Source organism: Podarcis pityusensis (genome assembly GCF_964106645.2).
Source record: "Podarcis pityusensis genome assembly, chromosome: 11".
NCBI classification, from domain to species: Eukaryota; Metazoa; Chordata; class Lepidosauria; order Squamata; family Lacertidae; genus Podarcis; species Podarcis pityusensis.
The window spans coordinates 4,932,488-5,004,576 of record NC_138036.1 but is presented as its reverse complement, the minus strand read 5'-3'; positions in this window follow the sequence as shown (position 1 = coordinate 5,004,576).

Here is a 72,089-nt window from a genome sequence, read left to right as displayed (position 1 = left end):
TAAAGAAATAAACCAAGCCTCACTCTTGACGGAAAGAACACAGTGGAAATTACCACCGTTTAAACTGAAAGCATTGCCCCACAAATCTCTAAAGACACTAGTAATTGGGGCCACATCCAATTTTTTGCAAGCAGAACTTGAAAGGAAGCTGAGAAAGGAAAACTAGGGAGGGGGGAAGATCACAAAACAACACAAAAACCTTTCATTCCCTGTTGGGTCTTTAAAGTAAATGGACTGGGGCGGTTGTGGTGGTGGATGCCATTTCTCAGCTTTGGCCCTGATCCAGAGAAGTACAACTCCAAGTTCTGTGCACCCAAGGGAGCTTAGGACATTTCCTCTTCTTAATTAGACCCCTTCAAACCACATAATGACAAACAGCAAAGTGAGACACCAGACAATATTGTCTAGGTGAATCACAGACAAAAGGTCCAAAATACCATTGGGTCCATCTTGAGTGTGTGCATAGGATTTTTCCTGATGAGCATCACATACAAACCACACAATAATTCTTACAATGTTATCAGGTAAGACAGAATCACCTTCACCCCCATCCTCACCCTTGGTCTTAACATCCATCTGCCTCTGGAGACAATGAAGGAGTATGCCTTTAGGGTTGAAATCAAATTTTGGAGAGTTACAGCATTTCTTGTGGCTGTAGAGACCACAGATACACTATCTGGGTAACCTTGCATGGCAGATCGGTGCTGTTATCCCCAGCAGATTTCAAATGTTATTATTTAAAAGCCTTTCTAAGCCACTTAATATTTTTTAAAAAATCTCTAAGCGATATACAGACTTGCAACATAAAAAGCAGAGATACAACATAAAAACCAATGGTATTCTACAAACAGATAAAAGCAGAAATTCAGTAATAATGTGGTCCGATCTTATGGGCCAGAGAAAGCCAAGGCAAAAAGAGAGAGATGCATTGTCTGAAGCAATTGATGGATGATGCTTCGTGTACGGCGAAGGGAAGGGCATTGCAGAGTTCAGAGCCAATGGCAGGAAAGGCTTACTTTCAACTAACCGACCTGTGATATTCTGTATCCAAGAGCCACTGATACCTTTCATCCTTCCCCTCCTCTCTTCCCTCTGGCAAAGTGCAGCTGCTTCTATAGCTAATTAGCCAATGAGGTTTTAAATAAAGGGAGGGGTGTTTGGCGGGTATGTGGAAAGAGACTGGGTGGTTGGAAGGGGTTTTGGGGTCTACAGGCAGTCAATGTTTCTAAAATCAGATCAGCTTGGAAATAAGCCAAGCCGTGGAATAACAGGTTTGGAATTGCCCAAGAAAGATGTTAAATTATTTTTGTATGCCAACAAGAATTTTGATAGTGAAGAATTGGAAAACACAAGAAGTACCAACAGTGGAAGATTGGCAGATGAAGATGATGGATTTTTCAGAGCTGGCAGACCTGACTGGAAGAGTCTGCGACCAGAAGGAGGAGGAGTAACAGAAAGAATGGAAGAAATTTAAAGACTATTTAGCTAAATATGTCAAGATAACTTAATTGGAAAAGCTTGCAAATACCAGATAGGCTTAGGATTTAAGTATGTAAGGATAGGATTTAAGATGTTTAAAGATAAATTAGAAAGAATGAAAGATGTTTAGTGATTAAGTTAATTTTTTGAGAAAATTGATCTTGGAAAACTGTTAAAATGATATATAATGAAATTCAACCAAGGGGAATTGAGGAAGTCACTTAATAATGTTACCAAGATTCAAACAGGATGTATGTATGCGTGTTTGTTTGTGTGTTTTAAATTTTTTGGAAAATTAAAAAAAAAAAATGGAAATAAGCCAAGCTGTTGACCTAATTCCTGAGTCAATCCAATGTGGGTTAGGAAAAGTCACCAAATTCTAGTTACCCCACCATATACGTACCTCACCTTTTGCTCCGTCATTCAATCACATAGTGGCAGTAGGGGGCTGTAACTGAAGTGGGAACATTGAAACGACGCCAGGGCAATTAGATCGTCCTTAGGATTCTCACCTCAGGTCCCTGGAATCCCTATCTAGATGCTCACTTAGCTTGCATAGGAAATAAGGCGAGAAAGAGAGAGATGTAAGGAGCTCTATCAGCAAATCCATTAGAAAAATAAATATTGGGGTAGAGATCAGATAATGACTTCATGTACACTTGTTAACTTCTATCTGGCCTTTCTTAACCAGAAACTAGAGTGTTTCCTCCCTCCCTTCTTAGATGCAATCTTCTTTTTTTAAAGACATTTCTTGAAGTACAGCCACAGGGACTGCAATCCTATGCCCACTTAAGCTATTAACACCCCATTTTAAAATCAGGCTCCTAGATTTAAGATATGGGTGATACATTTATGTAAAAAAAAAAAAAAATACAGAGATCAGCTGAAGTTGGTTAATGCACATTTTTATTTCAGTGGTGAAGTGGAGAATCTTCTGTACATTTTGCATCACTGATGGGTGGTTGGATCCCTCTCTTATGCACACTTTACTCCAGGACGTCCATTTCTGTGCAATTTTCGTGGCTGCAGAACTGCACTGCCACGTTTTGGAGAAGCGTGAATTCTGAAGGGTGGTTGCGTTTCAGTTTGTTCATCATCACCAAACCTTTATTGGCATCATTTACAAACATTCAGAATAAATAGGCCAATGTGATCTCGTTGCCATTTCAACAGTACAGTCATTTGCCAAAGGGAAGAAGAGGCGAGCGATCTATTTCACCTCTGTGGGTCTCCAGCAAGGGCAGGATCCTGTAGCATACTTCGGCAGCAGAAAATCAAATAGAGGAACTTGGCTACTGTCTTGGTGAGCTCCTGGTCTCTCCCCTGTAATAAGAAGCGTATAACCTCTGTCTCTGGTTTCCATGTCGTGGTACATAGGTGGTCTAAGAATTGTTGGTGGAGATCATAATATATTTTACAGTTACGGGCCATGTGAGCTAGAGTTCCCACCAGGTGGGCATCACATGGGTAGATCCTATCTCCTTCTGCCATACCCGCAAACCTACCCCAAAGGAGGTTAGAAGGATTATGTTTCAGTTTGTGTATTGCTATGAAAAGTGAAAATTAGGTTGGCTGACTTCTAAATGGTGAACAGAATAGAAGTTTGTCCTCCTGTGTGTGCACAGAGCATTCCAAGTCCTTGTCCTCTGGTCTCTCTCTCCCCCCCCAATATCTGAATTCTTTCCTCGCAGAACAGCATTGGGGAATTCACAGTGGTTCAAATTCCAAAGGATGCCTGTGTTTCCATTTGTTTATTAGACTGAGATGTACAAATTAAAATGCAAACTTGGGGTGCATTCAGACATAGGGAATATTGCATTAGTTTTCCTGATTATAATGCGTGTGGTTCTGTTCCATTTTCTAACATTCGGTTTTAACTAGCACGCTAGCATTCTGCCTTAAATTTCACTCACACCAGTGGGCGTGATGTGCCACAGCAACAAATGTCACCAACCCCTTCCACGCATGTGTGCTTCTGTTCACCCACGAGGCCCCCATTGAAAGAGCCCTGTGCCGCAAATTTTGTCACTTTCCTTTCGCAATTTTCCAGGTTCAGGCAGCTGCAAACAGATTTCTATTTCTGAAATCAATTAGCACAGAAATGAGTGCTAAACACAGGCTGCATTCCATCAGGTTTCCATGCGTGGCTTTTACACCGTGCAAAAGCTCAAATACAAAGCAGAAATCAACAGCTAGGGAAACACAGGGAAATGGAGAAAATACTGCCGTGTGAATGCAGATTGAGTCTAATATTTCGCTCATCCCTGTGACTGAGTAAACGAACATATTCTTGAAGATAAGAGCCTAGAGCAGGGTGTGTGTCTGTGTGTGTGTGTGTGTGTGTGTGTGTGTGTGTGTGTCTTCCAGCAGTTATTTTCCTTGCAAGGACAGGGGTACTGCAGTAGCATCCCTGCTCCCGTCTTTGAAATGTTGGTGGGCATGTGTGGGAGCCCCGGAGACCAAACGTTTCGAGAGAATATGACCTATATAAAATTCCCTTGGAGGCTTGCATACTGTAAAGGAAGGATGTATATGTCTGTCCGTCTGTCTCTTTCTCCTTCCCTCCCTCCCTCTTGTTCTCTCTCTCTCTAGAGAGAGAGAGAGAGACTTAGTACGTGAGTAAAAAGAGATATGAGCAACTTTTAAAACGTTATTGGAGAGACACCACTTTCACATTAAATACTAAAATATTAAAATTGATTGAGGTTGTGAAATAAGTGAATTACTTAGTCACCCATGCATTAAAATTAATTTTTCATCTCCTTATGTGAGTGGCTCCCCTATTGGCATTTGCAGGGCCTTTTAAATATTTTATATGCTTCAATGGGGAAGAAAGCTGCACTTTGACATCCCGGCATTCCCAAGGATGTTTAACTTTATTATTGTTATGTTTTCCTCTCTCTCTCTCTCTCTCTCTCTCTCTCTCTCTCTCTCTCTCTCCTTTCCCCATTGTTGGGGGTGGGGGATGATGAGCACAGCAAAATGGCATTTGGCCTAGGGGAACAGATGGTGGCAGCGGTGTGGGCTTGGACCAGTTTGTAAGTGGCATTCGTAGGAACAGAGCAGTTGGTGAGATCAGGTCTGAAGCAGGGTAGTTTCTGGGAATGAAAAGTCCAAAAGCTAGTTAGCTAGTCAGAAAGCAAAGAGGCAGGGGGAATAGTGCCATCACTATCCTCTCGGTTATGCAGGGTTACTGGGTTAATCAGCCTGGGGGATAATCTTCCCCAAATCCCTGCACTGGGCATCACTCAGCACAAATGTTGAGTCCTTACCTACAATATGTTATTCATGGTCCTTCTCCATCTTACCTCCCTGCCTTTGTCCCCATGATTGCTAATGTCTCTAGGTATGTTGTGAAAAGCCCTGAGACATACGGATGAAGGGTGTTATACAAATTTAATAAAGTGTGTTCTCCTTCATGGAGAGCACGTGTTGCGGTGGGGTCTAACAGGACACCCCCTCTTGGTTACTGGGCGGGACCGTTTGGATGGCCATGACTGTGACTGGGCCAATATGGGTTGTTGGGGAGATTTTGATGTTACCATTTAGAGGGTTGGCTCGAAGGTTATATATTCTTGGCACACAGCTTTTTCCAGTCTCTTTTGCTGCGTGCATCGCATCACCCACCCTCCCTAATTTAGGGCTGTTGCGTTTGACCTTGCTATGCCTGTTATGGGATCGTCTGCTTTTGGGGCAGGGGCCTGGTAGGAATTTTCTCCATTTGGCAGATTGGCTGGTGCCATTTGGTTTTTGCCTACTGCGTAGCAAATCGTCACAACTTGTAAGGTTGCAGTTAGGCATTGGTTAAAAAAATTGGTTGGTGGAGGGGTAAGGATTGGCGGTGCCTGCCCCTCCAATGCTGCTGCTGCAAGGGAATTCCATTAAAGGAATCCAGGGGCTTGCCATTCTTTCGTCCGGCCACGCAAGCCCCTGGGAGCATGCGGGGAGAGGTGAGGGCCTGGGGCTCAGCTCCATTTTCTCCCTAATATTGTTTTCCCTTACTGGCTTTCTCTGGAATCCGGAAGTCAGTTCTGTCCCTGGACGGGGACAGAGAGTTGGAGCCAGTGCCTAAGCAACCACTCACATTTATGTATTTTAATAAAGTTGTGGCCAAAATTATGTCAAAAACCTTAAACAAAAATTCTGTGTGAATTGTGATTTATTTAGGGGGTGGCCTGGGGACCTCGACACACAAACAGCAATAATAAATAGTTCCAGCTCATGCATTTGTACAGGAAGGGCAAACTAAATAGGTACGCATTAAGATGCAAACTAAAGAAATCTCTCCACCATGTTGGCGAAAGAGGCCTTGGGCAGCAAATGGGAAAACGGCTTACCTCAAACCTCAAAGACTCAAAACCACTCAGAACAGCTGGGGCAGGGCTAGAGGACCCATGTTCTCACTACGACGATGGGAAGATGTGTGCCTGATGAGCAGAGCAGCTGCTTGGCAGGCAGAAGCATTTTGCAGGTGATATCCTTGTCATCTCCAGGTGGGACTGGGAGAAGCCTCAATGGGTCTGCATTTCTATGACTCATTAAAGGTAAAGGTAAAGGTACTCCTGGCCGTTAGGTCCACTCACGGACGACTCTGGGGTTGCACGCTCATCTCGCTCTATAGGCCAAGGGAGCTAGTGTTTGTCCGCAGACGGCTTTCGGGTCATGTGGCCACTTCTGGCGAACCCAAGCAGCACACGGAAATGCAGTTTACCTTCCCGCCAGAGCGGTACCTAATCTACTAATCCACACCAATAAAAAAGCTCATTTGAAGGCATTTCTTAAATTTTCAGAGTGCCAGAGAATAATAATAGCTCCCCACTCCTGCCCACACACACGCTTTCCTGAGATTTTTCTACTTCCAGAAGCTTCCCAGTTTTTGAGGATTTTAATCCACAGAGACACACTGGTCCTTGCACACCACAGTGCTGACATCAACAGAGTGGGGCTGCTGCCACCAGGAGATAAGTTCTTATTTGGTACCCCTGCGAACAAAAGGGCTTTACTGTATCAACTACTGGTGCTAAACGCAGAGTAGGCAAACACTCCCTCATCAGGCCGGCGAGCGCTTAAACCAATGCCCATGTGGTCTTCTGAGGTTTGCCAAGAAATTAAATATGTAAAACCTTCACTATTATGGTTCTTATATTCACATGCTGAGTCTGTATCATTTGATACAACAGGATTTTATGCTCTGGGATCTTCCGTAGGCACTGCAGTCCTTCCAATAAAGCTGCAATTTTATACCTTCCGGGATAACATTAGATGCAGAGTTACCTTGCCAAACATTACATAAGCAGAGGCTCCTGATCCCGATCTTCCCACTAAATCCAGATGGGCGGACTCCTTGGAGAACGCAGGTCTTCGTCTTCCTGGTGCTGCTAATGCTCAAAGCCAGAAGCCATGTGGGCAGCTAAGTCCCTGTGAACAGCCAGCAAATGAATTTGGGGGCCCACATTCCCCGCCAACTTGCTTACACTTATTTCAAGAAACCTGGCAGTTCAGGTCTGCTGCTGGAACTCGCTCTCCCAGGAGGCAGTGAGGGCCACGAACCTAGATGGCTTTAAAAAAAGGATTTGACAAATTAATGGAAGAGGAGAGGGCTATGAACGGCAACTAGACATGATAACTCTGTTATACCTCCAGTGTTGCAGTGGCTAGAGAAGTTTAATAATAATAATAAAAACAATTTATTATTTATACCCCGCCCATCTGGCTGGGTTTCCCCAGCCACTCTGGGTGACTTCCAACAAAATATCAAAATACACTAGTCCATCAAACATTAAAAGCTTCCCTAAACAGGGCTGCCTTCAGATGTCTTCTAAAAGTCTGGTAGTTGTTGTTCTCTTTGACATCTGGTGGGAGGACATTCCACAGGATGGGCGCCACTACTGAGAAGGCCCTCTGCCTGGTTCCCTGTAACTTGGCTTCTCGCAGTGAGGGAACCATCAGAAGGCCCTCGACGCTCAGTGTCCAGGCTGAACAATGGGATTGGAGACGCTCCTTCAGGTATACTGGACTGAGGCTGTTTAGGGCTTTAAAGGTCAGCACCAATACTTTGATTTGTGCTCGGAAACGTACTGGGAGCCAATTTTTCTTTTAAAAAAACAAAAACACCCAGCCCTATATAAACTTATGTCTGGGGTGCAGCAGATGTTATGAATGTTGAGATTTCTATTCCACCTTAAGGAGCAGACGTGTGGAACTGTTGCGAGTCACATGTCTGTTTACATTCCAGCACAGCTTGCTGGGAACTTCCATTGTGTATAGCTTTTGTTTTTCCCGTTCTCTCTGAGAAGATGAAGGAAGAGAGAGACGACATGTTTCTTTGTCCTGATTTATGATTAATAAATCTGTAGCTGTAGTATGCTTCCACAAGCCTCACACCTATTCTGTGTGCGCAGTTCACTCTGCTGATAGTGTGCCATGGTTTTGAAGCCCGGGTCGCTGATTTATGTTGGAGCAGAGGCCAATGGTCTTTGCAGCGGGAAGACTGGAAGGAGATGGCCCAGCTAGGGCTTGCCAGCTGGCCTCCCAGCCCTCTGCATGTCGACAATGAACAGGTATCAGTTTTGTGGAGTGATGCTTTGCCGGGGGTTTTTCTGCAGGGAAGCTACTTGCAAAGGAACATCCTGCATCACAGAGTATTGATGTCTCTGCACATCAGCTGTAGGAAGGAGAGTCAGGTGGCCTCAGGCTCCTATCTTCCTCTTGAGAAGACAGTCCGTGACCTAAGCCTTTTCTAAGTAAACTTGGTGTATGCCTCTCCTTCCTGCCAGTTGCTCTGTCAGGCCCAGATCCCCCTCTCAAAGCCAACCCAAACTGCAGTGATTTGTCACTGTTGCAGCCCTACTTAGCTGAGATTCAAATCCCCAATTTTGCTCAGGATTGAGGTGTGGGCCAAATTATTATAGAGAACCAGTGGTGGTGAAGTGGTTAGAGTTGGAGACAGGAGTTCAGATTCCTCAGTTGGTCATGGAGCTTACTGTGTGACCTTGGGCCAGTCACTGCCTCTCAGCCAACAACCTCACAGGGTTGTTTTAGAGATTAAAAGAGAAGTGGTAGAGCCATGTAAGTCACATTGAGATCCGTGGCAGGAAAGCTGGGCTATAAACACAATCAATCAATCAATCAATCAATCAATCCATCAATCTGCATGAAAGAGATAACCATTTTTTTCTGATGCATTCAAGAATAGGGAGAATGCTCTTACTTTTTGGTGTGCATTTGAGAGCGAGTGGGGAGACTGACACCTTGCTGACAAAGGTCCGTATAGTTGAAGCTAGGGTTTTCCCAGTAGTGATGTATGGAAGTGAGAGCTGGACCATAAAGAAGGCTGATCGCCGAAGAATTGATGCTTTTGAATTATGGTGCTGGAGGAGACTCTTGAGAGTCCCATGAACTGCAAGAAGATCAAACCTATCCATTCTTAAGGAAATCAGCCCTGAGTGCTCACTGGAAGGACAGATTCTGAAGCTGAGGCTCCAATACTTTGGCCACCTCACGAGAAGACTCCCTGGAAAAGACCCTGATGTTGGGAAAGATGGAGGGCACAAGGAGAAGGGGACGACAGAGGACGAGATGGTTGGACAGTGTTCTCGAAGCTACAAACATGAGCCTGACCAAACTGCGGGAGGCAGTGGAAGACAGAAGTGCCTGGCGTGCTCTGGTCCATGGGGTCATGAAGAGTTGGACACGACTAAATGACTAAACAACATCAAAGGGTTGCCATATGTCCTTTTTTTTCAGGACATGTCCTCTTTTTCATGGGTATGTAAAATGAGAGTTCTCATAGCAATCCATAGTTAAAAGTAGAAGTCAGCAAATATGTCCTCTTTTTTGCTCTTCAAAATATGGCAACCCAATTTGCCTGAATATCATTGTGATATCCTGGACAAGGGTGTTCTTCTTTATATCTTTTAAAAATAATCCTCATCGGTGTTCTTGAAGTCTCCCTTCTCAAGAACTTCCAGGAAGCACTGAAGGTCTTATTCATCTTCACAACAGTCCTGTCACAACTTTTACAGAGAACTTGCTTGTGCAGTCAAGCAGAAGAACCAGAGGTTGGTGGAGAAACAAACAATGGAAGGAAGGAGAATGAAAGGAGGGAAGTATTGACTGTCATATGGCTACAAAGAAGAAGGAAAAGTTGGAGAACAAACTCTTACTATTATTATTATTATTATTATTATTATTATTATTATTATTACTTCTATACTCCCCTGCATCCAAGGATCACAGGGCAGGTTACAACATAAATAGGGACACTTTGATGGTCTGATGTACCCAATGGCCATCTAGCCCAACCTCATGCAATGCAGGAATATGCAGGAACTTGTGCATTTTAACTAAAGTGCCTACGCTCCCCTTGCATTCAGTTTGTGAGATGTCACTGTGTGCATGCTAAAAGCCCTGCTTAGGACTCTTCTTCTTTAAACTGTTTAATATCACCATGCAAGGTTGGAGGAGACGATCCACCACCCCACATGGGCTGTTTCCTCCCAGGAGCCCACGTTCCCTGCCCAAAGTGATGTCAACCATGTGGCTCTCGACTCGAGCTCCTTCACAGGTAAAGCCATCTCCCCCAAGAGGCTTTTCCTCCCGTTCAATCGATGGCTACGCTTTCAATCTCTCTACTGTGGTTACAGGAGGCCCATGAGATTTCCCTGTCTGGGGTTGCCTGGTTTTGTCAATTCCAATTTACCCAGATATTCTTTTACCTTTTTCCAAGACAACAAAAGGTTTTGGATCAATAGAAAGCCTCATAAATGCCCTGAGAGGTATTGCTAAGCCTCCTTGCCTGTGTTACCAATCTCCTCTAGGGTGCATGGGGAAGGGTTCATAAGCAATTTGGCTGGTTGGCTTTTAACTGACATATTATAGAGAAGCTGTTTTGCCTGGATATTCTTAGACTCCTTCCCATAACACCCTTGTTTCTTTTTAAACGATCCTTTCTCGCATTGCTTCTGGAAGTTTTTGGTTTTTTTAAAGCTCTTTCTCTTTGTTGTTGTTTAGTCATTTAGTGTCCGACTCTTTGTGACCCCATGGACCAGAGCACGCCAGGCACTCTTGTCTTCCACTGCCTCCTGCAGTTTGGTCAAAGTCATGCTGGTAGATTCAAGAACAATATCCAACCATCTCGTCCTCTGACATCCCCTTCTCCTTGTGCCCTCCATCTTTCCCAACATCAGGGTCTTTTCCAGGGAGTCTTCTCTTCTCATGAGGTGGCCAAAGTCTTGGAGCCTCAGCTTCACGATCTGTCCTTCCAGTGAGCACTCAGGGCTGATTTCTTTCAAAATGGAGAGGTTTGATCTTCTTGCTGTCCATGGGACTCTCAAGAGTCTCCTCCAGCACCATAATTCAAAAGCATCAATTCTTGGGCGATCAGCCTTCTTTATGGTCCAGCTCTCACTTCCATGGGAAAACCATAGCTTTAACTAAACAGACCTTTGTTGGCAAGGTGATGTCTCTGCTTTTTAAGATGCTGTCTAGGTTTGTCATTGCTTTTCTCCCAAGAAGCAGGCGTCTTTTAATTTCGCGGCTGCTGCTCTTATGTTAATATAAATGGTTAGAGCTCTGCGCCAGATTCAACCAAAGGCCTAGCCAAATTGGGACTGTTCAAAGGGATCCAGGAATCAGTAGAGGCTGTTGTCGATCACTGTGGATTTGGCAACCTGGGGCTGTCTGTGCATCGGAGAGGAAGGAGATGGCAAAGGGTGACAGCTCAGTGGCATAGCATCTCCTTTGCAAGCAGAAGGCCACAGGTTCAATCCCCAGACAACTACTGTTGTCTATGCTCTGGTAACCTCAAGGTTAGATTACTGCAATGTGTTATACGTAGGGCTGCCTCTGAAGATGGTTCAGAAACTTCAGCTGGTGCAGAATTCAGCAGCCAGGTTGCTCACGCAAGACGGTTTGAGCATATTACACTGATCCTGGTCTGACTGCACTGGCTACCAATTAGTTTCCGGACCCAATTCAAAGTGCTGGTTTTGACCTGTAAAGCCTTAAATGGCTCAGGACCACAATACCTTAAGGACCGCCTCTTTCCATATGAACCTACCCGGACTCTGAGATAATTTTTTGAGGCCCTCCTTCGTGTGCCTCCTCCTCGAGATGTACGGGGGGGTGGCAACACAAGAAGAGGGCCTTCTCTGGAGTGGCTCCCTGTCTGTGGAATGCTCTCCCCAGGGAAGTTCGCCTGGTGCCTTCATTATACACCTTTAGGCACCAGGCAAAAGTGTTCCTTTTTAACCAGGTCTTTAGTTGACCTCAGACGCAGGTGGTGCTGTGGGTTAAAACACAGAGCCTAAGATTTGCTGATCAGAAGGTTAGTGGTTCGAATCCCTGCGATGGGGTGAGCTCCCGTTGCTCGGTCCCGGCTCCTGTCAACCTAGCAGTTCAAAAGCACTTCAAAGTACAAGTAGATAAATAGGTACCGCTCTGGCGGGAAGGTAAACGGCATTTCTTTGCATTGCTCTGGTTCGCCAGAAGCGGCTTAGTCATGCTCTGGTTCGCCAGAAGCGGCTTAGTCATGCTGGCCACATGACCCGGAAGCTGTACGCCGGCTCCCTCAGCCAATAAAGCGAGATGAGCGCTGCAACCCCAGAGTCGGCCATGACTGGACCTAATGGTCAGGGGTCCCTTTACCTTTACCTTTAGTTGACCTGATCAACTTCCTATACCCTTTTAAAATGTAGCTCTTTTGGGAGGGGACAGGCGTATTACTGGGTCATTGTTTTTATTTTTATTTTCATATATTGTGATATTTTTTGTGAACCGCCCTGAGACCTCTGGGTACAGGGCGGTACAGAAGTTCAATAAATAAATAAATAAATAAATAAATAATAAATCTCCAGGTATGGTTTGGAGATGGTTCCCCTGCCTGAAACCCTGGAGAGCTGCTGTCGGTCAGTGTTGGCAATACTGCGATAGATGGACCAACAGTCTGGCTCATTGTAAGTCATCTTCCTGTGAGCCTATGAGAGGTAGGCATGAGCAAGAAGAAGGAGAAGCTGTGAAAAGGAGAGGCCTTCCTGTGTCTATCTCTGGTCGGGATGACAGCATAGAATGGTCGAGTTGGAAGGGACCCCAAGGAGGAGTCACAGCTAAAGCAATGCAGAAGTTTGCCCCGTTTGCTCCAGATTCCTCACAACTGGCCAAAGGTCCACCATATGTCACCAAATCACTGTAAAAGATTCATGTGCAAGGAATGTCCCTCAATCTGTTCAGGTGTTCTACTGTTATTATAACTCTTCCAAAGTTTCAAATTACGGCTGGTTTTTGTCGTCCGTCCCCCCCCCCCCCAATTAATAATTTATTTGTTTTATCTTTTCTGTATAGCGCTTTGAGGTTTCGTTCTGTTCTTGAAATCGAGCAGTGCGTACCTTTTAGGAAATAAATAAAGTAGTCACTGCAGAGGAAAGGAAGAGCAAGACGGCCGGAACCTTCAGGTTCTCAAAGACAGGATTTTGTAAGAAGGAAAATGGGAATGTGGATTTTGTCATTGTTGCTTGTTTCCTTGGCTATCAAGTTGAGTGAGGAGGAAATCTATGTTCAGACAATGTTTTCCATTTGTAAAACCTCCCCATCCTCCCCTGATTTGAATTGTATAAAAAGATCCTGAAATAAAACATAGATTAGATAGATAGATGATAGATAGATAGATAGACAGATGATAGATAGATGATAGATAGCTGATAGATAGATGATACATTGATAGATGATAGATAGATAGATAGATAGATAGATAGATAGATAGATAGATGATAGATGATAGATAGATAGATAGATGATAGATAGATGATAGATAGACAGATGATAGACAGATAGATAGTAATAGATAGATGATAGATGATAGACAGATAGATAAATAGATGCTAGATAGATAGATAGATAGATGATAGATAGATGATAGATAGATGATAGATAGATGATAGATAGATGATAGATAGATAGATGATAGATGATAGATGATGATAGATGATAGATGATAGATGATAGATGATAGATGATAGATGATATAGATAGATAGATAGATGATAGATAGATGATAGATAGGCAGATGATAGACAGATAGATAGTAATAGATAGATGATAGATGATAGACAGATAGATAAATAGATGCTAGATAGATAGATAGATGATAGATAGATAGATGATAGATAGATAGATGATAGATGATAGATGATAGATAGATAGATAGATGATAGATAGATAGATAGATGATAGATAGATAGATAGATAGATGATAGATAGATAGATAGATAGATAGATAGATGTAGATGTAGATATTTCAACCACCACCCCATTAGACAACCATATATTACGCTACTTCAAAAGTAGTCTGTAAAAACATGCTACTTAATTCAACCTATTTTATTTGCATTTTTTTCTCTCTCCATGCCCTGCTTTTTCTCTTGTGTTTTTTGACCTGCCTCAGACCCTTGGGATTAGGGTAGGGGTGGGAATCTAAATTAAGCATCGATGATGGGAGTCCATGCGCTTGTCCGTTGCAGGTGAAATTACTTAGTTAGTCCTCCTCTCACACTTAAAATGGAAAGCGTAAACCGTTTTCCTCTTGCTTCCTTCAGCCGCTGATCAATAGAGACAGCTCTTTATAAACAATGAAGTCATAGGACAAATGCAATCTTCCATGGTTTTTTTCTCAGGGCCTATGCATCTCAATGGGAAAAGAAGGGAATAAGAAGAGTTTTACTTAGAAAAAAAAGAACACCCTCCCCCAGAAAAAATACCCTCCTCAAAATTGTCCAATTCATTGGATCATCTTTGCTTGCCTTTCCTCAGCAGGGACTAACAGTGTTATTCTATACATGTCTACTCGGGAATAGGCCCATAGTTCAGCAGCAGAGGATCTGATTTGCCTGGGCAGTGCCAGATTAAACTCTGTGGTGCCCCCTAGGCAGTCAAATATTTTTTTTGGGGGGGGGGTGTCACAACTTATCTCCTAAGACTTGTTTGATTTTACCAACCAACTATTTGGATAAACCAGTTCTGATCCAATGCCACATATGTCCTAATGCAGAAATTTTGAACCCATGAAGACTGCCAGGAAAGGCAGTAAAATGGATATTCTATCTCAATCTTGTCAAGTTTAGAAATCTCTTTGCTCTTTAATATTAGTTAGTTAGTTAGTTAGTTAGTTAGTTAGTTAGTTTACCAACCACTCATCTGACTGGGTTGCCCCAGCCACTCTGGGCAGTTTCCAACAACTCAAAATATCAGCTGCTGAATTTTGAGAACATGTTGTGGACACTACTCACAAAATGGCTGCCGAGGGGTATGGCATAACACAAATGGTTGCTGCATCTAAAATTGCAGAAAAATGACACTGAATGATGTGGGCACTCACACCATCCCATCCATGGGTGAAAAGCGACCTACGGTATATCAGACACCAGTAGGGAAAGAAAGAAAGAAAGAAAGAAAGAAAGAAAGAAAGAAAGAAAGAAAGAAAGAAAGAAAGAAAGACATTTGTGACCTCTCCTCTCTTCAGCATGGGTGGGTGGGAAGGACAGGGTTCAAAACTGGGATCCAAGGAAATATGTATATAAGGGGGAGGGGCTCAATGTAGAAGAGCCTGAGCAGAAAGAGGAAACAATATCCCATGAACTGTGCCTATTTTCCTTGGGGGGGAGGGATATTTACTAGATGTTTCATGGGAGGAATTGACTGGCAAACTGGCACCCATGGGTGCCAGGCGTACAACCCCTGCTCCGATGCATGGCTGCCTGCCCACCATCATCCACAAGCACGTCTGAATGTATCACCTGTGCCAGTCAAATAATATTGCATATGTCTTCATTAGCGAATTGATCATTGTATTGGCTAAAAGCAACACAACAATGTATAATCATTTTGGAGATGCACACGCAGAAGAAAAGAATCAGACAACCACCACATCATTCATATCTTGTCCCCTAACTGCCCTTGAAATCCGCTAAGCATTTCCTGGCTCTGTTCTCCTTGGCTCCTTGGTTTCCGCTCAGCAGAGACTGAGGGGAAGGCAGGTCAAAGGTGACCATAAGCCATTTCCCCCCCCCCCCATGGCTCGGCTATCCAGCCCCTGCTTCTTACTTTTGGTACAACTCGGGGAAAAACAGCCACAGGGCTGTAGCAGCTACAATGTTTGCTTGTAATTATATCACTAGGATTGAGGTACCCAGAATGAGAGACCAGGTTTTCGTTATCTGTTTGGAAGTCCAGATAACGCAGGCAAGATGTCTAATCAAAAACCGTATTTACCACAGGAAAAGAGGAGCCGATCGCTAACTGGATGCAGCTGTCACTCAAGGTTAGCCTGGCAGAGGAGTCGGGCAAGCTCTGGACACGAGGCAGTAATACTTTATCATTTAATTTCAGGTCTGGAACAGACTCCCCTCCCCCCACTGCCTTTCTCGCAAAAAAAAAAAAAAGACACATGGAGGTCAGAACAGATTAACTTGGCATTGACACAAGAAAGGAGGAGGGCTGTGTTCTTATAAGAAGCAAAAAGTTTCCCAATGGCCTGGTCCTAGGAGTTGTTAGAGAGAAGGGCCTTCGCCTCCTTTGCATCGCTTCCAATAACTGGGACCATGGTGAGATAATAAGAGGTTATGGGGAAGCATAGATTTGTGAGTGTGGCAGAGAATGTGATGGAATCGACAGGGCTGGCCCAAGATGTCTTAGACAAAGGGCAAAATGACACCTCACATATCTAACATGAGAGCATAGGAAGAGATGAGGAGACTGTGGGATCAGGCCAATGACCCATCTGGTCCAGAATGATGGCCAACTCTGGCATGGCATTCGCCTGTGGTGAATGACCAAGCAGGATTCATGTACAAGGGCACTCTCCCTTCCTGAGGTTTCCAGCTACAGTGGTACCTCAGGTTACATACACTTCAGGTTACAGACTCCGTTAACCCAGAAATAGTATCTCGGGTTAAGAACTTTGCTTCAGGATGAGAACAGAAATTGTGCTCTGGTGGCGCGGCAGCAGCAGGAGGCCCCATTAGCTAAAGTGCTGCTTCAGGTTAAGAACAGTTTCAGGTTAAGAACAGACCTCTGGAACGAATTAAGTACTTAATCTGAGGTACCACTGTACTGGTATTCAGATGCACTGCTGCCATCATGGCAAATAGCCAGTGATGGCCCTCTCCTCCATGAATTTGCCTAATCCTTCCTAAAGCCATCTCGGAAGTGGCTGTCACCGCCTCCAGTGGGAGCAAGTTCCACAGTTTACCTAGCGACGACGGCGGAGCAAGCCGATTGGGTGTGAGCCAGGGCAGGACGCTCTGTGGGGCCTCCAAGGAGTCTTCCTGCCTCCTCCCACTCAGCCACCGTACAGCTGAGGGGGAGGTGGTGGGTGGACCATTTGGGGCACCATGGAGCCTGCGGGCGCCCAAACCACGCAGGAGAGACGTATGTTTCGGGCATGCTGCAGGCCCTGCGGTGAGTGCTGCCTGGAATTTTGTCACCCCCCCCCTCTGTCGTGACATCTGGAAGACCTGCCCCCCACTGCACCCCCTTCCTCCGCCCTTGCCTAGTGCCCACCCAAAACTAACGACAAGTACATCTACTTGTGTGATGGCCTGGGACTCGGGCTCAGACTCGGAACCAGAGTCTCGGTCCACACCGGATCCTCTGCCTCAAGCGGCATTGGAACCAAGTCTGGGGCCTGATCCTGAAGAGTCCCAGTCTGCACAGGTTCCCCTGCAACAAGTATCAGCTGAGCCGAGTCAGGGGCCTGAGCCTGCCCTGGCTCCAGATGAGAGGATTACCTCGTTGCCCTCTGCTGGGCAATCACGTGCAGCTGCTCCACTACCAGTTGGGTCAGGAGAGGCTGAGGCCTCTAGTAACCCACCGATGTCTCCCGAGCTGCAGAGACTCAGGTCTGAGAGAAGGAGAGACCTGAGTACTCACAGGAGGAGTGCTCGCCTTCGGGCGAGACAGGGAGGTGAGTCACCGGGGGATCAGGACCAGCCGTTACCCCATCAGAAATAAAAGGCTGCCAGACCCCACCCCAGGTTGCGGGAGCAACATTGCTGCTTGTTGGAACCTGCCTGTTACCCTGTGCCTGACCTTGCCTGGTTTCCTGCCTTGGCCCTGTTGGACTGACTGCTTGTGGAATCCTTGGATTCGGGACCGGACCTGGACTGTGTTGTTCGGTTAACCCCCAGGCCCAGCACAACTTAAAAGTGAAGAAGTGAACTTTTATAATGGCAGTCTGTTGGTGCAAACTCGGCATCAGGTCAGTCTTTTGGTTCCTCCTTCCTTTGCATGCTCCTCTTTCCTCCAGTTTGACAACAGGAGGGGCAGACAATATCCTTCAAAAGATGAGATCTGGCCAACTTTAGGCTCTGAAATCTTTGTTGTCCTCATGCGGGAGAGTGGCACAAGCTTGCCTCAACTCACTCTGGCATGGCATTTATAATTTCAACCAAGTTATCTCATCAGACACCCACGTCTCACTCCCCTCTCCGGAGGACCCCACCCCCCTCCTCCCTTTCCCACAAATATTAGCTAGTAGAGCAAATTGGTGGTGAACTCAAATTTTGTCTACCAACAGTTCCCCCCCTTTCTTTCTTTCTTTCTTTCTTTCTTTTTTTTAATATGGAATCTTGTCCGGCATGAACTCAAGTCATTAATAATACAGCAAGGGGGAAGAGAAAAATATGTGCTACGGTTAACCTTAAATTATAACTTACAAAGGGCTTTCTTGCAGTTTCTCGCTTTGATTTATGGGCTCGGTTTATTCTATGCAAATTCATGCACAGCTTCTAATAAGAGGGAGGAGGAAAGATAAAGCAGCCCTGAATATTTTATAAGCTTTCCCACTTACCTTAATTTAGAATTATGGAGCTGAATACGTAAGTAGAGAATAATTACCTATTACTAATCTCCCACATAGTTTATCTATTTCAACCCCGGACATCCTGAGCAATGCAAAACATAACGATTTTACTACCTGCACCACTGTAAATATGATAATTAGGAACACTTCGGAGCTCCTTTTTTGCTGATTCATGAGAAGATACATACTGTAATATAATCAGACAATGCTGTGCTATTGTTTTATATCCCTTTTAAAAATAATAATGCCCACTGTTTGGTATTTCATCCATTGGACGCCATAACAGCAGAATTTTGAAAGGATGGATGGTTTGAGTTTGCTGTGCGTTTCTCCTCTCCCATCCCACAGGGGTATTGTTCCACTTTTATGAGCAGTGCAACAAGATTGCTGTGGCTGATGTTTGTGCACCACAATTCTCTTGAATTTCAAACTCATAACAGTCCTGTCGCAGCACCGATTGGCTGGTTACAAACTCCCTCTCTCAACCTCACACCTGTAATTCACAAAATGAACGCCTTCCTGCCGTTTCTGTGGCCATGGTGCTGCCCCTGCCTTGCTTTCCCTTCAAACTCCTACTCAGTACTCATTTCACCCCCCCCCCCATAAAGCCATGGACTTAAACCCACATCCACCCCCCAACAGAAATTAAGTAGGAGGAATTTGTTTGCTCTGGATTTTGCAATGGATTGACCCGATTCAATGCTTGTGGACTTGCTTGCAGGTCATAATTGCAACTCAGTCAGATAATACAACTGTCTGAATTTTGCGATGCATTCTCAGTACATAGAAATACTTACTTTCCATAAAAGAGGCATACAGATAAAGCACATATTTTACTGGCAAATACAGTGAAAAGTGCCTTTTTAAGGTAAACAATGTGCTGTTTCTGCTACAACAAAAGATGTGCTTACAAAATGCTTATGATGGGATACAAAGGGGGGGGGAAATGGGGGGAAGGGATACAAGAGAAGATAGCAAAAGCCTCCTTGCACCTACACTTGGTCTTCATACCTTACAGAGGTTCTAGCAAAGTTGCGTAACTTATGTTCGTCCCTTTCTTCCCTTTAGAGGAAGGATAGGGAAATACGAGATGACCAGAGGCTGGAACCTGACCACTCCCACCTCTTGCAGGCTGTTTTGGCAGGTGGAAAAGGCTGCCTAGCTATTCATCACCTGACTTCACCATGATGTTTGCAAACCCTGATTTTTGACAGGGAGCTGCAACTTTGCCTTCACAACAGGTGGGCATGTCTTGGGGAACACAAACTCTCAGGTAAGTTTGGTCCATGAGCCAGTCTTCCCCATCCCCGATTCTTTACAGTTTCTGCCAGTGTTCAAAGCTGATAGTAAGCTCCTTTCAACAAAGACCAGCCTTTGATTATGTTACTTTTGAAAGCACATTGATGGCATGATAAACAGAAACCTACCTTGGAGTTCTCTTGTACGAATTCCTGAGATAATGCATGTGAAACGCTTAGGAAAACTGGAGTATTAATTTCTGTAACTCTCTACCCACTGCTAAAGCTCTACTTCCACCGATATCTCAATCTTCACTTGACTTCCGCCTATCACAATAAATGTAGATCGAATTGCAGTAGGGAAACTGACATCCTCAATTCAGTTGGACATAAAACCACTGGCCTTGGCACAAATCATAATATCAGGTTATGTTACAACAAGCAACTCTGGCTAGATCTTGTTACTTCTGGCAATCCACCTATATCAGTTGTTCACAACTCCTAAGCAGCTTGTAAGGAGATCTTATATCAGCTCAATCTGCATTACTTATTTTATTGAGTTAACCTAGTTTACAGTGTACATTCATTTAAGATAAATCACACCAATTTCAGGACAGAGCAGGGGTAGCCAACACAATGTCCTCCAGGTGTTTAGGATGAAAATTTCCATTGGCCCTAGTCAACAGGGTCAATGGTCAGGGATGATGGGAGTTGTGGTCCTACAAAATTTGGAGTACACCGCCTTGACCAAGGCATAATAGGTAAAGGTAAAGGGACCCCTGATCGTTAAGTCCAGTCGCGAATGACTCTGGGGTTGTGGCGCTCAACTCACTTTACTGGCCAAGGGAGCTGATGTTTGTCCGCAAACAGTTTTTCCAGGTCATGTGGCCAGCATGACTAAGCCGCTTCTGGCGAAACCAGAGCAGCGCATGGAAATGCCATTTACCCTCCCACCAAAGTGGTACCTATTTATCTACTTGCACTTTGACGTGCTTTCAAACGTGCTTTCAACCTGCTAGGTTGGCAGGAGCAGGGACCGAGCAATGGGAGCTCACCCTGCCGTGGAGATTCGAACCGCCGACCTTCTGAGTGGCAAGCCCTAGGCTCTGTGGTTTAGACCACAGTGCCACCCGCGTCCCTACGGCATAATAGAGTGGTCTTATTACTTCCCTTGATCTGGACACTGCAGTATACTTCTGTTGATGCAGCCTAGAATAGCATTAGCTTTTTTTGCTGCTGCATCATTTGCTGCATGTATATATTTCCTCTCTAGGGTGTGTGCTGATGGAAATGCTTTCACTGACTCTTTTGGACTCTGTCCAGTAATGCATTACTGAATAAAGTCTGACTAACTGAGGGTTTGGTGTGAGTCCCTGTATTGAACTGCCAAAGGGAGTTTTCTCCCAGAACTTATGCTAGTGTAGCCATCTGAGTCGGAAATCCATAACATCCAAAGACTCACCATGGCAGACCTTGGCTTAGGAATGCTCCCTTGCTTTGTGTTCTTTAGCTCCCAAAGACACTTGCATTTTCCTGGGTGGTACAGCTCCTGCTTTTATAAGAGATGATCTTTGCTGTATAGATTCAGAAAGGGTAATGAGTGAAAACATCCTGTCATGTTTGGAAGGTAAATCACTGATGCTCTTTTGAAGTGACACAGTGCTTCATTCATTCCTGATTAGCCTACTTCGTATTTCACTTTGAACCTAACCTCTCTTGAAAAATACGGCCCCGCTGAGTCAAATGCAGAGTCACAAGGGGTGAAGAATCTGTTGTGACATTAATTAGAAGGGAGTTTCTTCAGAGGCACATTTTCTTCCATTATACATGCCAGCAATCAATGAGATCTCTGGGATGATGGAGCAATCTCAAGTTTACAGCGCTCCTGCTTATGTATCAGGATTGGATGAAAAGAAAGGAAATGTTAAGCCCCCCCCCCCAAAAGTCTTTTCTTGCTGCTGACTACTAGGCATACACATATCTGTCAGTTTATGTTTCTCTCAGATTCCCATTTTGTTCCATTCTTAAGTTCTGTTCAGAACATTTCCATATCAGTTCGTCATAGTATTTTTTCTGGTGCACATTTGATGCACATTTTTCCTAATACAGAGCTGTGTGTGCGCGCACAGCTTTGCAAGCAATTATCCTATTATTATGCATTCCTGCATGCTGTACTCACAAACGTATGCATTTTTCTGCACACTTCCTCATAAGAATATACGTTTTGTACACATTATTTTGGTTGAATAATAGCATTCTAAAATTCAGGGAAGTGTGCATTTTAAGGGATAGCTGTATTATTATTATTATTATTATTATTATTATTATTATTATTAGTGCATTGCTGGGGAAGTCTGAATTAGGCATAAAAATTAAACAAAAGTCATCTGAATCAAATAAATCTGACATCCCTGCAGACTACAGACATTACACTCTGGAACAGAAGCCTCCACTAGCATCAAGGGGATCTCCTGCAATGGAAAGCAGAGGTTGTGGTATAAGAGAGAGATCAGATGTTTCTTTGCCCTGCCCCCTCATAGTTTGCAACCCAAACTATGACCTTCTAATACCTTCAGCAGAAACTAACCTTCCTCCTCATCAGGTAATTCTGTAAAAAGGAATGTACCCAACCCTCCTTCCATAAAATAGTAATCAAACAATTCTGGCTTCCCTTGAGCATCTCCTAGCCTCCCCCAAGATCATAGAATAAAAGAATTGTAGAGTTGAAAGGACCCCAACGACTCACCTTAGTCCAACCCCCTACAATGCAGGAATCTCAATAAAAGCATCCATGAAAGGTGGCCAGCCAACCTCTGCTTAAAAACCTCCAAGGAAGGAGAGTCCACGACGTTCTGAGGGAGTCCGTTCCACTGTCAAACATCAGAAAGTTATCCCTGTCCTATAGTATCCTGCAGGGTGGTGTACTACAATGAGAATTTCCCCAGATGATCTAAGTGATCTATACAGGAACAAGTGGTCTTTCAGGTAACCCGGTTTCAAGTGGTTCTATCCTGGCTTCCTGTAGGCAGCCGTGTCCAAGCTGTCATCCAATCCAGGTATCAACCTGGTTAGCGGTTAGCGGAAGTGATGCCCTCTAGCTGTTGCCGGACTACAACTCCCATCATGTTACCTGGGGATGATGGGAATTGTAGTCACATTTTTGCCACAGTTGGCTTTCAGATCATGATAGCCTATGAGCCTTCTACATGATTTGGCTCTCCAGAGTCTTTGAAAGCCAAATATATGAGTGAGGAACAGTTACCTATAATCTCCAGCAGACCCCCCATATAAATATGTGTATGTGGACACATGGCCTAGACCGCCATTTGACAGCCTGCATCTCCTCAGGTGTATATTGAATTTTGAACAACACTAGGCAATGCCCTCACAGATTGCCCAAATCACTTGGCCCTCTTGACACACCTGTTCCCCACCTCAGTGAGAACCAGCCCTCAGTTGTGCTAAGGAGGAACTACGCTTCGATGCCATCCTCACACCCATTGTCGTCCTGAACTTTTTAATAAAGTCGTACAAGGTGGTCACAGTTTAGTAGCATTAAGTGACAATTATCCACTCGGGGCTTTTGAAAACTGCCTGGAGAATGTAAAATACTTGACCAATCATATCTTTGTTATTTAATGGAGAGCTACGATAATTTAGTTGGCTGGCCTGTCATATAATGGGACACAGTAAATTCACTTGAGAAAGTGAGACCAAAGGCAGGATATATGCCATGGCAGGGGCTCTAAGGAGCCTGAATTTACGGTCTTTTGTAACAGTGAAGAGGTTTGTTAACTCATTTTCCATTCCAAAACCTTAATCCTCAGGACTGAACCAACCCCACGCTCGTAAATTTACTGTGGCAAACAAAGTGGCGAGCGGGTATACATGAAATATAGATTTAATAAATATCTCTCAAATATGTAGCAAATGCTGTTACGTAGGCTTCCCACCCCTCAATGGGTAACATGGTGTCCCAGTGGGCAAGGCCAGAGATGGCCAAAAATTCTAATTTGCTACCTTTATGTCTCAGTAAATCGAAGCACACTTGAAATCATTTAAAAGAAGACTTTAAAAAAAAAAAGGAAACACAGTTTAACCCTGGCACACAAGAGGTGTGTTGTTGTTACTTTTGTTGTTGATAGTGTTGTTGTTGTTAACAATGTAAGAACCTTAGAAGCATCTGCTGGGTCAATGGCCCATCTAGTCCTGAATCCTGTTCCCACAGTGGCCAACCAGATGCCATTGCAAGACCCCCAAGTAGGATCCGAGCACATCTGTACACATATCTGTAAGTCAGCATCACACTTTATACCTCTGATGCAGTGGACTGTAGCCCATGAAAGCTTATGCCATAAAGAAGGTATTAGTCTTTCAGGTGCCACAAATAATCTTTGGAATAGGAGCCAATTTCCTAGGGGCTGAGGGGTCTTCGCCCCCCCCCCCTAAAATATTTGAGAGGGACTCCCTCTAAAAAATTGATGGACAGTGTCATTCAAAGAGTGTGTCATATGATTGATTATGAGGGTGGGGCTTAACTGCCCCCCGAATATTTTATTCAAGTTGGCACCTCTGATCTTTGGGTCACATCAAACAAACTCATTCTATTATCAGGTCAGAACTTCCTTTTCCTCACTTTTCCCAGTTTGTGTGTGTCTCCCCACCCCCCAAAAATATGAATTTGGTTTCCCTCTGGGAGGCCCTGCAAGCAGGGCGAGAGAAAGTCCTGATAGGCAGGAAAAGTATTTGTTTTGAGGGATGACTTTTGCTGCACTTAGACAATACTTTATACTCCCATCCTGCCCGACATCTCCATACTTGTCAATTATCACATTTTATCTGACGTCTTGTGTGACGCAAAAGCCATTTCTGGAAATCCAGTGGAATCTAGCAGAAGCTTAGCACTCATTTCCATGTTAATTTGCTCTGTTAAAAAAAATAAAATCATTTGCAACCCTGTTAATCCAGAAATTAATGGGAGTTTTGCTCTGTATTTTCTCTCTCTAGAATTTCACCTGGCTGCCGGTCATGTGACAAAATTTGGGGTGGTATTCTGGCATACTGTGTTTCCCCACCATTTCCATGGGTGAAGCAGAAGCATGCATGCACATGAACAATAGCTATAATGCAACAGGTAACGCTGTGCACAAGCAATTTTGGACACTGAGACAAAAGTGGGAATATTATAACAAGAAAAACTAAGGTAATATTCCATACACCAGAATGCATCCTTTGCTGGATACAACCCATAGTTACTTTTGCTGCAACACATGAACAATGTCAGCCCTCTGGGAATCACACTCATGTTTAGCCAATTGAAGACTATCTATCTATATGCACATTGCTGCTCAGTATCACAATACTTCAGGGACCACCTCTCCCCATATGAACTGACCCAGACCCTGTGATTGTCTCCTAAGGCCCTCCTCTGTGTGCCTCCTCCAAGACAAGGGAAGAACAGGCCTTTTCAGTGGTGACTCCCCACTTATGGAATGCTCTCTCCAGGGAGACTTGCTTGGCACCATCTTAACATAACTTTAGGCCCCTGGGAAAAAATAATGGGTTTTTTTAATACCTTTGCTTCATAAGTATATGTGCCTTCATTGAGTGTGCTGAGTGTTTTAATCCTGCCTCTTCAAAGTAGGATTGTCTTACATAGACTTTTCTTTGTTTTCTTTTACAATATGTCAGTTTTAATGTATCTGTTTGTGTATTTGTAAGTTGTCCCCTTGGTAAAAAAAAGGGGGGGAAGCAACCTGTCAGATGCAAGTAGTGGTTGCTCGTGAGTAATTAGGCAGGACTCTGACCTGTCTTTTACAGGTTTTATTGATGCAAACTATTTACAGTGCAGAAACACAAAGTTCATGTCCGTCTTAGTCAGTTGCAAAATCCGGGAGTGGCCCCTTCTGGCTTCTCCCCCAGCATAAGAACTTTGGTACCCCAAGCCTCCGCCTCCCTTCCTTATGTTTCACCCCTCTGTGCAGGCTGGGAGACGGAAGGGGCGTGTGTCCCTCCTGGCCAGCCTGGCTAGATGAGGCGCTTGGGCTTTCCGCAGCATCCTCGAGCCCTTTCCCCACTTGGCTGGTCCCTTCCCTCTCTCCTTTACTGGAGGTGTGGCTTTTCCCACTGCTGGAGGAGGAGCTGCTCCTCAGCATTTTTGTAGGCACTCTGCATCCCAACGACCCCCCTGCCTCCCTCCCCTGTTCTGATGGCAGTCCCCTGACACAACCAATAAATTTAATAAATAATGTTATATAAAGATACACCACTTTTGCTGATCTGTTAAGGAATTTACAGCAGGTAGACCTGCTAACCAATGCAAGTTCCATCACCTTTCCCATTCCTATGCTCAAGGCATGGCTTTCATTCTCTCTCTTGGTGCTTTTCCAGCCTGCAGCCATTAGTTTCCTTTATCCCTCACTGCGCCCTGGTTGTCTTTGCCAGTGTGTGCAGACAAGAGACTGACTCTTCCTCAGTCCCACAGCTGGAAAAATATATATACCTCCCTCATTGGCTTCCCCTTTCTTTGCAGTTATCATCGGAAAACACATCCCCTCTCTAATGCCACTTAATTCCTCCCTCTCCATTATTGGCCCCTCAGCTGACTTCAGCGCTCTAATTTATGTGCCCTGCCAAACCCTTGCAGTCCCCTTTCCTTTAATTTGTAAATTATACTGCCAACTCTCTTTGATGATTTAAACCTAGTAACCTCTTTGGGGACGTGGTCTTTATTGTACAAATCCGTGGCCACCTAGGGCTGCTTGGCTGCTGGTTTGCCGGGCGATGTGGCCACCATCGCAAGCCTGGCATCTCTGAATCATAATTTGCTGAGAGAGCAAGAGAAGGGGGTCAGCAAAACTAAAGCAGGATCCCCAGGAGCTAATAAAAATTGCTGTTCCTTTGCCCTTTGTCAGAAAAGTTTTTCTCCTCCTCTCATAGCACTAGAATTTGTGGACATTCAACGAAGCTGAATGTTGGAAGATTCAAAATAATAATAATAAAAAAGAAGTCCTTCATGCAGCGCAGAATTGAACGATGAGACTCGCTCCCACGAAAAGTAGTGCTGGCCACCATCCTGGGTGACTTTGAAAGAGAATTGGACAAACTCATGGAGGAATGAGGTATCGGTGGCTACTAGCCATGACACCTCTGCCCTGCCTTCACAGTTGGAGGAAGCAATACTCTGAATACCCCTTGCTGGAAAGAACAGGAAGGGAGCGTGCTCCTGTGCTCAAATCCTGCTTGCTCGTTTCCCACAGGCATCTGGTTGGCCATTGTGTGAACAGGTAGTTGTTGTTTAGTCATGTCAAACTCTTGGTGACCCCACGGACCAGAGAATGCCAGGCACTCCTGTCTCCCACTGCCTTCCGCAGTTTGGTCAGACTCAAGTTGGTAGCTTTGAAAACACTGTTCAACCATCTTGTCCTCTGTCGTCCCCTTCTCCTTGTGCCCTCCATCTTTCCCAACATCAGGGTCTTTTCCAGGGAGTCTTCTCTTCTCATGAGGTGGCCAAAGTCTTGGAGCCTCAGCTTCACGATCTGTCCTTCCAGTGAGCACTCAGGGCTGATTTCCTTCAGAATGGGTAGGTTTGATCTTCTTGCAGTCCATGGGACTCTCAAGAGTCTCCTCCAGCACCAGAATTCAAAAGCATCAATTCTTTGGCGATCAGCCTTCTTTATGGTCCAGCTCTCACTTCCATACATCACTACTGGGAAAACCAGTTGGCAAGGTGATGTCTCTGCTTTTTAAGATGCTGTCTAGGTTTGTCATTGCTTTTCTCTCAAGAAGCAGGTGCCTTTTAATTTCATGACTGCTGTCACCATCTGCAGTGATCATGGAGCCCAAGAAAGTAAAATCTCTCACTGCCTCCATTTCTTCCCCTTCTAATTGCCAGGAGGTGATGGGACCAGTGGTCATGATCTTAGTTTTCTTTGATGTTGAACTTCAGACCATATTTTGGTCTCTCCTCATGAACAGGATGCTGGTCTAAATGGGTCATCGGCCTAATCCAGCATGCTCTTAAGTTCTTATAATCAGACTCACAGTCCATTTGCTCTCAGCTTACCTAGACTGCCTCCATAGGAAACCTTACATGAGTCTACACTTCCCCCATGTAGGGCTTTTGAGGAGGGGGAGAGGAAATTAACCTTGTCAAGCATCATTACATGGTAAGAGTTACCAGTTAAACCCCCAGAGTCAGACACTCTTGATTTATGAATCTGGCTGAGTTCAGACATCTGGAAAATGGAAGCATCATGGCTGTACTCCTTCCCTAGTATATCCCTTAGAATAGGGTTGTCGTTACGTACTTCCTCCTGATTGCATTGTGGAATGTTAACTATGGTTTCTTCATAATGTGATTCCAGTTCACACAGAATCTTACAAATGAGCCACCACATAAGAGGAAGCACATTATGATTCTTTCTAAAAAGTCACTCCATTATTCCCATACTGTAGATACAGTGGTACCTCGCAAGACGAAAAACGCGCAAGACGAAAGAGTTTTTCATTTTTTGAGTTGCTTTGCAAGACGAATTTCCCCATAGGCTTGCTTCGCAAGACGAAAAACGAAAACGTCTTTCAAGTTTGTTTCCTTTTTCTTAAAACCGTTAATACCCTATGGGAAACCGTGCTTCGTAAGACGAAAAATTCGCAAGACGAAGAAACTTGCAGAACGAATTAATTTCGTCTTGCGAGGCACCACTGTATTTGTTTTCTGGTGAATGATGCCTGTTTTCCTCTTTCTGGTTGACTTCAATTTCCTATTGATTTCAGTGGGAGACACTGGAGTGCTTCTGCAGCCTGTAACTTCTACGTTTTCCTGAACGTTTACCACAAAACGTTCAGATGCTGCACTACCTGTCAAAGGTATCAGGGCTGACTAATTTCAGAGAGAAGGGGGGAAAGAAGCATGGCTTTAAAAGTGATTAGAAAAGGCACAAAGCAAACTTAATATTAAAAATGCCTCTAATTTTCTTTTAAGTCCAGGACCAGGGCCGTCTTACCCATAGGCGCTAGGGGTGCTTGATAGCTAGGGGTGCGGGGCACCTGGATGCCGGTCTCTCAGAGGCGCCAGGCTGAGAGTCCGGGGCCCGAGACTTGAGTCCAGGGTAGAGCCCTCCTGTTGGTTGGAGCACCGCAGCGGGGTCTTCTGCTGCGGGTGGCTCTGCTCCGCAAGTTCAGGGGCTCCGCCCTTCTGCACACCTGGGACTCGGCAACCTGGGGGGAGGGGCTTTGGGGGGATATTTGCACCCTGGCACCACATATGCTTAAGACAGCCCTATCCAGGACATCTATAGCTGCTCATAAAAACTGAGGGATTTTAAGTTTCTGGGGAACAGTGGTGAAGCCTATGTTGATCCTCCAGAGATTTTATAGAATCCAGATGAATTACCTTACAATTTGGCCAAGCAAATTCTGAGAAAGATCCTCAACCCAGCCTAAGATAGGAACAAAGCTGTTCTCCTTTATGAGTTCTTGACCTCTTCATGTGATGGTGAGATTTCTGAAGGGGCAAGAGACTTACTCCAAGACGTCTTTGGTGTTTGATGCAAATATTGTAGCTTGGATTGAACACCCAAGGCATCTGGTTGGCATGTGTCTGTCTCGGGAGGCAGTGGAAGAGTGCATCTTTGGGAGTGAAGTCAAACTGTGGGAAGGTTGCAGCATCTGCTGTGGCTGCAGAGACTGATGTGGCAGAGACATGTTTTGTTGCAGTTGGGGAAGATGAAGGTGTCCAGTTGTGCTGCTGAAGATGCACCAGGGTGTTTATTCTCTCTGCACTCCTCCCAGCAGTCATTCCTCCTCTGATCACCGCTATAGATGCATGACCTAACTGTCTGTCTCTAGGGACAGCGGTTGTCTGCCAGGGTTTCCCTCATAGTGCAGTTGAAGTTCCAGCATTCTTGCCATATTTGCAGACATCTTTGGAACATAGAATAATGCCACAAAGGACATCGTTGGTGATCCTGGCATCTTCCATTCTGTGGACATGACCAAGACAGTGTAGACGTCACTGAGACAGAAGTGTGAACATGCTTGAAATGTGGACTTGGGAGAGCACATCTTTGCTTGAGACTCTGTCCTGCATCTAGGAAGACAGTATTTGAAGATCTCGCTTGACTTCCTGATGTCCGAGACATTCAGAACAGATTACAGCATGGACCTGATGGAACCAGTGAAACTTCTGAAATTAGAATAGGCTGCCTGAGAAGACATTTTATTTGCTTGCTGCATTCATAGGTCATTCCATGACAAAGCTCTCAGAGCTGTTCACAGCGTGCCATAAAGCAATTTAAAGCAAATAAGTATAAATGCAGCCTTAAAATAGTTACGGAAAGTACAGTTTATAGCTAAGACAGATGAGCAGCTTAGTTCTATGGATGTCAGCTCGGGAGCAAGGCATGTGGAGTGCAGTGTCATTCAGTGGTTAAAGCTGCACCCCATGCGCACTAATGGGACTGCATGGAGTGGTGTGGGCACTGCCACAACCTCAGGGCAGAGCCGAAGAAGGCAGGCAGGCAGATCTCTGCTGGACTACAAACTATGTGGTCTTGCTCAAAGGACAAATCTCACTTCCTTTCTTCCTCTTCCTGCAGTACCAACATGGCTACCAAAATTAGCATCTCCTTAATTGGGGTCCCTGCTGGCATCTGCTATAACTTGAGGGCTCTTTTCCCCTTCTCACCTTTTCCCCACCTCCCTCTTTTTTCCTCTCTTTTCCTGAGCTTCAAAGATACACCCAACCTGGGATTTGGGAGCTCACTGAACCTTTGCTTAGCCTCTGAAATGTCTCCCAGCTGACAACCAAATGCAGTCAATTCCCCAACCTATTGCTCCCAGGGGGGCTATTAAGGGTCTAGGTGTCTTATTACGGAACTCCAGGAGTGAGTTTCAGGGCCCATTAAGAAACCGTGTCCCGCTTAAAGGAGGTTTGTGGAGTTCCGCAGGCAATTCTTTCTAGGTTGATTAGACTAGGTGGGACTTGCAGCCCAAGACTGGGCTGATCACTCTGAAAGAGGAACTGGAGCTGAGCATCTCTTCCATTGCTTTGCACAGCCTGCCCTGACATCTCTTTCCCTTCCTAAGCTTTCTAAACCATTTGCTCCCCAAAGCCTTTCCCTCTCTCTACTTCAGTGTGGGTGTTTCTTTTTGGTCACTTAAGAGCATACATAATTTTATTTGTATACCACGTTTCCATAGCTAAAACCATGCTCAAGGTGGTTTACAATACAGTGGTACCCTGGGTTACATACGCTTCAGGTTACATACGCTTCAGATTACAGACTCCGCTAACCCAGAAATAGTACCTCAGGTTAAGAACTTTGCTTCAGGATGAGAACAGAAATCGTGCTCCGGCGGAGTGGTGACAGTGGGAGGCCCCATTAGCTAAAGTGGTGCTTCAGGTTAAGAATAGTTTCAGGTTAAGTACGGACCTCCGGGACGAATTAAGTACTTAACCTGAGGTACCACTGTATGGGAAAAACATATAACATATAACATACGACATAACAAAAGAAGTCATGAACAGTAAATAAAACACACAACCACACAGAAAACACACAACCAAATCCTCATGGTCCCTTCCAGTTCTATGATTCCATAAGTTTCTACATAAATCATAATAATATCTAAAATAAAGACACAGAGAATTATTATCAATAACCACACCCCTTAAAAAAAATTTCCTCTAAATAATATCCCTGCCCAAGTATCTTTTCAGTAGCCTCACCTTTTGTAGCTGGAGTCAGTCTGGGCTCCGCCCTCCCAGGCCACATGGCTTGCAAGTCAGGGAGCAGGCCTTCCGGGACTCACAGCCAAGATGGTCTCTGGACTCTTCAGCTATTGTAGAGCCTCACAGGATCAGGCCAGCATCCTGTTTTCACAGTGACTTAACTGTACTCTTTTTGGCACCGGCTAAAAACCATTCTTCTTTAGAGAAACCTACCAAGATGTTAAGAAAGTTGATGCGAGTTTTAATCAGTTCTTAGTTGGTTTCTATTTTAACTTTTTGAAAGCATTTGATCGTGGTTGCTCATTTTCTTCAGTGATAATTGTATTGCTTTAGCTTTTTACAATCAAGCAGTGTACATAATTTTATCTATCATCTATCTATCTATCTATCTATCTATCTATCTATCTATCTATCTATATCATCTATCTATCTATCTATCTATCTATCTATCTATCTATCTATATATAAATAATATCATTCTTAAAATGCATTTTGATCCAGGGGCTGCCCGTTTCTGCGTGTATTCCAACAGTGTGACTGTTGGCAACAGTTATCAACAGTGGCTTATGTGGAAATCCGGCGAGGGTGGGGTGGCCTTGGGGAATGGGGAAAGGTATAATCACAGCATACATCCCACCTGCCTGGGCTACTCTAGGGGTGCGAGCGATGCTGGCAATTATAGACTTCAGGTGTCCTGAGAAATCATTTCCCCCCAAACTGCTGCAGGGGTGAAAAAGACTGGGTTTGATCTGATATCTCAAGGCTGTAGGAGTTATTTTTTTTGTCCTTGAAGTCTAATAGTGGGTTATTGGTGATTGTAGGGAGGCGAGGAAACAATAAGCCATAAAAGAGGGGAGAAGGTGTTCCCCAGTCGACTTGTCTGCCCCAACATTTCCCTTACCACCCCTCTTAAAAGTTCTTGAGGGGATTATGTATGCAACAACAGTGGCAAGAGTCTTGACAGCACAAGGATGGAAGAATGTGGAAATCCCAACGAAAAAACAGTGGCAAGAAAAATTGATGAGCTATGCAAAGCTGGCTAAACTGACATACAAACTGCGGGACAAGGACAACTGTGACTTTAAGGAAGAATGGGAACTTTTTACAAATTATCTAAAAAGACAACAAAATGAACTGGACTCCTTGGCAGGTTTTGAATAAACATACACAAATTTATTGGTTGATACATGATACATAGACAACGCAAGGATATGTATAATCTTATAATATGCAGAGAATAATATGTGCAGAGAAATCAGAGAGAGGAGCTGAGGGAAGTCTCTGGTGGAGGGGGGAGGGAGGGAGGGAAGGGGGATGGGAAAAAAGGGGGAGAAATAATGTATGTGATTATATGGTTTCATCATTTGTTATGTTGAAATTGCTTAATAAAAATATTTTTTAAAAAAAGTTCTTGAGGGGTTGGTACTTTTTTGTGGAGACTTAGTACCCTCATTATTTTAATAGGTGTGTACGTGACGAGGTGGGTTGTGTCTGTCGTCTGCCATACTGTTGTGGTTATCCTGGTCTAATATATAAATATGTGTAACATAATTTCATTATAACTAGGGAGAAAGGTCCTCCCTCCCGGAGACAAGGAATGGGATGGAGAAAGGAATCTAGAGATGGGAGGCTGTAGGACTTGTGCCAAGAAAGGAAAGGAGGGGTACTTATTTCTCTTCTTTCTGCACAGAATGATGAGAAACGTCAAGAAGAAAGTATGTGTGTGGCAGCCCACATTAGTTCTACTCAGAGCAGTGCTATTTCCTGGGGGTATGCAGGGGTACATTTTGTGAATCTTTAGACTTTTCTGTATTTATTTTCCCTGATTTGAACGATAGAATGGTGATTTTCTTGAGTCAAAATGAGAGTACCCCTAAACATTTTTTTTACAAAAAAACCCCCCCACTGACTCAGAGTAAAACTATAGAAATTGATGGGCATCGATTAGTTATTTGGATATACCACCGTGTGTCCAATAACATAGCAGCGAATTTGCCAAATAAGAACAATAGTTTGGGTTGGCTGGTTGCTTTATAAAAAGAAGACTCAATGTGACTTAACAAGATAAAATTAGAATAAGCAGAATCAGTTAAAAGCCAAATTTAAAACAATAGGGTTAAATTCCTAACAGGATCGTTCAACAATGTAGTAGAGCTTGAACCCATGGCCACCCTGTTGCACTCAGGTCCTGCTTGCCGGCTTGCCATGGGATGGGTATGTGACTGACCACTGTGAGAACAGGATACTTGACTCAATGGATCTTTGACCTGATCCAGCAGCCCAACTTTCCCTGTGTTTTTTATGAAGCCTGTTCACACATTACACCAGACACAAGGGCATGCCAACTCTGGACATGTTTGTGTGGCAGAGTGCACACTCGTTGAGTAGTACTGGTAGGTACACAGAATGTACACTTGTTGAAAGTTACATGTGAATGACTGTACATGCACTCACCTCAACAATTTGTGTACCCTTGTTGCACATTTGTTGAATGTATTGCGTGGACAGGTGGGATTGGGCAATTGGCAGAGGTAGGCGGAGACCTCCAGGTATCCAGCCTGGGGAGGATGAAGCCAGCCCGAACTACTAGGGGCCACACTGGGATCTGGGGGGCTGCGTGCAACCATGCAAAAGGTGCCCCCATTTGATGAGGGAGAGGTCATTGTGAGAAGGCCCGTATGTATTTTGAGATCAGTTCAAGCTCCACGTGGTTCCCACAGCTGCCATGAATATTCCTCTTGAAGCTCACAAGCAGAGGTGACTACCTTCTCCTTTTTCTTCCCTCACCACTATCTCATACTTGTACAGATACAGGTGGAACTCGGAAAATTAGAATATCGTGGAAAAGTTCATTTATTTCAGTAATTCAACTTAAAAGGTGAAACTAATATATGAGATAGGCTCATGACATGCAAAGCGAGATATGTCAAGCCTTTATTTGTTATAATTGTGATGATTATGGCATACAGCTGATGAAAATATTCTAATTTTCTGAGATTATTAATTTGGGGTTTTCATCAGCTGCACGCCATGATCATCACAATTATAACAAATAAAGGCTTGACATATCTCACTTTGCAAGTCATGAGTCTATCTCATATATTAGTTTCACCTTTTAAGTTGAATTACTGAAATAAATGAACTTTTCCACGATATTCTAATTTTCCGAGTTCCACCTGTATACTGCTTCTGCATCTGGAAGTTCTATTTAGCTCCCATGCCTAATCATGTTGATTTCTTCCTATTTGGGCAGCAATAAAAATAATAAACCTCTGATAAATTTGAAGGGAAGCACAACACATTTTGCAGCGACTAGAGGAATTTCTCAGTTGGGTTGGTGTCGTTCATCCCTAGTTCTGACAAACGAATTGGGGAGAAAGGTTACAGGCTAGCTAGAGGAGCACCGCCTGCTCCCTTTCCTCTTGGCTCTATTTTATTCGCGTGCCTCATGTCACTTGGAACTATTTGAGAAACTCAGTGGTATTCAGGGCAAATTAAACCTAATTTACTGTACAAATTGCCAGAGCATCAGAGCCTACAAGTGTTTATTTTTATTTTTATTTTTTTTAAGGGAAAAATACACAAAACAAGAGAAGTAGACACAGCTCACCTGTTTATGGCAGCTTGATAATCAGAGAGACCAAAGTCACTAATTTGGATAAATCTTCTTTGGTTTTTCATGAGGGAGAGGGAACTGTCCTGTGGGTCTGCTCTCCCCGCTGCCCCAGAGTGAGAGCCCCAGTTGGGTGTGTGCGCACACCTATTCCACTCATATTGATTCATTTTAATATCTTTGCAAGGCTCCAGTGACTCACTCCCGGACGTAAAACTCAATTTCGTATCATGATTGGAACCGAGTTAAATTTCTCTCCATTTGTAACACTTGATTTTCCCCGTCCAGCCAGAAGCAATTAGAAGAGATTTGAGAGAGAACGGCGGGGTAGCATTCAACAATAATATTCTTCTCGCTTTCGATTTTTCAGCTGTGCAAATGGGGAGGGAGATCATTGGGCAGTGAATTCCCCCCTCCCTCCCCCAAGAAAAGAGTAGAAGTGAGAGCTTGCCCTCCATCTCAGAAATGTCTTTTCTTGGGATGAATGGTTTGGAAGACTTACTGAGAGCAGGCAAGGTCATAAGAAGAGTTGAGGAGAGGCTAGTCCTGACCATGGAAACTTCATTCACTGACCCGAGCAAGTTATGATTTGACCCAGCCCCACCTTTATTGACCAAGGGCCCATCCATATTGTCAGCAAATGTAGACAGAAAAACTTCCTGCATCTTCATTAATTCTCTCTTGTCTATATGGTCCATTGTCCACATACCTCTGGTTGGAAAAAAGCGTGCTTCTTGCTTGTTTCCCAGAGGCATCTGGCTGGCCACTGTGAGAACAGAATGCTGGAATGGATGGTCCATTGGCTTAATCCATGGATGGAGGCAGCAGTGCTTCTGAGTACCAGTTTTGGGAAACTGTAGGAAGAGTTCAACTGCTCAAATCCTGTTTGTGGGGTTTCCATCTTCTTCTTTGGCGATCACTGGTAGCCGAGTAAGATTGTCTCCCATAAACAATGAGTCCGTAAGTGACTGTGGAGGCCAATTCTGGATCCACACGTCCTTTCACAGTGGGGACATTGGTTTCCGGGTGGGAGTTGACTACGGTGTGGATTTGCCAAGTGTGCCTTCCTCTTAGCACGTTTCTCCCTTGAGTCCTGAGTTCGAGTGTCTTCAAAGCCCATGACGCCGTTGGTAAAGGCTGTTCTCCAGTTGGAGCGCTCGCAGGCAAGTGTTCCCCAATTGTTGGTGTTTATACTACATTTTTTTTAGATTTGCCTCGAGAGAGTCTTTAAAACTCTTTTGTTGACCACCAGTATTACACTTTCCATTTTTAAGTTTGGAATAGAGTAGTTGCTTTGGAAGATGATAATCAGGCATCCGCACAACATGACTAGTTCAATGAATCTGGTTGCCCACTGTGTAAGAAAGAGAATGCTGGATTTTTTATTTATTTATTAAATTTGGATGGGCTATTGGCCTGATCCAGCACGGCTCTTCTTGTGTCCTTGTGTAATCAGTGATATATCGTTTGCAGACTGAAAACAACAGCGACAGCAGGCCTCAATTGTAATATCTTGGGTCGATTTCCATTTCAGACATGGGACGAATAAACGAACGTTGGAAATTTCCATTTTAAATGGAATTGTCAGACATCTCTACCTGTAGATAACACCTGAATTGGACTTGTGTTGTTCTTTCTGCAAAATGAGTTCAGGGAGACCAGGACTATATGTTCAGAATTTTCTGGTTCTGAGACAGAATGTGTGTGTGTTTCTTCTTTCAATGTAGCAATACCGTGAACCTCTCATTATGCAATGAATGCTGAAGTTTAATAGGATGACTGGGGCTGTACCAGAGTTCAGATTTGCTGCCAGAGGTTGCAGCAATTCACAACCAGGCTTTTGTTTTAGACTCTGAGCAAAGTGACAGACTCTTTGATGCAAAGATCCGGATCAGAATTTTACCACTCGCTGAAGATGTCGGATCTGAAAGAGTTTTAGTCTGCACAGACAAAAAGGAAATGAGCCGAGGACAGAGGTCAAACAGAGAGAGAATCTCAGACTTACTAAAACTGAAGGTGCCTTCTCAAACATTTGCCTTTATTCTGGCATAATAATTGGGCCTGGAGGGGAAAAAAAACACACTAATGTGAAGTCAGCTAGCATGATACACACTAAAGGAGCTTGTTTTGGAGCAGCACGCCGAGTCGCAACAGTGTAGGATTTCTGGAGTTTAAAGGAGGATGGATGCAGTCATAGAATAGTAGAGTTGGACAGAACCATGAGAGGTGGGATCAACTCAATAGATGGTCCTGGTTGTGGACAGCCTTCAACCTGCCCCCCCCCCCGGCATGGGTGGAGCCATCACCCTCACGGCAGGGTGGCACTATGATCACCCAGGGCTATTGCCCAATCAGTTTGATTGGGTGATCGTGGGGGAATGTATAAAAGCAGCAGTGCGACGTGTGCCAAGCACCTGCTTCGCGCTGCCGAACACCTGCCCACCCTCCCTTTAATTTAAGTGCCCATTGGCCTTGCTTTGGACTTTGGTTGGTTGCCCATCTTGGGTCGGGGACCGGGTAGGTATTTTTCCATTTGGCAAATTGGCATGGGCCACTTGGTTTTTGCCTACCTCTTAGCAATCATCACAACTTTGTAAGGTTTGGCGGTTAGGCATTGGCTTATTGTTGAGTGGGAGAGGGGAGGTCAGCCATCGCCTGCCCCTCCATTGTTCAAGAGTATTCCGTTAAAGGAATCCGGGGCCTGGATCCTGTCCGAAGTCCCCTTGAAGGGTGAGGGCCATGCCAGGCCTCTGGGAACACCAGGGGAGATGCAGGCGGGTTCCCCCGAAGCAGTTTCCCTTTGGGTGGTTTACCCTTACAGACTTCCTGCAAAGGGGGCAGGAGTCAGATATAGTCTTGCCAATGCCTAAGCCAATACAGTCATACCTTGGGTTGAATGTGCTTTGGGTTGAGCGTGTTCGAGTTGTGCTCCTTGGCAACCCGGAAGTAATGGAGCGCGTTACTTCTGGGTTTTGCCGCTCACGCATGCTCAGAGGCTCAAAATGACATCATGCGCATGCACGGAAGCGGCAAAACGCGACCCGCGCATGTACAGATGCACCATCGCTTGTTACGTTCTCTTTAGGATGCGAACGGGGCTCTGGAACGGATTCCGTTCGCATCCCGAGGTACCACTGTACTGCTCTCATTTCCTGTAATCAATAAAGTAGTGGCCAAAAAATTTGCCCCATAACCTTAAACAACAGTTCTGTGACTATGTGAATTTCTTTATGCTAATGCGGGGTTGGCTGGAGGCTCTTGCCACGCAATCATCTAGTCCAACCCTCTGCAATGCAGGAATCCTTTGCCCAAAGATCCTGAGATTAAGAGTCTCATGCTCTACTGACTGAGCTATGCTCAATGCAGCTATTTTGCAGAATGCCCATTCGGATCTGAAGCCGTGTTCTGGTGCTTGTATCCATGGAAGGGCTGCTGAGTTTTGTGCGTTTCCTTCCCACCTTGACCTCCGTGTGTTCAGTAGGAAGGCACTGTCAATGAAGGACATCAGTTGTTCCCTTGGATTCTTGGAAATTATTTTCCCAGTAACTGCCTTATGGCTTCAGCTATCAGGCAATGGGAACACCATTTCCCTGAAAGATGCACAGTTGAGGTTATCCTTCCAGACTTTCTCAGAGAACTCCTGGAAGTACTCTGAGCTTTCCCTAATGGTGATGGGAGGGAAGCGAAGGAAACTTGATGACTTATGGGGTGATCCAAGACTTTCCCATTTTCAGAATGACCCATGGCTGGAGGAGAAGCTCCAAGCAATGGGTTGCATTACTGATCTCAAGGCATTGTTTGTTTACTGAAAAACAGATCAAGGCAATTTTGGAAGAACTTTCCCAGCAGGAGCATCCACAAAACTGAATCGACTTTCTCCCCCTTTCCAAAGGTCAGCTTCAGTGTCAGATAAGGAGGTCTACATTTTGAAAAGTTAGCACCCATGGACCATTCTGTCCCCAGGTTTTCTCATAAGTCAAAGAACCCCCAGCAGAGATAACTTTCAAGTTGTATGTTATCAACATCAACTGCTTTATAGTAGTCACCACTGTGATCTCCCCAATTATTATAATGGAGGCTCAAAGCCTGTCACAGATATTATACCCCCTCCCACTTTTTTTTTCCTTGCTGAAACATATTAGTATATACTGTCAGGACAAAACTTCCCTCTGTTTGATCACTCCTAATTTGCATTTTTAATAGCCCCCATTAGACAGCCTCTGAGCTAATTAGCCAAACATCTGTAATAGAAGGCTCCTGTTTCCTGTTTTCTGAGCTAAGAAAGTAATGGCTGAAGCGCTACTAAAACAATTAAGTAATACGAAAAATACACTGCAAAGATTGGCAATCGAGCCGGCGCCATAAATCACTTCTATAATGACTCGTTGCTCAAAAATGTTTAATTAGAGAGAAGGGGGGGGGAGCCTATAAAATATTTCTGTAGGCTAGGAAGTGAAGGGTACCGGGTTGGTGGCGGTGCTGGAGCAGATAATTACAGTTGGCAATCTCGGATCTGATTGCAAGAAAGTTGGGTATACCTCTAACATCCCGTTATGATGAATGGGATTAAGCCCCAAAGTGGAGCTGTGCATTAGTGTCAGTGGGGCTCAGAACAGGCTTCCCCAAGCTGGTGCTCTCTAGATGTTTTGCATTACAGTTCCCAGAACAGAACAAAACAGTTCACTGGGGCTAATGGGAGTTCAAAACATCTGTACAGCAGCAGCTTGGGGCTCATCCATACTTATTTTTGCTCCATATTTCTAGGAGTATGTCTGGGCTTTCCAGGTCCATGACTGAGAACATCCATCCATTCATTTGCCCTGCTGTTCTCCCTGCAAAATGGCAATCCACAGAAACCCAAAATTGCCATTTCACAGAATCATAGTATTGTAGAGTTGGAAGGGACCCTGAATTGGTCCAACCCCCTGCAATGCAGGAATCTCAGCTGAAGCATCCAACCTCTGCTTAAATTCCTCCAATGAAGGAGGTTTTCCAGTGAAGGAGGAGCCTACCACCTCCCAAGGGAGACTGTTCCACTGTCAAGCAGCTTTTGCTGTCAGTAAGTAACCAAACCCAATAAGCTCGTTACATAGCCTTCTCCCTGCCATGCTATTTTTGTAGGAGAAGTTTTCTGGAGGAGGAAGAATTCAAACATGCAACTGTCCACACAAGAGAGTTATAAAATGGGAGAGATCAGCAAATAGAATCTATTTCTGTTGGTTGTATATAATTCCCCCTAGATGAATCAGAAGACTCTAGTGTCACAAATGGGGACTCCACCCGCTTACATTCAAAGGCAAGAGAGACCTGGAGGGGTGTGTTTCAGTGGAGGGGGGAGGGAAAGAGATGGATGGAATCCAGAAAAATATTCTGCTGTTCCCACTGGAGGCACTGAGCATCATCTCCTACTTAATTCTATTAGAGCCAAGAGCATCTGCTTTGGGTAACTGGAATAATATACCAAATTTGACTAAAAAGGACTTGCATGATGAATTGTAAGGCTTATAAAATCCTAGTCAACATTACAGGAAGTGTCTGGATGATAGACAGAGAGACTAAATATAATCCCCATGCTACCCTGATGAAACATACTCGGAGGTTTAGCTTAATCCCCGAAGGAATGACAGCAAAAATAAGGTGAAAGAGCAATTAGCCTTCTCCCACACTAATCCCAGGTAAATCAGTTTTTCCTTTTCTTACTTCTGGCACTGTTCTGAACACCCTGGAAAATTGAGAGGTGAGGAGATACACCTCTTCTGCAGAGGGATTTGATTATAATTAAGTGACGAGTGCCATTTTTAAATGGCTGGCTACAGCCGAAATGGAATCGCTTTGAGTTCTGTTTGACGGGGTGCATGGGTGCATTAAACAATGGCGCATACAGTCATACTTGGTTGGGTTAATGGTCCATTTGGCCTTTTGCTTGTTTCTCACAGGGATAAAGAATTGGGCAGGATTTGCAAATGATTTAGTCTGCAATGGAGACTAGCAAAGGTGTAGATAGGTGGCCGTTTCCACTCATGGATTTTTGGATGTGATGAAGAGCAGCAGGCCAGAGGTGAAAGAGGACTTCCTCTGTTTGTTTTTCAGAGGCATCTGCCTGGGGATGATTGGAAATTGGAACAGTAGGCCTTTGCCTGGTGCAGCAAGGCAGATCTGAAGATTACTTCAGAAGGTGGTGGACTCAGCTTCATTGGAGTTCTTTGCATGGCATTTAGATGGCCTTCTGTCAGGGATTCTTTAGCCGCAATTCCTGCATTGCAGCGCACTGGACTAGATGTCCTTTGGAATCCCTTCCAACTCAACAATTCTATTGCAATATGAAGTTAATAAGAAAATTCTGTAACTGGAACATCTCCTGTAGAAGCGTCCAGAAAGTAACAGAAGACAGGTATGGAAGAAAGCAATGGATTGCTCCTCATGCTTCTTAGTGGGAGAGGGTTCCATGTGTATTTCCTGTCTCAGGCACTGAAGTATATTATATGATGGTGAACCCCTAAGCTGCAACTCTAGACAACCATAGCAGGAGCCAGAGGGAAGGGTGGGTGTTTGAAATTTCTTTTTCAGGCCATTCTCTCAGCAGAATGGATTGGCTGCTCCTCTATTGACAATCTGCTTCCATCAGCCAGGATAAAACTCATGAAAACTCTCTAGGTGCATCCTTAACTCATAGATCCATTACAGCCCTCTTCCTCATTCCAGATGGGTAGCCATGCTAGTCTGCTGTAGCAAAAATCCGTCTGAAACCCTGAGATCCACTTCCAGTCAATACAAGTAACACTGATTGGCTCTGATAGGGCAGCTACCTATATTCCTGAGTTTGGAGATAGACCCACATTCAGTCTCCAACCTGGGAATGCCTCCTGCCAGAGGTTCTAGCAAACTGCTACCAGCCAGTGTAAGCAAAACTGAGCTGGACAGACACATAGACTGGTTCGGTATAAAGCATCTTCCTATGTTAACTTCTGCCCTGAGTTGGCGAAGCATCAGGGAGGTGAGCTGGGATGCTGCTTTCACAGATCTGTGGCCAAGCTCTGAGATCCTTGGGTTGCTTTTCTCCCAGGGAAGATCTCATTCCAAAGACTTGTTGGGGGAAGATGCTCCCTCCGTGGACACAGTGGGATCTCTGGACCCTTAGAAGATGTTTTCTATTGTGTTTCACTATTCAAAGGTGATGGAAGAGACTCAGTGTGGTGTAGTGGTTAGAGTGATAGACCAGGACCTGGGAGACCAGAGTTCAAATTCCCATTCAGCTATGAAGCTCGGATCAGTCAAATGGATCTCTTAGCTTAGCATACCTCACAGGGGTGTTGTGAGGATAAAAACGGGGAGGGGGAAAACCTTGGATACCACCTTGAGCTTTGTGTAGGAAAAGTGGGGTATATGATAATGACAATAATAATAATAATAATTTGGAGTAGTAGAAGAAGAAGCATAAAACAGCCTTTGATACACCCAAGAAACACTGGTGGAGAAATATGTACAATGTTCCCAAAAACTCCTTTATTATTATTATTTTTTTAAAAAAAGAGAGAGGAAAAAAACAGAATCTGTGCAATTTCATTACAGCCAGGTAGTGTTTCAACCCAAGGGACCACCTTCCTCTGACAATTATTATAATTTATAAAAGAAAATATCCCGCATCTGACACTAGTCAATTTACCCTGATATAAAATAGGCCGTGTGTTTTCCTTCATTTATATTTTTATGGTACGTAATGTCTTTATAATTTCTACCACTCCACATCAAAGCTGCCAACCGCTGAGCGTCTAAATAAGTAGCATGTGTAGAAAATGAATGAATTGCTAAATGTCCCATTACGTCCATGGAGAATATTCTCGCACTCTGAGTCTGGCATCTTAAAAAATTGAGACAGCAAATGAATGGTTTTCACTCCAGTGGACTGAAGGGTTTGGCAGTGGCGATTCCATTATATTCCGTGCATGGAAAAAGGAGGGAGGGTTTTCAGGCAGAGGGGCAGGTGGAAATGAGAAGGAAAATACATTTCGGAAATGTACATATAAGACTTTGTCATATCCAAGCAGTTGAGCTGAATGCCCCTCCCAGGAAGCAGAGGGTGAAGGCTGATTCAGAAGACCAAAGCACTGCACGGTGAATGGGAGTTTGAATGGATAGAGGACAAGGTAAGAGCTGCTTTGCTGAATCAAGTCAAGGTTCATGCAATCCAGCATACATTTCATTATAATAAACAGTCTCTCCGAATCAGGAACCTGTGTGTTCCTGTCTTGCAGCTCCCTTCATTCCTGACCATGGGCAACAATGGCTGATGGGAGCTGGGCTAAGAACATCTAAAGGGTCACAGGCAATCTCCACTACTGCTCTAGAAGATTGCAATTCATTCATGAAGGTGATGGCAAACCATTCTCGCTTTCCCTCGGGATCTGATATTCAGTGCTACACTGCACCTGCATGTGGAGGTTCCATAAGAACGTAATTTGCATAATCTTTCAAAATCTTTAAGTGGTATGCAAAGTGCAGCATGAAAGCAATAAACTTGTGCCTCTACAAAAGCCTGCTAAAGTCTAAAGATGTGTGGGACCACACTACCTAACCCAAGATATTTCCCTAATTCTTCTGAAGACCCCTTTGGCTTCCCTTGAAATTCCTCAGATGTTTGGTCTGGTGAGGATCCCCCAGAAATTTTGAGAAAAACTCTAAGTAGGATCCAATTCATCCAGCACAAGAATATTCTCCATCAGTCTATGGATGCATATAGCTCAGTAATGTCTGCATTGACTGGAAGTGGCTCTCCAGTCAGAAATCTTTCTCAGTCCTACCTAGGGATGCTGGGGATCAAACCCAAGACCTTCTGCAAGCTCTACCTCTGAGTTATGGCTCTTCCTTACAGCCATCAGGTTAAAAACAATGCAACTTTCCAAAATGGACCAATTTGGGCGTTGAGATTTCTGAGGTTATTTGCTCTCATAACTGCTGTTAATTTCCAGAATGTGCAGCCTGCAGCACGTGAAGATTTCACCAACCAGCCAGATTCTGTTTTTCAGACTCCCCCCACCCCCCAGCACCTAGCAATTTGACTGTCATGATCAGCACTACACCAAAAAATTACAATATCCATTTGCTGCCTTGTTTGGATGACATATTTTTGGCTTAACTTTCCACCCAAAAATACAAAAAAGAAGAAGAAGAAAGAAGACATTTACCATTAAAAGAAAAGAAAAAAAAGTCCAGGAATGTGTTCTTAGTAATTGATGGCCCAAGGATCAGATGAAGCTCTGTGTCATTTAATTATTTAACTAAAATATTTCATATGCAATAATAAAATGGTGTAACCTTCTTCCGCCCCGGCAAAAAAAAGAACAATAAAATGACAACACAGAGCAAATTGGCAGCAGTTTGGTCAAGTGGCAAATAAGTTACAAAGGAACCAAGTAATATTAACAGGTAGGAGGAACCTCAGGAAATACAGAGGTACCTTGGTTCTTGAACTTAATCCATTCTATGAGTTCATTCGACTTCTGAAATTGTTCAAAAATGAAGGTGTGGCTTCCGATCGGCTGCAGGAGCTTCCTGAACTCAAGCGGAAGTCGCGTCCGAAAGTTGGCTTCTGAAAAACTTTCGCAAACCGGAACACTTACTTCCGGGTTTGTGGCATTTGGGAGGCGATGTGTTCGACAAGTAAGCCGTTCGAGAACCAAGGTACCACTGTAAATGGGTTCCCCAGAGGTGGAAAAAAATTGCATTAATTGTGGCTTGACCCAGAGAGCTTTGTCCAACAATCTTAGTGACTGGGCAGGTTGATATGAGGACAAGTGTTAAGGTGTCTTAAGGTTTTGGAGGTCAAAACTAAAACCTTAGGCCAAGCCTGTAGCATATTGGCTGCAAGAGAGACATAATGTGTCCAGAGTAGGATGTCCTAATCCACATCCTAGACACCTTGTTTTCTGTTTCTTGTGGCTTCTGGATCATTCCTAAGGACAGCCCCACAAAAAGAGCATTGCAGTAGAACAGTATTGAAATTATGAGTTTGAGAGTCACCTTAGTGAGATCGTCCCAGTCCAGGAACAGTCATAGCTGGTACCCCAGCCAATGTGCTCCTGGGCTAGTCTTTGTAAGCCCTTGGATCTCCAGTGATAAGTGAATTTCCAAATTCCCAGATCTGGGAAGGACCCACCCATTCTTGTCCAGATTCAGCTTCAGCATGTCTCACCCAGTCCATCACTGCATCAAACCACCAGTTCAGGTCTTGCATAGTCTCACCTCGTTCAGCTGAAACATAAAAGCGGAGCTGGGTGTTGCCAGCATATGGATGACACTGTACTCAGAATTCCTTAATGGCTTCTCCCAAAGATTTCAAGGCAACTTGAAGCAACACTGGAGACAAGATGGTACCCTGTGGCCTTCCATCGCCAGGGGGCAAGACATAATGACCCAATGCCACTCCCCCCAATCAGTCATATACATTGGTATGGAACCACTGTAATTCCAATTCCGAAGTCACAGAGACTGTCATGGAAGGTTATATTATATACTGATGGGAGATTATTTCTTCTTTTCATTGTTCTGGCTTTATTAATATTTATATGATTTCTCTTTATTTTGTTTTACTTATTTTTTTAATGTATAAATTGAACAAATGCTTATACATTTTCTGGCCCGGGGATTTTCAGGTGAAGGTTAGAGTATAAAAATTCTAAATAAGTGAAGGCAACTGGGAGTCAGAGCAAGACAGACTGGGCTTCTCCTTCCCTGTCCTTCTGTCAATAAAGGTGATTCATCAGGGTATGACCATTCGGAAACCAGCCCTGAATCTAGACTGAAATGGGTCCAAATAATCCGTTCCCTCCAAGTGTGTTTGGTTAGCATCAAATGCTCCTTGCACTGAGCTTGAGTCAGTGAGATCTGAAGCCCTTTAAGCAATTTGTATCTGTTTACAAAGTAAGATGCTCATTAAGTCCAAAAAACCCCCCACCAAAAACCAACGCACCAAACTTGGGGGGGGGGGGTGTCTCATAACGCTTCAAGAGTCTTTTTATTTATTTAGATATAATGTGACTTTTCCCCTTCCATATCTCTAAGACTCCAGCTTCTCTGTCTTCTGATGAAGGCTTGACTCTTCCGAATGGATTTGGATAGAATATAAATGAAAGGGAACCTTCTGAGGTCCCTGGAAGTATTCGTTTTCAAGCAGTAATGATCAAGATCAAGCTGGTTCCTGGGGATTAATGAGGGGTTTGGAGGAGTTGATGGCCCAATGTACAACAGAGGGCTATTAACAACAGCTACTCATTAATCCCAACAGATGCCCCACTTTGAGGCTGTCATTACTGGATCACACTGAACAAAACAAACCCAATACAGATGTTCTGTGAACTTGAGGAGTTTTCAATTAGGGAAGGATACTTGGAGGAAAGACTTTTGAGGGGTTTTTTTTGAGAAAGGGGCATGCAAGGGAAAAAAAGCAATCCATTCATCTGATGATTCCACATCTAAAATGAACACAATTCAAAGTGTTGGTGTTGACCTTTAAAGCCCTCAACGGCCTCGGCCCAGTAAACCTGAAGGAACATCTCCACCCCCATCATTCTGCCCGGACACTGAGGTCCAGCGCCGAGGGCCTTCTGGCGGTTCCCTCACTGTGAGAAGCTAAGCTGCAGGGAACCAGGCAGAGGGCCTTCTCGGTAGTGGTGCCTGCCCTGTGGAACGTCCTCCCATCAGATGTCCAAGAGATAAACAACTACCTGACATTTAGAAGACATCTGAAGGCAGCCCTGTTCAGGGAAGTTTTTAATGTGTGACATTTTAACGTATTTTTAATCTTTGTTGGAAGCTGCCCAGAGTGGCTGGGGAAACCCAGCCAGATGGGCTGGGTACAAATAATAAATTACTATTACTATTACATGCAAATCAGAAGCCCGTTTCCTTCACTGAGGTGGACAGCCTGTTTCTGGGTACCACTTAAACTGAAGGGGAAGACTTTCATGTATTAACTTAGATGGACTTTAGAGGAGAATGTGTTTTCCTTCCTCCATCGTTGTTGCTCTGTAGTGCTGTTGTGTTGGTTTTGTTAGAGGTTGGTTTTGTGGTTTTAATTTTACGAGGTTAGAGATAGTGCATCTTGTTTCCTACTGTGATATTCTTCCAACCTGCCCTGGGGTTATTTATTTATTTCATACAATAATAATAAAAATCCAAAGAATAAAAATCAAAATGGAGGAGGAGAAAAAGAAAACTGTTACCAAGCTAAATATCTTCCAAGACAGCACTATTGCCCAAAATAACCTTAAGACTATTGTCTGCTATCTGTGCTGAGCAAATGACAAGGGAGTCCAAGTAAATGTGAAGGAAGCTCTGAGGCAAAGGAATACAAAGACCATAGTATCCACAACCTCAAGGTGGAGATTTGTCTTGTACGGTAAATAAAGTCAAACCACAAGGCAAAGGAAGAGCCCTCCTTTCTGTGTCCTCCCCTAGGAGGAAAGGTTGCCGTATTTAGTTTAGAGAAAATGAGAGCAAGAGGTGACATGATCAAAGGGTATGAAATTATGTATGGCATGAAGAATGTGACTAAAGAAAAGTTTCACTCCCTCTCACGTGACGCTAGAGAACTCGTGGACATCCAAGGAAGCTAAGTGTTGGAACATTCAGAACAGATAAAGGTGGCTTTTCATGTAGCACATAAACTATGGAACTCACTCCCACAACAGGCAATGATGGCTGCCAACTTGGATGGCTTTAATAATAATAATAATAATAATAATAATAATAATAATAATTTATTTATACCCTGCCCTCCCCGGCCAGAGCCGGGCTCAGGGCAGCTAACGCCAATAAAATCACAGTAAAAAAATAATAGTGGAAAAAAATTAAAATACAGGTTAAAATGCAGCCTCATTTTAAAAGTAGCCGATAAATCAAGACCATAAGGGGAGGGAAACATAAGGGTCAGACTGAATCCAAACCAAAGGCCAGGCGGAACAGCTCTGTCTTGCAGGCCCTGCGGAAAGATGTCAAGTCCCACAGGGCTCTAGTCTCTTGTGACCAAGTTGGGGCCAGTACTGAAAAGGCCCTGGCCCTAGTTGAGACCAATCTAACCACTTTGTGACCTGGGACCTCCAAAATGTTATCATTTGTGGACTTTAGGTCCTCCGTGGGGCATACCAGGAGATGCAGTCCCGTAGGTACGTGGGTCCTAGGCCGCATAGGGCTTTAAAGGTCAAAACCAGCACCTTGAACCTGACCCTGTACTCCACCGGGAGCCAGTGCAGTTGGTAAAGCACTGGATGAAAGTGTTCCCATGGCAAGGACCCCGTAAGGAGCCTCACCACGGCATTCTGCACACGCTGGAGTAAAAAGAGTAGAAGAGGATTAGCGGGGGGAAATCATGGAAGGCATGGCTATCAACAGCTAGCAACTGTCATGGCTATGCTCTGCCTACAAAGTCTGATGCAGCAATGCTTCTGAATGCCAGTTTTTGCGAGTCACAGATGAAGCAGAGTGCTGTTGCACTCATGTCCAACTTGCAGGTTTCCACAGGCATCTGGTTGGCCACTGTGAGAACAGGAGGCTAGACTAGATGGGCCACTGGCCTGGTCCAGCAGGTTATTCTTACGTTCATGTGTCCTCTCAATGCTTCTAGTTCTCCATCCGTGCAAGCTGCCACATACTCCCAAGCCATCTTTCCAAAGAAGCATCCTTCAGCATCTTCCACTCTCCAGCAATGACAGCCCTTCAGCAGCTAGTAGAAATTGTATCAGATCCTTGGATCTGAGTTCCCTGTTTGGCCAAGCAATGCCTGCTCCAGAGGCCTGTCAATGACCTGTTCAGAATGACCGCTCCCCACATTAAATGGGTGTGTGCCCTTTGCGTGGTTGTGCGCAGTCCCCTGGACTCTATGTGGAACCATTAGCACAGGCTTGGCTTCACCTTCCCCAGGTGGGATACCTGGAGGTCTCTGCCTACCTCAGCCAGTTGCCCAATCCCGCCTGGGGAGGCGTTGCCAAGGTGCCAGGTAGGGGGAGGGACCACCTGCCCACACAATAGGGGGAGGATCTTACCTGGGAATCGTCAGTTGGCTCCAGAGCTTCTCCCACCTTACCCACCCTCAGTTAAGACTTCTTTTGCAGCTTAATCTTTTCTCCACAGGTACACGAGCACTGCTACGTCAAGGTCACTGTTGAAGGGCCGGAAAGGAATTCTCCTGCATTGGCAGGTTTGCCTTTCCTGTAGCAAAACGTCACAACTTTGGCGGTATCAGGCCTTTGGCGGAATCCTTTAGTCTATCTTCCCTAAATGGGAGTGGGCATGTAGCGGTGACCCATGCCCTCCCTTCTCTTTGTGGTGGAGATACCAGGGTTCCCCGTTTAAAGGGGTTGTTTTGAGGGGAGGCTTTGGCCGTACACCTAGAGGTTGTCATTGCTCTCCCCTGTGACGGCGGTGTAATGGGGGCAGGCTCTCTCTGCTTGAACATATGTTCTCCAGAGCCAGTCCATCCCCCACACACATTGGATAACCCTGAAGTTCCCCAGATCCCCGGCAGGGGACTGGGATGGATAAACGCCCAATGCCTGAGCCAAGGTCTACATGCATCTGAAACATAATAAAGTTGTGGCCAATTTCAATCCCATAGCACGTTGTCTTGAGTCGTGATTCCACACGGGGGCCGCCCAGGGTTTGGGGGCCTCTGTCTGTCCATGCAAATATTCTCTTGTCTCAGAAAAGGTGGTGTTTCAAAAAATCTTCTTTCTTTCACACACCCAACAATATACTGTGGTTAAGTCCCAGCAACACTGCAACCCTACCACCAGAGATAGCAAAAAGTGATTGACCAATATGAGAAAGGTGACTAGGAGTGAAACTGGGGTTTTTCCCAGCCCTACCTAGAGACACTGGGCCTTCTGCAAGTTCTATTCATGCGCTCTCCTTTTATTACCTCTCACTGCAGTGATAGACACCAAAAATGTGGTGCAGCATCTCTTGTTGAGATATCAAACTTTTCTCATCAGCACGCTTTAGAAAATAATTATGGTAAACTATAGTTTTATTACTCCGGAAATATATTAAAAATGTAGATCTTTTATAATTCCTTCAATTAACAGTAGACACTTCTTGATTACTTTCTAATTAAATCATTTCACTCCAAGACTTGGTAATTACAACAAGAAGTTATTAAAATTAGAAAACATTTGCTAACTCAGGACTTTTGATTATTAAGCCTTTGTCGCTTAATATCACGAAACCGTCTATGAAGATATATGGGCTTGCAAAGTGACTTTAATGTATTCAGAGGCAATAATTAACCACAGGTGTCCCGCAAACAATGGAAGACTTCGCTCTTGTCAGACAGTTTTCTTTCAAATCTATTGTGCATGTCATTAAACATATTTCCCTATTACATTATCTATAGCTATAAGATACAGATATAGCTATATAATTGTTCAAAAATAAACCACAGTCCCAATCTTCAGGTGGGAATAGCTCCTAGTAGTTCAGCATGCTCAGAGAGAAAGGGGAGGAGGGAGAGAAAGAGAAGATACAGATGGGTAGATTTGATTATTTCCATTATTTTCTCATGAAATATATCAAAAGTTCAATTCATCTCTGATCTGCATTAACCTGTGATTTTATTTTATTTTTAATCAAGCAAACATCCATACAAAAGGTACGGATTGCTATGTATTCTATTTCAATCTACTCATTTCTAAAATAATAATAATCTTCATGTAAGCATTTTTTAAAAAATAACCCACATATTTGGGTACCTTTTGTTTTGTTTTGTTTTGTTAACAAAGAACTGGTTTTTTTTCCTCCCCGGCAAATTGTGTTTGAAATCTGCAGGACAATTCTGATCTGATCTGTTTAAAGGCAAGGATCATAACACAGTGTTGGAGCCGCTCCATTGTGTACAAGAGATCTCAGGTTCAATCCTCAGCATCCATAGGTACTCCAGCCTGAAACACTGGAGCGCTGTTGCTAGTCAGTGTAGGCAGCGCTGAGCTAGGTGGATCAATGGTCTGACCCAGTGCAAGGCAACCCCATGCATTCCTACATGGTATTCATCCAGGAAGTGTGAGTTAAGTAAGTTATCTTAAAAATATTCACAAAATGAAATTGTCCTCCATCTCTAATTTTCCTCCAAGGTCTTGATCTATGATGGCAAGAGGAAGAGAATAGTAGGCTGTCAAGAGAAGAAACTGATGGTAGAATCATAGAATTGTAGTGTTGGAAGGGAACCCCAGGGGTCTTGTTCAACCCCCTGCAATGCAGGAATCACAGCTAAAGAATCCCTCACAGATGACCATCCAAGCTCTGCTTAAAAACCTCCAAGGAGGTTAAAAATGCTTAAAAACCTACACCACCTGCAAGGGTAGTCTGTTCCACTGCCAAACAGCTCTTAGCATCAGAAAGTTATTCCTAATGTTTAGTCAAAATCTCATTTCTTGTAATTTCTGTCCATTGGTCCACCCTCTGGAGGAAAACTGTCTTGCTGCATCTTCCATGCGACAGGCCTTCAGATATTTGAATGTGGCTATCATATCACCTATCTTCCTTCTCTTCTCCAGGCTAAACACATCCAATTCCCTCAACTGTTCCTCATAAGGCTTGGTTTCCAGACCCTTTATCATATTGGCTGCCTTCCTCTGCACGCATTCCAGCTTGTTAATACCTTTCTTAAATTGTGGTGTCCAGAACTGCACTCCAGGTGGGATCTGAACACAGCAGAATAGAGTGGTACTATTACTTTTCTTGATCTGGACACTGATGGTGCTTATTTTGTACTCCAGCAGATTGAGGGATCAGAATAATTTTGTAGTCTCCATAGACTTTGCTAGTTATGCTCCTTTCCCCATGCTCCCTTTCTGCTTCATCTATGGCACCGGACACACTCTTCTATGCACTGATCAGATGCCATTCTCTCCCCCAAGCAAGCACCACTTGGCCCCACCCATTGCAATAGGTCCCACCCCCTGATGTATCTGTTGTAATTCTGCCTGGGTCAGAGGAATGTGCCACAAGCGTAGGCACCGGCAGACCAAGATGTCAGGAAAAAGCACCAAGGCAAAAGCCAGCTCCAGATGGCTGGAATGCAAAACAGTGCAGATGTACTGTTGGAGAAAAGGTGGAGCCTATTCTCTGTACTGAGCACCGGATGTTAGCTCAGTGTGTTATATGACCTGTACTGGAAGTACAGGGGAGGAGTGTGTGACTCTTCTGATGGAGTCTGAAGGGAACAGTCACATTTTATGTACTGTTGAATGACAGGAATAAAACATGTAGAAAGGACTCCTGTCTGTCTTTCTTCCCCTCCCTGGGGGAGTGCAGGGAGGGAGAGAAAGAAGAGGGTGTGTCCTGCTCACGTTTGAGGAGGATCGCCGGTTTGTTTACCTAGCCTGCCGGAGGTCGCAGACGGACGGTAAACATCCAGTATCTCGCTCAATTGCCTCGGGGGAGGCCAGGTACCTCTGCCTGTTGAGCTGAAGATACTGACATATGGCAGCCTTCGGATGGTTGCGATTCATCGGACATCTGCATCAGAGGCTGGTGGATTGTCCTCCTCTGCTCCAAGGAGGAAGAGAAGCATCTGAGAACAGCCAGAGGCTCAACAGACGGCTGGTGGAAAGAAGAGGTGTTTTCCAAGCAACGGAGCTCAAGGTATGCTGCATTTCGGGCTAAAAGTGTGAACGCAGTCGAATTAATTCACTGCTTCACGGAGCTGCGTCTTGGAAAAATACAGCTCCGGGAGAAGAGGCCTGCATTCCACAAATTTTTTGTGGTAGAGATAAGAAGTCCTATTGGAATGCATTGTTGCTAAGTAACGGTCCTGGAAAGTTACTAGCAGAGAGGCTGGACTGTGATTATGAAGCTTGAGAAAAGCGAAACAAAACAAGAGAATGTTTTGGCTACAAGTTTACGTGCCCTTGGAAGGGACTGTCAATAGCAGCCTGAGTTTAGCTGCCAGGTGCAAAGAGCGTAAACAACTTGCAGTTTTGCCTGCCTGAGAAAGGAAAAAACAACTGTTGGATTTTACAGCTTGTTTGAGAGTGAGAGAGGCTTGGATTCAAAATGGATGCCAAGAAGGGGGAGACTTGCCTAACTCATCTCCCCTGACCAGAGACAGTTATTCATCAGGGTCTGGATGGATAACTACCCCAGAAGGGGTGAGCCAAGATGATGCTGGCCAAGTTCCTAAGAGCTCAATGAAAGCTGTGGAGAGCTTTGACCCCAGAGGGGAGAGTGCAGGAACTGTGGCTGTTGGAACTGTTGGTGCTCCTGAACAAGGTGCAATGGGTGTTCCTGACAGGGGGAGGGAAGAACAGAGTTCAAATCTCCCCACTGCTGATGCTACCGGGAAGCATGGAGTAGCATTGAGTGCTGTCCGATGCTACAATTGTGGACAGACTGGGCATCTACAGCGAAACTGTAAGAAGCCGCGCCAGTCAAGAGGAGCAAAGAGCAGCTCTACGAAGCCTGAGGCGTCAGGCAAAAGCCGTACCAAGTGCCAGGTGAAACCTGCAAAGGCTATGATGGCGAAAGGAACCACGCCAGATGTTGGGAACTCGTTCATAATCGACACGGGCACGACCGTCCATATGTGCCCACACAGAGGATTATTTTCGACGTTGAAGAAGCAAAGCTTCGCTGTGAAACAGGCCAATGGTCAAGAGTTGGAAGCGACTGGAATTGGGACTGTGTATCTTGAGAGTCTGAACTTGACTATAAGTGATGTTTACCTGGTTCCAGAACTGAGATTTAATCTGCTGAGCGTGTCGCAGATTGCGAAGAAAGGACTGAAACTGTCCTATGATGCTAAAAGCTGCAAGATCTACAAAGATGGAGAACTGTTTCTTACTGCCAAAGAGAAAGATGGACTGTATTTGTTGACTTTTGATCAAAGTGATTACATGAAATGTAATTCTTCTGATTCTAACGAAATCTCTCTTGCAGGTATGACCAGTGTGAGCACCAGGAAGGTGACTAAGACCAAGAAGGTCGACAGGGCATTTCAGCGGGTGTATGCTGATGTGATTGGTCCTCTAGAACCATCTAGAGGCGGTGCACGATTTTACCTTGTGTGTGTGGATTGTTTCACTAATTATTCTTGGGTTTATATGATGGAGAAACCGCAAGAAACTTTAGAAAAGTTTCAGGAGTTTTGTGACAAGGTTAAAAATATGCATGATGCTAACATTGATTGTCTTTTCACAGATGAGAAGCAAATTTTTCTGTTACAGAAGTTTCAGAAGTTCCTGGATGGAAAAGGGATAGACCACAAAGTTGCAGTTTCGCAAGAAGCGTGGAACAGGGGGGTCTGTATGAGGGTGAACAAAGAATTGCAAAAGGGGATGAATGCGCAATTGCTGAGTTCACATTTGCCACATGAATATTGGGCCGAATCGCTAGCGTCCTATCTTCATGTGTGGCTGAGAAAAGTCTCAACAGAGTTGGGATGTTCTCCTTTTGAGAAGCTGTTCAATAGAAAACCTTCTGTTGCCTATTTTAAGGTTTTCGGGTCTCATGTGAGAACAGAAGCTCCAGGTGGAGTAAAGAATGCCAGAGGCATTTTTGTGGGTTATGAAAAAGGTCTCTACAGAGTAATTTTGTCTGAATCTGGTCAGGTGATTCTCACAAAGTTCCTAGAGAGTGCTCCAAAGCAAGAGCGGATAGTACAGACATTTCCCACAGGAAACGATTCAGATGATGATGATGATTTTTCTGATGTCACAGATTACAGTGGTACTGATGATGATGACAGTGATAGCTCAGAGAGTTCAGTTGTAACAGTCATTGAGAGGAAATCTCACACAATGGATAGACCTTCACAGGTGAAGGAAGAACCACTGATTGCTACTGGTTCTCAACAGAGTTCAAAGGTTGAACCAGTGAGCAGAGAGGATCAGAACCTCATACGCAGGTCTGAGAGAGTCACAAAGGGTGTACCACCAAAGAGGTACTCAAAAGAGTTTGCTAACTTAGCTGTTGCATGTGTTGCTATTGTTAACAACTCAAAGCAGGTTGAAGCAGTGTCTAAGTCAGAGACAAAGACACAACAGAGGGTAGCAAGCCAAGGTAATGCAGTAGCACTCATTCCTTGGAAGCCAGACAACCAGAGAGGAACACTGGTGAAACCAGTGGTGGGGAGTTCCAAGGGTGGAACTGAAACAACAGGGGACTGTTATATGTATAACAACTGTTTGTTCTCTTCTCTGGATCATGTTTTGCCAATTGATGCTTTTGGGGGAGGATGTCAGGAAAAAGCACCAAGGCAAAAGCCAGCTCCAGATGGCTGGAATGCAAAACAGTGCAGATGTACTGTTGGAGAAAAGGTGGAGCCTATTCTCTGTACTGAGCACCGGATGTTAGCTCAGTGTGTCATCTGACCTGTACTGGAAGTACAGGGGAGGAGTGTGTGACTCTTCTGATGGAGTCTGAAGGGAACAGTCACATTTTATGTACTGTTGAATGACAGGAATAAAACATGTAGAAAGGACTCCTGTCTGTCTTTCTTCCCCTCCCTGGGGGAGTGCAGGGAGGGAGAGAAAGAAGAGGGTGTGTCCTGCTCACGTTTGAGGAGGATCGCCGGTTTGTTTACCTAGCCTGCCGGAGGTCGCAGACGGACGGTAAACATCCAGTATCTCGCTCAATTGCCTCGGGGGAGGCCAGGTACCTCTGCCTGTTGAGCTGAAGATACTGACAGTATCAGGTGCTACCCGTTTGTTCCCAAGCTCCACCCCCTGAGCCTTAGGAAACCTGGGATATCTACATGCTCCCTAATGAACAACAGTCTCACCCAAAAAGTGAAACAATAAACCTTGGATGCTGATTAATCAGAATTATAATACCACACGTATGCATTAGTTCCAGGAAAATAAAGAGAGACTGCATGTCATGGATGGAATAAAAAGCAGAGGAAGAGAAAGTGAGGGAAATCAGTGCTTTGTTTACTTACAATGTTGCTCCTGACGCATGAAGACACACCAAAATAACTGCTGTTTATTTTACAAGATGGAAAAAATATTGAGCGCCCTCTGGTCATAGAAGGCATTTTCTTTTGGGATTACAAGTGCAGAGATGAATTAGGTACACTTAGGATCAATATCTGTTTCTCTTCTCAGTTCAAGATGGGATTTGTCAAAAATTCGAGAGCGGCTTCTATTGAGTGTCAGCTACAAATCCTCGCAGCCCCGAGTCACATACTCACTGGAAGTTGAAATATAAATGGCAAAGGCCTTTTTCAGCCACAATATCTGAGGTCAGAATGCTAGATCACCCCTCTTCTTTCCTTTTAATGAGCTTCAGTTTGATGAAGTGACTTTGCGGGTCTGGAATCGAGGAGAGGAACGGGGTCTTTTCAAACCGTAAGCCACGCCAGGTTCGTTCAGAAGAGCAGATTGTTCAGAATGGGGGCTCTCAGAATAGGAAGAGACAGCTGCCGTAAGAGGGTTTTCAGGACCTGGTCATTATACTGGATCGGCAGGAGATAACGGTGAACGGTGAGCAGGAGATTTGTAATTAGAGCTTGGATGTGGCTTGAATGCAGGAGGAGGAATTAGTGACTGACGCACAGCTCCTGTGTGGCCAACTGATGTTAATCAATCGTATGCCTCTTCCCGGATGCAGTTTATGAAAAATGAAGCAGAAGGACAATGGTCATGAATGTTAATGCCCAATGAACAAACCCAACTTCCAACAAACAGAGACTCATTTCTCAGCATTGTGAGGACACTAAGAGATGAAACTAAGGTTGCCATACGCCCGGAATTTCCTGGACATAGCTGGGATTCGGCCATCGGAAACAGTGTCCAGGCAGAAATCACTGAAATGTCCAGGGAAATCCAGACGTACGGCAACCCATGTTGAAAGTGTAGATTTTGGTGAATTTCCTTAAAAATAGCTCAAAAACTTCTCTCTTTTTTTTTTGAGGTTTTGCAAAAAAAGGGGGGGTCAAGAACTTTTGTGTCTGGATTTTCACTTTTTGAAATATGGAAACCCTAGATGAAACAGGTAGACTACCTGGAAAAGACCCTGATGTTTGGAAAGATTAAGGGCACGAGGAGAAGGGGACAACAGAGATGGTTGGACAATGTTCTCAAAGCTACCAACATGAGTTTGACCAAACTGCAGGAGGCAGTGGAAGACAGGAGTGCCTGGCGTGCTCTGGTCCATGGGGTCACGAAGAGTCAGACATGACTAAATGACTAAGCAACAACAGATGAAACACTTGATCAGAATCTACAGCCAATGTATCTGTTCCTGATCTGTTCTAGATGGTGGTGGGGAGTTTGAACACCCAACATAATAAAAGGGGGGGGGCTCATTAGAGGCAAAGACAAGAAGGAACGCTACATGGAGAAAGTACTCTCTGATGTGCTAGTGTTCTGCAGGTAGAACCGAGGCTCTGAAACACTACAGCATGGAAACGTAAACTTCTAACACTGTCCCACATAAAAGAACGGGGAGACATTTTAAGCCCAAGACCCACATTTCCTCATGAGCAACCTTCTGAGCATCATATGTCCATGGTGGGTGGGCCCAAAAGCAAAAAGTTTGGTGGGGCGGCTTTTATAGAAGACATTCCAGCAAAATCAGGGGTGTTCTGTACAGCTGGAGCTACTTAGCCAGAATCCTGAGGGCCAGACAAAGAGATTCAGAGGTCTGCATTTGGCTCCCTAGCCTGAGTATCCCCACAATTCTAGCAGAGGGCTGTACTCCAGCAGACTTAAAGCAATTGGGCTGATAACCATCATGAACAAATGGATTTTGTTAATGCACTGGTATAAGATCAGGTCATAAGGAACCCTTCAAATTTATGAAGAAATTCAGATGAAGAGGTTTTTAGTGGTATCATAAATACATAGAAAGTGGTTTTACTTTGGACCATACAACTCAATACTGTCTACAGTGAAGAGCAGTGGTTCTCCAGGATCTTAGGCAGAGTTTTCTCCCAACCCTACCTGGAGATGACAGGGATTGAATATGGGACCTTCTGCTTGCAAGGCAGAAGGAGAAATTCAGTTGTACCAAATTAAGTACCAATTAAGTACCAAAATTGCACTTTACAAAGCCGAAACACAGCCATCCGTTCATGTTTCTTTGAATTTTGCAGTGCCATTATCCAACCAAGCAATGTGTATGAAAATGCACAATCAAGGGTAAAAGCATGCATACAAATGGAAATAGTGAAAATAACACACACAACTACATTATTTTTTGCATTTCAGAAATGTGTACGTGACAAGAAAATCGTGCCAAAATGCTGATCAACTTTCACGAAGACTTAAAATTTACCAGCTAATGTTGAAATTTGGATAACTGAATTTAAGATGGGGGGGGGGTGAGAAACTGAAATTGACCAATATGTTCATCCTTAGTCCTGAACCACTGTCCTGGCCCACCCCAGCTAAGGAAGGCGCTCGTCTGAAGCACTTGCAGCAACTCCCAGATGCTCTGAATGCACATTCTCACACAACGCTTCAAGCCATTAGGCAGTTGTCCCCCTGATCTGTTCCCTGAGGAGCAGCTGCAGCAACAGTGAGACCTCGCTCCTCTGCAGGCATATATACCCTCCCCTGACAGATTTCGCATCCACAACCTGAGATTTCTGCATGAAAGGTGCCACTGCTCTTCCCACTTCAAACCTCTCCTGGTTCTAGGGAACAACAGGGCAAGGGAAGGTGGAGAGTCTATTGATGCATCTGCCACAGGAACAGATTCCTCTTCTTCTGACTCATCCTGCATGCCTTTGTCCATCTTGGACTGCCCTGATTTCCCCTCCTCCCCTTGCCCTGGGTTCTGCCTTGAGGGCAGTGCCAAGCCCCATACATCACTGATCCATTCTCCCAGTTCACTCCCCTGATCCCCTGCCTCCACCCCACACTCTTTGGAGTCCTGTGAGTCTCTGACAACCACTCAAACTTCCATGTGAAATGCCTTCAGATGCCTTTTTGCCAGCATGCCTCATCTTGTGTGCCACGTTCCAGTCCCGGCAATTTAACGGTTGTGGTACCTGCACATGTCTGGCCTGTGTATGTTTACGGTACTTCCATTATAAAAACAACGCTCTCATTTCCCCTTTCCAGGTCAGGAAATATCGCTTGATTCATGCCAGCGGGCCATTGGATGCTCCGCATTTCACACCCCCAAGAGGCTTCTAAATCGTCTCCAAGTAGGTGACATCTCTCTAATTAGCAAATGCATTGCATTGCGATGCCATGTGTATACAGAAATTAACAGGGGAATTTGGACTGAAGAAGCTGAGTCCTTCTGTTAAGTGGGAAAAATACTGTATAATTAATATTGAAGGCAGTAACAATGCACAATGCTTCTTATCCTTGAAATTTCACTGACTGGAGAAATTAGCCTTCTGTTTCCGTGGCGTTCCCCCCTTTTTAATTATAACTTGCAGAGGCACTAGATAATACCCCTTAATCTCTTTTAATAACTACGCTATCCTAGATTTCTCTAAGAATCCCCTTTGCACTGTATCCACAAATCCAAGAATGAATTGCTCTTAAGATTGACTGACTGGTTGATCTCTCTGAGCTTCACTGATTTACTGATCCATGGCTCATTCCTTCAGCTCCAGAGATTCAGGATAAAGTTCTGAAGTGGGGAGGGTGAGAGCAAAGATCTTATCCTTTGGACCAGCCTGATGCAGGCTGCAAAAGTGCCTCCAGAATCGGCCACGTGTCGGGTAGCACTTGAGGCTGTCAACTAAGAGGAGAAGGAGGAGGATCTCAGAATGCACAACAGAACTATGAATGACATTCATTTCTATGCTGAGAATAATGGCATTTTAAGCATAAATAAACCTGTAATACAGGAATGAGGTACCTCACACCAGCCAGCGATGCAGCCTTCCAGACTTTTTATTAAAAATGCTTTTTAGTTGAGATCCTGCATTGCAGAGGATTGCACTAGATGACCCTTGGAGTCCCTTCCAACTCTACAAATCTATGATTCGGTGACTTCTCCCCCGACCACATCCCTCATTGCTCCTGCTTCATGTTCTGATGGTTTTTTTGTTTTTTAGTTTAATAGAACCACAGAATTGGAAAGGACCTTATGAATCCTCTAGTCCAGCAGTTCTCAACCTGTGGGTCCCCAGATGTTGTTGGGCTACAACTCCCATCATCCCCGAGCTCTGGCCTTGCTAGCTAGGGGTGATCAGATGTTGTGGTTCAACAACAACTGGGGACCCACAGGTTGAGAAAGGCTGCTCTAGTCCAACCCTCTGCAATGCACCCATACGGAGATTAAACCATGCCAGGCTAGAATGTGTCCTTGAACTCCAACAACGCTTCTTGCTTCTCTTGGTGGGCAATGGTGATGGTTGTGCATGCATGTGTAGAAACTAGCCTACTGTACGAAGCTAGAATGTCCATTTGTTTCTCCACCCACATTGCCTCTGGCCTGACCACTGCTCCCATGTGGCCCAGAATTGAATGCTGATGGCACCCATGGAATGGGTCCCCCCCCCCGCTTTCTTCCAGGTGGGGGAGAGAGAGATGTTGTGCTTAGGTCCTGCTTGTGAGTTTCCGACAGGCACCTGGAGAACTGTTTGAACAGAATGATAGACTAGATGGGCCTTTGATCTCATCCAGCTGAAGGGCTCTTCTTGTGTTCTTACCCGACTTTTCAGCAGAAAGGGGTTTGCAGAGCACCATACGAAGATCAATAAGAAGACTGTTCCTGCCTTCAGGCATACAATTCTTTTAAAAAAAAAAAAAAATGACACAAAAGTGGGCGGGGGGGGGGCAAGGATTGTGATACAGGAGGGGAAGTGGAAAATTTAGGAGTGAAATCCTTATAATAGCCAGCTGGAACATAAAATAGTTTTGGTAGAGGAAGAGCCAAATCTTGGCTGCATCTCCACTGAGCCAAGGGCATGGTCCTGCTTACCTAATCAGCCTGATGGAATAGCTGCTGTCAGCTGCCAGTTGATAGATGGGGGGGGGGGCTCTTAGCAGAACCAATAGGAAAAGGATGTAGTTGTGGCTGTAGGTGCTTACCAGGGAAGAAGAAGAAGAAGAAGAAGAAGAAGAAGAAGAAGAAGAAGAAGGAGGAGGAGGAGGAGGAGGAGGAGGAGGAGGAGGAGGAGGAGGAGGAGGAGGAGGAGAGTTTGGATTTGATATCCCGCTTTATCACTACCTGGAGGAGTCTCAAAGTGGCTAACAATCTCCTATCCCTTCCTCCCCACAACAAACACTCTGTGCGGTTAGTGTGGCTGAGAGACTTCAGAAAAGTGTGACTAGCCCAAGGTCACCCAGCAGCTGCAAGTGGAGGAGCAGGGAATCGAACCCAGTTCACCAGATTACGAGTCCACTGCTCTTAACCACACTGACCAGCTACTTCAATTACCAGCAAACAAAATCTAAGCAGGGACCCACACATTTGTTCAGGTTGTAGCTCAGTGATAAAGTCACTTATGACAACAGAGACAGTTCCAAGCTTGATACCCAACGGTTCTGGAAAGTCCTCTCACTGGGCCTTTGGATAAACACTAGTGAGTTAGCTACACCAGTGGTATTGCTTGCTTTAAAGCAGCTGCTGATATGTTTTGCTGTCTTCTTTTTGTATTAGTATTACATGCAGGTCTCGCAATCTGATCCCAGTGTGTCCTCAGGAAAGTGTTTGTTGGCAATTTCCATTGGCAATTTCCAATTGATTGAAAGTTGACAATTTCCATTGATTCCTATGGGAAATTTTCTAATGTGTTCCTGACCCCAAAATGATGCAGCTGCCCCTTCCCACATATTTCAGCAACATCTGGAGTGATAAGAAGTTTCCAACTCCTGCCCTAGACAAGTTGGGAAAGGGCTATTTGCATAGCACAAGAAATGCTTGGCCTTTTCTCCAAATCAGTACTGGTCAATGTTTTCTAGTCTGCATTTACCTGGGTCATTTATTCATTAATCCAAATATGAGTTTAGGATTTTGTCCACAGCAGAGAGAGAGAGAGAGAGAGAGAGAGAGAGCAGGAGAGAGATATGAATATGCCCTCAAATATCAAAATGGACTTGGCAAAGGCAGGGTTTTCTGCCGTTGTTGTTTTTACAGCACAATGCTTGAGCGCTTTATTATTAATTAACAAACAGTAACATGGGCACCACTGTTTGCTTTCCCTCTCCCTGATAGGAGTTTCACAATCAAATGAGCTCCTACCAACTTCAGTTTTTAATTTCATGGTATAAATTGGGGGTTTCACGCTAGTTAGCAATAAATAAACAAAGGCTTTTCCCCCCAGAATGATTGAAATGGCATTTCTGAAGGAACGAGCAATAAATAATTAGATGGCTCTATTGCTAATTATTATTAGAACTTGCTGGAGAATTACATTTCTGATCTGTGGGAAGTTCAAAGTTACAAAGTCAAAGTATCGTCACGCGGTGCCTTGGAGCGATTTTCTCCCAGGTCTCTCGCTATGAACCGCAAGGTAATGTTTCAGGTTTTAAGGCTGCAGGAAGTGAGAGGTGGTTGGGTGTGTACAATCAGGACCTCTCCCCCAAGAATTTGGTTGCAATGAATGGAAATAGCCACTGAACTTGGGATTTTGTGGGGTGGGGTTTGGCATTTCATTTCAATGGAGTTGCAATGGACACCTTCCTAGTGGAGTATAGAGTATAGAGACAGCACAACAGCAGAGCAAGAGCAAAAAAGGACACTATACTTATGTTGGTGTAGCCTATGGTTACCAGATGTCCCCTTTTCCAGGGGACAGTCCCCGGATTTAAAAATCTGTTCCCGGACAAAATCTGTCCCCGGAATGCCCCCGGATTTCATTTAAAGTCCCCAGATTTATATTTTCAGCGTTGTAGATTTATTCATAGGGAATGAATGTTGTGTGATTGGTTCAACGGCACAAGACACATCATATGGGGAGTTCCGGCAAGGCAAAATGGCAGGTGCCAGGGCAGTGAGCAGCTTCTGAAGTCAGCCAGAACCAACTGCACTACCAGGCTGGCTCTGGGCTGCTGAGACTGCCACTCCGGCTGCCGCTGCCAAGGGGGAACCAGGGTGCCCGGTGCATCAACTGGGGGAACTGCCGACCCCCCGTGACCCTTTTAAACATTTTTTTAAAAATACCTTTTTCCCTCCCTTTTCAAAAAAAAAAAAAAAAAAAAAAGTATCCCCAGATTCTTTGAAAAAAATCTGGTAACCTTGTTGTTGTTTAGTCGTTTAGTCGTGTCTGACTCTTCATGATGCCATGGACCAGAGCACGCCAGGCACTTCTGTCTTCCACTGCCTCCCGCAGTTTGGTCAAACTGGTAACCTTAGTGTAGCCTAAAATAGCATTAGCTTTTTGTTGTCCCTGCTGCTGCATCACACTCTTGACTCATGTTAATCTTGTGGTCCACTAAGACCCCAGGATCCTTTTCACATGTACAACTAGTTGTAGCCTAAAACATTTGGAGTTCACCACATTGGATACTTCTGCTGTGTCTAAATGTTAATTCTCCTTTACCTCCCCCGGGAATATTGGAGATGTTGTCAGAATTCAAAGTGCTGGTGCTGACCTTTAAAGGCCTAAATGGCCTTGGCCCAGTATACCTGAAGGAGCATCTCCACCCCCATCATTCTGCCCGGACACTGAGGTCCAGTGCCGAGGGCCTTCTGGGAACCAGGCAGAGGGCTTTCTCGGTAGTGGCACCCACCCTGTGGAACACCGTCCCACCAGATGTCAAAGAGAAAAAATAAAATAAAAGACTTTTAGAAGAAATTTGAAGGCAGCCCTGTTTAGGGAAGCTTTTAATGTTTAATAGAATATTTTCTTTTAAAGAAAATATCCCCAGAAAGAAAAATATTCTTTTAAAGAAAATTTCCCCAGAGTGGCTGGGGAAACCCAGTCAGATGGGCGGGGTATAAATAAATTATTATTATTATTATTATTATTATTATTATTATTATTATTATTAAATTATTATTACAAGCTGATCTGGTCATGGTTAGGAATTCTTTGGGATTAGCCAATGGGGAATTAATGGAATCATAATAAAATAACCTGGTCTGCTACTTGTTGGGGTGCTGGCAAATGGTATCAAGCTAATCTCCTCCCAATGGCTGTGCTACTAAGCTCTGCTGTTTGCTAAACAAGGGCAGGAGGTAACAAATCACAGTGGTGTTGGTGTCAGGCCAACTCCGCTAAATCAAGTTGTCATTTATTTTTGACGCGTTTTTGCCCCCGGAGCAGCAACTCTTTCGTTCAAGAGGTGAACGGAGCAATCAGGGGAGCTCAAAAGTCTATTAGGAAAAAATGGCAGGGAGGGTTAGTTATAGCTCCGGTGGTTGCACTTTGTCATGTGTCGTTAACTTTCCCATCCCAGGGCTTGAGAAAATGTCTGCATGGTTCACGGATTCCAGGGCAAGCTTGCAGTACTGGGATGCAGAGAAGAGGGCCTGGCAATGGATGGGTGGGTGGTATTGCCCCATGCTAGTCTGGACATAGGCTGGGAATGTGGATTCAACCCATACCATACAGAGAGTGCCTTAGCAGTGGCTCACACCTGTCTGTATACCAGTCAATAGCTGCAGCATCAATCAAATCTTGGGTGGGTGCTGAGGACTCTTCATGTATGCCTTGCCTTCTCCCTCTCTGTAGTTGGTTTTGCCCAAGACCGAATGCTGATGAGCTAGTGTTCAGTCACAAAGAAGTGGAACTCTGATCTCAGGAAAGAGCCATAACTCAGTGGGAAAGCATCTTCTTGGGATGCAGGTTCAATTCCCAGCATCTGCAGGTAGGGCTGGGAGACATTCCTGTCCAAAACTGGGGAGAGATGCTGCAGGTCAATCTAGGCAGTACAGAGCTAGATGGACCAGTTGTCAGCACCGCTTCTCCCCCCGCTGCCGTTCCGGAGCCTTTAAAAAGGCTCCCTTGCAATTTCGGGGGGGCGCGATGGTGCCCACCGAGCCTCCTTGTTCACAGGCTTCCGCGCCTGTAATTTTTGAGGGTCCTCTCTTCGCCGTAGCGACAGGACCCGAACTTGTAAAGCAGACCCCCTCCGGAGCTCGGAGGGAAATCCGCCATTAACCGATGGCGCCGACCGAGGTTTGGAGAAAGAAAAGGAGATTACAGCGACATAAGATTAAGCTGAAGAAAAGAATAAGAAAAAATATATTTGATAAAATTATTTAGAATTTGCTGAAATAATTTTGGAAATTGGGATGTAGGAAGGGGAGGTTTGGGGGAGTCCGAGAAGAGAGGGATATGAAAAAAAGGTTATGAAATTATACATGTTTGTATGTCTTTTTATTTGTTTGTATTGTTTAAAACTTTTCTGTAAAATCAATTAAAAAAAAAATTAAAAAAAAAAAAATAGATGGACCAGTTGTCTGGTTCAGTATGAGACAGCTTGCTATGTTCTTGTTCCTATGCTGGGTTGATCCAGAAGAGCTCTGCTCAGAGAGGGCATCGCTCAGTGGTAGGGCATATGCTTTGAGTGCAGATTCCCCAGTAGACTGGGCTGGGAATGCCCCGTCTGAAATCCTGGAGATCTACAGGTGCTGTAACTCTCCAATGGTTTGACTTCACCCTTGAAGGCACGCTCTTCCATTGTCTCCCAAAACAGATGTATGCCAACAACAACTTCTGGTCAGTGATGACGATACTGAGCTAAGTGGACTGGTGGGGTCACTGGTGCTTGTCAAGAGGAAGAAGGGAAGGACAAGACATGGGAAGCTTGGCCCAAGGTAGTGCAATGGCTCAGCTCTGTTAATATGCACCATGTATAGCTAAGCTCCTTGTACCTTGCAACTCCCCTCTCTATAAGCACCAGAGACTTTCTGTCTTTGGGAAGTGTCAGGAGAGCAAGGATGCCCTATCAGCACCACCTCGCTGCTATTGCCAAGGTGTGTATGCCTCCCATTCTCTATTCAACCACTGCTAAGAGCAGCAAAAAACTTAGTAATGACTGGGTGGGAAGGAAGGAGGTGCTGTTTAAGGTTTTATCAGATTCTGGCAAGATCCAAACTAGGTCCAGAATTAGTCTCAGAACCAAGCTATCTACTCTATCATCTACCTACCTACCTACCTACCTACCTACCTGTCTCGGGAAAATAATTTGGCTTCTAAGTGGGCATAATCTATACTGAGGGCATAATCTACACCACTAGACGCTATCTCATAGAGTTGCCACCAAAAATTTGCTTGAAGCAACATTTGAAGGATCTCACAGTGTCCCTGAATCCAAATTTCTCGCAGGGGGTTGAGAGTTCTGGTGAGGTTATACAACTTCTCAGAGAAGCTCCCCCTCATAAGTCACTAGATTTTTAACTATGACTATTTGAAATGAATGCAGGGGTTCCTTTTGTAAGGATTATTTTATTTTATTTTATTGCAGGGAGGGGGTGAGAGATGAAAAATGGGTGTTGGATAAACTCGTGAGATTTTTGTTGTTGCTGCTGCTGCTCTCCAGAGAAATTTCACACATCCCCTGCTCTTGGGGGAATTTTCCTACTCTCTGGACTTTGAGAATGTGGCATTGCGAAGGAAAGTGCAGGTGACATTAATTCATGTGTTTATGTAAGAGGTAAGTGAAAATCCAAGGGCATGACGGGGCCAGGCTGCGCTTGGATACTCAGCGGTGTGCAAAATAATTTAGTTGGTCTGTCGACCATCTCAGACTGGCCTTATTCTCTGTGGGTTGACACTTGACAGTCATTCGGCATGATTTTCTGCATGTTGCCGCAGTGGGAACTATCCCATTTCATTACGTTCCTTGCGGTGAGTCACTCACCATATGTGCGAGTCATTTTATCAGGTAGATGCGTCCATGAAACAGAGTCACCGCAGCATCAGCAACAATACTGGGATGGCTGAAGGGAGGTTCAAGGTTGGATGATTCGCTTCTGACTCACTGCTGAACGAGACCGCTCTCTTCCGTTTAATGCAATTCTCCAGACTTCTCTTACATTTCTTTTTTTAATGCTTAAAACACACAAACACCTTGATTCTGAGTGATGCGTGCTAGTTCTTCATTTCCTAGGCCCAAAGTGAAAATCATTTTTTCAATTAAAAATTCTTTACCGTCAGATGGCCATAAACGTGACTCTCGATAAGGATCTTAAAAGTCCCATCAATGGAAACTAACTAAGCAACAAGAACACAAAATGGAACAGCCAACGGATGAGAAGGAATAATGATCCATTAATCTGGCACAAAGACTTGTTAAAAGCATGATCTGCCTTCCCAACCAATGTACTTCAAAGGGTGAGGATGCACCTATCTCAACACCTATGCCAAGGGAGCTGCCCTGGTTGTTGATTGGGTACAAGGCAACACTCATGATATAATAATAATAATAATAAATAAATTTTATTTATATCCCGCCCTCCCCAGCCGAAGCCGGGCTCAGGGCGGCTAACAACAATCAAAAAATCAAAAAATCAAATAATCACACAATCTTAAAATATTTCATTATAAAAATTAATTAAATCAAATTGATGGCAACCAATTAAGCAAAGTTCTGTGCAGGTTGCCAGAGGAGGGAGTCAGGCTGCGCCCCGATCAAAGGCCTGGCGGAACAACTCTGTCTTGCAGGCCCTGCGGAAAGATGTCAAGTCCCGCAGGGCCCTAGTCTCTTGTGACAGAGCATTCCACCAGATTGGAGCCGCAGCCGAGAAGGCCCTGGCTCTAGTTGAGGCCAGCCTAACCTCTCTGAGGCCTGGGACCTTGAGGATGTTATTATTTGCAGACCGTAGGTTTCTCTGTGGGGCATACCAGGAGAGGCGGTCCCGTAGGTACGAGGGTCCTAGGCCGTATAGGGCTTTAAAGGTTAAAACCAGCACCTTAAACCTGATCCTGTACTCCACCGGGAGCCAGTGCAGCTGGTATAGTACCGGATGAATGTGATCTCGCAGCGAAGACCCCATAAGGAGTCTCGCCGCGGCATTCTGCACCCGCTGGAGTTTCTGGGTCAGTCTCAAGGGCAGCCCCACGTAGAGCGAGTTACAATAATCCAGTCTGGAGGTGACCGTCGCATGGATCACAGTGGCTAGGTCAGGGCGAGAGAGATAAGGGGCCAACTGCTTAGCTTGGCGGAGATGAAAAAATGCCGCCTTTGTTATAGCTGTAATCTGCGCCTCCATAGAAAGGGAGGTATCGAAGATTACACCCAAACTCTTAACGGACGGTGCTGGCACTAATTGCACCCCCGCAAGAGATGGGATATAACTCAGGGCCAGCTTGCCAGACATACGATCAGTTAGATCATCTGGGGAAATGGATAACAGGGTAGTTTCTCCTTTTGTTGGTTGCCATGTCACATGTGGAGGCTGCCATAACAATGTGCCCCCTAGGGATGCCAGGGAATTGGGTTGAGAGAATTTGATTCATTCCAAAATGAATGATGAACTTATCTAATACACACTTTCTGAAACAATCTGAGAACTGAAACCACCCAATCCTTGAAAATTTGCACTTCTCTGAATTTTGCAGTCTGATTCTCTAGCCAAGTAATGGGCACCAAAATGCAAATGCAGTGGTACCTCGAGTTACATACGCTTCAGGTTACATACGCTTCAGGTTACAGATTCCGTTAACCCAGAAATATTGCTTCAGGTTAAGAACTTTGCTTCAGGTCAGGATGAGAACAGAAATTGTGCTCCGGCAGCACAGCAGCAGCAGGAGGCCCCAGTAGCTAAAGTGGTGCTTCAGGTTAAGAACAGTTTCAGGTTAAGTACAGCCCTCCGGAATGAATTAAGTACTTAACCCAAGGTACCACTGTACCAGGAACCTTGTAGGAGGAGACCAGAGGATGTTAGGCAGTGTGTTTTGTGGTATTTTGGCAACTGCAGCACATATCCACCATCTCTCAACTTAGTAACAAGTAATCTCCAAGGCTGGTCTTATTTATTTAATTCTCTTGTTTACTTGTATCTGTGGTGCCCTTGATTATTGTTAGGTTGCTTTTCTGCATTATATAAATTTGTTTTGGCTTTTAAATTGATGCTTTGAGAAGGTTCACACCTTAAGGTCACCTCAAAATATTTACCGGTATTTCTCTAGCGATAGTAAATCTATATACTAATAAGGGCAGGTTTTGTGAAGATGTGATGCAAGGACTCTTAACTGGGGCCAACGGGCCTGGTGATGAAGCTTTATAAAGCTTTAATGAAACTGCACAAGCTATAGATGTGCAGAAAAATAAAAGGTGGGACAGAAACCTGTTGTTGCATGGTGTTAAACAGTTGTAGTTCTCTGGTCCCATTTCCTTATAATTAGGGATGGGTGAGTCTGTCAATTTCAGTTCCTCTCCACAGTGAACAAGCTGTCTCTCCACATGTACAGATGTTTTTGTGAAAGAGAATACACGTGTTCACTCATAGGGCTCAACGACTGTATACATAGGTACATCGGCAATACACTGATTGAACATTACCCGTGAATGACTGCACAAGTGTACAGCTCAACTATTTGTGTCCACAGGTATGCAAATTGTACACTCGTTGCATATTAACATCTGAACACCCCTTCACTTTTTTCATTTTCTCCATTTATACTCCCCATCTCCACATTTCCATATCTTAGACTCATAGAACTGTAGGGACTTTGAGTGCCATCTAGTCCAATACCCTGCAATGCAGTTTGATATTTTTTTAAAAAAAAAAGAAAAAAAAAATCCTCATTAAAATTCATTGGCATTTAAGTTTGAATTTCCCCTAATAAACACAATTTTGCAAAGCAATTTTCCCTAATACGATGCATTCCTTAAATATGATTTTCACTAATATATGCATTTGTGTGCATGCTTCACCCTAGTAGCCTGAGCACTGCAGTGCATGGATTGGTAAAACTGAGGCTGGATTACTACAGTGCTCCCTATGGGGGACTGCCCTTGGGTCAGGAGCTCCAGCTGCTGCACAATGAGGCCGCATTACCTGTGATTCTTGCATTGCAGAGGACTAGATTGTTAGGATATAGTTCCGTTCCACCTTTAGAACAGGCATGTGGAGTTGTTGTATGTCACATGTCTGTTTTCTTCCAGCACAGTCTGCTGGGAACTTCCGTTGTATATAGCTTTTGCCTATGCTGTTTGCTTGGACACGAAGGGAAGCATACAAGTTTTTTTCCTTTGTCCTGATGCTGAATAAATGCTTGTAAATATGCTTACATATGCCTCTGTCCGCTACTTCCGTTGCAAAGAGTTCTTATCTCTGCTGGCTTGCGTGCTCAGTCTCTAAAGGTCTCTGAGGATTGAGTCACATTCTTGATGCTATTCCGAGAACTGGAGTTTGCCCGGCTGCCGGCCGGTGGGCTGGAGCCAGCTGGGGGCCTGCCAATTGCCCCCGTCTCCCTGGACACAACCCAACATAATGACCCTTTGGACTAGATGACCTTTGGATCCCTCCTAACTCTACAGTTCTATGATTCTATATCACATATACCTCTGAATAGCAGTCACTAGAGATCATGAGTGAGAGATGGATATTGCAGTTATACTATGTTTGTGAGTTCCCCAGAGGCATCTGATTCTCTATTGTGACAAGACAATGCTCAACTACATGAGTCTGATCCAACAGGCCTCTTAGGTTCTGCCAGTTCATGGTGCTAGTAGAGAGGCCATTTTTATCCCATCCCCCAAATGTGGACTTGCTGATGGAGAATATGAATTTAGATATGCTCATTGCCTTGTTTCTTTGTCTTGATTTAGTAGTACATTTCTCTAAATCGAGTTGTTTTTCTCCCGAAGTTATTGTTCAGTGTAGGAACAACAACAAAATCTCTCTGTTAAGAAATCTAATTATATGTTTGAATTATTGAACTTTTTTTGTAAACAAATTCCTTTTTTCTCCCCACAAGAATCTGATCGTTAAGAGTCTTTTGTCAACAAAGCAAATATGGGTTTTATATTTCTAAGCCCTAGAACCACCAAATTCTAATTGCCAGCTTCATTACACAGAAAAGTATAAGTGTAACAATCAAGGGCCTTATTACACATTCATAATTGAGTTTCATTGCGACTTATGAAAACATAAACTGTCTTAAACACACTTGCAGAAAATGTCACATCATCAAATCTACACTTTTATTATACAGAAGTAATTGTGTTTCAAGACACCCGACATATGTTGGTTGTACAATCAAACCACAACAAAATCCATTGAGTTCGAATATGATTGAGAGGTCTTGGCAGCCCTAGAGTGGCAGAAAGTTTCTGTAACAATTTGCATGAAATGTGAAGCACGAGAGATGTTCTCCATAGCAGTGGAAACCAAACTCACTACCAGTGAAGCACCAAGGAAAACCACTTCACTCTCACATAGAAGTTAGATTTGCCTCCTAATGTGACGATGTAATAAGCTTTCCTCTTATCCTCAAAGCTCTTCAAACTACCAACTCTACTTCTATCTTCCTCATGGCCCTTCCTGCTCTCCCTTCTTATGCTCCTTCCTATTTTTATTTATTTTTCGTATACCACCCTTCATTTGTAGACCTCAGGGCAGTCCACAACTGTGAGGTAAGTTAAAATGAGAGGCGGTGGCAGGCCCAAGGTCACTGAGTGAGCTTCATGACTGAGTGGGGACTGAACTCTGGCTTCCTAGGTCTGATATTCTGACCACTATAACACGCAGGCTCACAATGTATGTGTGTGTGTACATGCATGCACATGTGGGTATGGAAGTTTAGGACTGATCACTGTTTCATTCCCAGAATGTTATATGAGAACAATTTCCAGGAACTGACATTTGAAGGCACTTGGAGCTACCTTGTGTTTGAATATAAGCTGGTCCAGATAGGTCTGGTGTGTGGCTTGGAATGATGGCTGTCTGGAATCCTCATGTACACTACTTTTGGTTCCATGCCAGAAGAAATGCAGGATATAAATGCAAGAACATAAATAAACAAATCTTCCTAAGTGTCCTTCCTAAAACTTGGATCACATCTTCATCAACATGAAAAGTTCCCCATTGCAGCTGGAAGCCAAAACAGAACAGGGAATTCATGATGATATTCTTTCATATCCCAAGGAGTGAATCTTGTGTCATCGGATCTCACATTCTGAATCATCTCAGCCTATAACGTGGTCCTGAGATATAGAAATATGTGGCCGTTTTGTGGGGGGGGGGGGTGTTAAAGAGAAAACCTCCATGGCTGGCATGTGGCTCCATCACTTATGCATTATAGACTTTCTACTCAATTGCAGTCTAATCTCGCAGGAATTTATTATGCATCCTTTATATAAAATAGTGTGTACCCTC